Source organism: Somniosus microcephalus, chromosome 6 (assembly GCF_052327205.1).
Source record: "Somniosus microcephalus isolate GS21.2 chromosome 6, FLI_Smic_1.0, whole genome shotgun sequence".
In the NCBI taxonomy this organism is placed as follows: Eukaryota; Metazoa; Chordata; class Chondrichthyes; order Squaliformes; family Somniosidae; genus Somniosus; species Somniosus microcephalus.
Window position 1 is genome coordinate 35,351,825 of NC_140992.1, and position 72,089 is coordinate 35,423,913.

A 72,089-nucleotide genomic window follows, 5' to 3' on the forward strand; every position below is an offset into this window, starting at 1 on the left:
CTGTAGGGGCCGCACAAGTGCCAGGATTAGGCATGCGAAGCGCATGCGGTGAAAACCAGCACTTGCAATCTTGACAGATCATCCACCTGCCCGAGAGAAGGGCCTCTGCGGGTGGAGAGTTCCGCTTTCTGCACAACCTCCGCCCGCTGAAAGGCCATAGAATTCTTATGCTTGGTAGAAGCAGGCTTAAGGCCTGCTTTTACCAGTTGAAGAGTGCTAAAAAATAGAAAAATGAAATTTCATAACTCATTTATAAATTTAAAATATTCTTCAAAGAGGTAAGTTTATTTTTAGCCCCATAAAAACATTTTTTAAATGTTTTAAATTAATTTTAAAAATATATTTAATTACTGTAAATGGAATTTGAATTAATTGTAATTATGTAATTTAAAAAAATTATTTAGGGGGAAAAATTGGGTGAGTAGCGCCACCTGTTAGCGCCTAAAGAGGCAGTCAGTGGCTGTAGCGCCACTGGCTGCGCCTCCCGTGATATTCAGCAGGGGCGCTAATGGTGGCGTTAGCCATTTGCGCTGCGCCGCCACCAATGACGTCATCGGTGTGTGCAGCGCCCCATTTGCGCCCCGAATGCGATATTTGGTAGCGAACGGCTGTAGCGCCGTTCGCTACCCGCGCCCGATTCACGGGGCCTTGCTGCGCCGGCAGAGGTGCAAGTTAAAGTGGAGGTGCGGGGCGGCCGCCTGCCAGCACCTCTGTCGCCGGCCTCCTGGTCCGTCCCCCCCCGCGGCATTGCCGGCTGTTTCCCGAGAGCCCGGCACTTCTCCTTGGTGCCGGGCTCTTTTGCCGGCACTCGCGATCGGGGTTCACGCTGTTGCAGGCCCCTCCCCCTTAACAGTGGGAGGAAGGTGATGTGCCTCAATGAATCCGAGACTCGACGTTAACGGAGCAAAGCAAGGCTTTTATTAACTCAGAAAGTAATACACATTGGAGAAGTGTCTCTCATCCAGAGATCTGCTGTACTGCTGTGAGACACACTGGGGCTTGCTTAAGTAGGGGCCAGGTATGGGCGGAGCCCTACACACAATACAATACAGGTAAGGAAATGAAACTGAAACTAAACTAAACACAGGGAATACAGTGCCTGATGAATGGCATATTTCATCACATTCACCCCTTCTACAGATTTAGTCTGTTCGGGGGTTTGATAGTCCTCTGTGACCGACGTAGCTGTTGTGGTGCCGCGGGTGTCCCCGGTGGCCTCCTGGGTCTCTGCCGGGGGCGCCGCCAGGGTTGTTGAAGGGGTAGTTGGTGGGGGCACCGTTGGTCGATGTTCTTCCGGGGGTGGTGAAAGGATAGTGGGTGGGTAAGAATTGCTGTGATTGTTGTTGCTGTTGTTGTCGTGGTTGTTGTCGTTACCGGCTGGGGCGACGTCTTTTATGGACACGGTGTCCTCCCTTCTGTCGGCGTGCCGGACATACGCGTATTGGGGGTTGGCATGGAGTAGGTGCACTGACTCCACGAGGGGGTCCGTCTTGTGGCCCCTCACATGCCTTCGTACAAATACCGGACCTGGGGTGGAGAGCCATGACGGCATGGATACGCCTGAGGTGGATTTCCGGGGAAAGACAAACATTCGTTCATGGGGCGTGGCATTAGTGGCAGTACACAATAGTGACCGTATCGAATGGAGCACATCTGGGAGGACTTCCTGCCAGCGGGAGATAGGGAGGCCCTTGGTCCTTAGAGCTAGAGTGACTGCTTTCCATACTGTCCCGTTCTCTCGCTCCACCTGGCCATTACCCTGGGGGTTGTAGCTGGTGGTACGGCTCGTGGCGATCCCCCTGGACAGCATGTACTGGCGTAGCTCTTCACTCCTGAAGGACGCCCCCCTATCCGTATGGATGTAGCTCGGCATACCGAACAGGCAGAACAGGCTGTTGAGGCATTTAATGACCGTGGTGCTGGTCATGTCTGGGCAGGGGAAGGCGAATGGGAAACTGGAGTATTCATCCACAATGTTCAGGAAGTAAACATTGCGGTCGACTGACGGGAGGGGGCCCTTGAAATCTAAGCTGAGCCGCTCAAAGGGCCGTGTAGCTTTGATTAAGTGGGCTCTATCTGGGCGGTAGAACCGAGGCTTGCACTCAGCGCAAGTGCGGCAGTTCCTGGTCAGAGACCGAACTTCCTCAATCGAGTAGGGTAAGTTGCGGGACTTTATGAAGTGGAACAGCCATGTGACCCCTGGGTGGCAGAGGTCGTTGTGGAGGGTCTGTAGCCGATCCCCGGTGGCGCTGGCACACATCCCTCGTGAGAGGGCGCCGGGGGATTCGTTAAGGGCCCCTGGCCGGTAAATGATGTCATACTCGAAGGTGGAGAGCTCGATCCGCCACCTAAGAATCTTATCATTTTTAATCTTCCCCCTCTGTTTATTATTGAACATAAACGCTACCGACCGCTGGTTGGTAAGTAGGGTGAAGCGTTTGCCGGCTAGGTAGTGCCGCCAGTGGCGCACTACCTCCATGATGGCTTGGGCCTCCTTTTCCACGGAGGAGTGTCTGATCTCGAGCCCTTGGAGGGTCCTCGAGAAGAAAGCTACGGGCCGCCCCGCCTGGTTGAGGGTGGCCGCCAAGGCAAAGTCAGACGCATCACTTTCCACTTGAAAGGGAGTGTTCTCGTCCACTGCCTGTAGCGTGGCCCGCTCAATATCCCGCTTAATGCTTTTGAAGGCGGCGTGGGCCTCAGCAGAGAGCAGAAAAGAGGATGCTTTCAAGAGGGGGCGGGCTTTGTCGGAGTAGTTGGGGACCCATTGGGCATAATAAGAAAATAACCCCAGGCACCTTTTCAGGGCTTTGGGAGTGTTGGGCAGGGGGAGCTCCCGTAGGGGGTGCAATCGGTCGGGGTCTGGTCCGATTTCCCCATTCTCCACCACGCTGCCTAGTATGCAGAGGCGCGTGGTGTTGAAAACGCACTTGTCCTCGTTGTAAGTGAGGTTGAGTTTTTGTGCGGTTTTCAGGAACCTCTCGAGGTTCGAGTCATGATCCTGCTGGTTGTGACCGCAGATGGTGACGTTGTCGAGGTAGGGGAAGGTTGCCTGCAAGATGCGGTCCATCTCCCTCTGGAAGACCGAGACCCCATTCGTCACCCCAAAGGGGACTCTGAGGAATTGGTAGAGGCATCCGTTCGCCTCGAAGGCGGTGTACGGGCGGTCCTCTGGTCTGATAGGGAGCTGGTGGTACGCTGACTTGAGGTCGATGGTGGAGAACACCCGGTATTGGGCGATTTGGTTCACCATCTCGGATATGCGGGGTAGCGGGTAGGCGTCTAGCTGGGTGTATAGATTAACCGTCTGGCTATAATCTATCACCATCCGCTTCTTCTCGCTACCCCTCACCACCACCACTTGGGCGCGCCACGGGCTATTGCTGCGTTCGATAATGCGCTCCTTCAGGAGCCTGTCTACCTCGGTCGCGATAAACCGCCTGTCCTCCCAGCTGTACCTCCTGCTTTTGGTCGCTATTGGCCGGCAGTTGGGAGTAAGGTTCGCGAATAGCGAAGGCGGCCTTACCTTCAGGGTAGCCAGACCGCACACTGTGAGGGGCGGCTGGGACCCACCGTAATTGAGCATGATGCTTTGGTGGTGGCACTGGAAATCCAGGCCCAAGATCACGCTCGCACATAGATTCTTCATGATTAGTAATTTAAAATTATCGTATACAGTTCCGTTAACGGACAATTGTACCGCGCAGTAACCCATAATGGTCGATGTCTGGGTTTTATCAGCCATAGAGATGGTGCCCCGAGCAGGGACCACCGTTAGAGAGAGTTGTTGTGCTAGTTCAGGGTGGATAAAACTCTCCGTGCTTCCACTGTCAATTAAACATTTAACCCCGCACCCATTTACCTCGATGTCCACCATTGATTTGGATAGCGGGTGCGGTCTGGTCTGGTCCACTGTGACCGATGCCACTGTAGGGCCCTGATCGAGACAAGATGGCGTCCACGCTGTCTGCTCACAAGATGGCGGACCCCACGAGGTCGGGCAAGATGGCGTCCAAGATGGCCACTCCCACGGCGCACACGCGGCGGTGGCGGGTTTTCCAGCGGGGTTCCCTCTGCACACCTTCCCGAAGTGCCCCTTCTTACCGCACTTAAAGCAGGTGGTGCCTTTCGCCGGGCACAGGTTTCTGATGTGCTTCGGCTGCCCGCAGAAGTAGCAGTTGGGGCCCCGACGCGTCGCGGCTGTCGTAGGGCTTCTGGGGGGAGAGCGGGGCCCCGACGGTGTCGGGCTGCCGGGCGGGGAAGATGCCTTCCAAGATGGCGGCGCCCTTGGTGCACACGTGGCGGCGTGGGCGGCGCGGGCCGAAGAGTAGGCGTCCGAGTTTCTCTGGGCCACATCCAGGGATTGCGCTGTGTCCACAGCCTGTTTCAGGTCCAATCCCGTTTTTTCCAGCAGTCTCTGCCGGATGTAAGTGGAGCTGAGGCCTGCGATAAAGGCATCACGAACAAGCTCGTCAGTGTACACTGCGGCTTTTACATCTTGGCACTTGCCGTCTTTGCCAAGCGTTTTCAGGGTGACTAGGAACTCATCCAGCGATTCCCCAGGTCGCTGTGTGCGAGTAGCGAGCAGATGCCTAGCGTACACCTCGTTCGTAGGCTGCTGGTAATGCGCCTTTAGGATGTCGCAGGTGGCCGGGTACGTGTCGGCGTCTTGGATGAGGGGGTAAACCCGGTGGCTTACCCAATTCCGCAGGATTCCGAGTTTCATACTCTCAGCGTCCGTAGTGCCTGTGATGGCTGCGGAATTGTCCAGGAAGAATTCCATACACTTAAACCAGTGTCCGAATCGTGCCGATGCGTCCGAAGCATGCGGGTCCAAATCCAAACGTTCGGGTTTCAAGAGTTGGTCCATTGCGTTGAAAATTGAGTTAATAAAATTGATGTGCCTCAATGAATCCGAGACTCGACGTTAACGGAGCAAAGCAAGGCTTTTATTAACTCAAAGTAATACACATTGGAGAAGTGTCTCTCATCCAGAGATCTGCTGTACTGCTGTGAGACACGCTGGGGCTTGCTTAAGTAGGGGCCAGGTATGGGCGGAGCCCTACACACAATACAATACAGGTAAGGAAATGAAACTGAAACTAAACTAGACACAGGGAATACAGTGCCTGATGAATGGCATATTTCATCACAGAAGGCCTGCAGTACCGCAGCATGCCATGCCGCAGCGTGTGGCGCTGCGGCACGTTGCGCTGTGATATTCAGTTTCAGCGCCCTAAGAGGGACGCGGAGCGCCTCGAGCCTCGCCCTGTCTCCCTCTAGGGGCACTTCAACTGAATTTCTGACGATCGCTACAGCTTCGAACGCTGCGTAAAAACCAGCGCCCAGGCGAACTTGGCGCCAGTTTGGCGCCTCAACCCAATTTCTAGGCCTTAATGTTTAATGTGTTTTTAAATGTGATTCCCATTCATACTTTTGACAGATCCGTGCATAGAGACTTGTCAAAAGTATGAAGGGGGATTCCCTTCTTTGATTGGTTCCCCATGGCCCATGTGATCCCAGGGGCACTTGCGAACTGCATCTGCCCCGGGTTACCTGGGCCTCTGCACATTTCGTAGAGCAGAGGCCCAGGATCCGAAGCCTCGGGATCTACGGAGCCAGCAGGTAAGTTTGTAGATTTTTTTCTGATCGGAGGCATCCGCCCACACGAAGCCTCCGATCAGAAATTCATTGGGCCAGATTTTGCGACCCCTACGGGTGCAAACGGGGTGTGTACACGCCTATAGGGGCCACACAATGTCTGGGTGTAGGCATGCAAAGCGCATGCGCTGCTACCCAGCACTTCTGATCTGTCAGGATTCCTCTTGACAGATCCTCCGCATGCCCAAGGAAAGTGCCTCTGCGGGTGGAGAGTTGCGCTATTTGCACAACGTCCACCCACTGAAAGCCTGTCAAATTTTTACACCTGGTAAAAGAGTTTAAAAAAATAGAAAAATGGAATTTGATCACTCATAAGTTTATTTTTAGCCCTGTAAAAACATTGGCCCGTATTTTCCAATCGCAGGCCTCCCGCAGGCGGGGGCCTGCGATCTGGAAAAATCTGCGCCCTTACCTGCGGGCTCTCAGGACACACACACTTCCGCTCCTGGGCCTCTCCAAACTCCAGGTGCGCAGGGCCCACGTATCGCAGCATCCTGGGATCACGTGGGCCATGGGGAGCCAATCACAGAAGGGAACCTCCCTTCATACACTTGACAGGAAGACCTGTCAAATATATGAATGGAGACCACCCCCAAAACATAGTAAAACTTTAAATAAATTTTAAAAAGACATCACATTTTTTAAATGACTTGAAATTACAATAAATTAGCTATTTTAAACAAAAATTTAAATTTTTGAAAAAAGTAATTAAAGTTTTTTACGGGGCTAAAAATAAACTTACTTTGTTTAAAGTATTTTAAAATGATAAATCAGTGAAAAAATTTTTTTTAACTTTTTTTCAACTCTTATCCTGGAGAATTGTAAGGGTTTTCTGCGGGCGGAGGGTCTCCAAAAAGCGGAACTATCTGCCCACAGAGGCCCTTCCCCCGGGCAGCCGGAGGATCTGTCAAGACCATGCGTTGTGCATGCCTGAAACCGGCATTTCCGATGTCCCTACGGGTGGGTACACAGTGCATACACCGCGCGTACTCACCCGGAGGGATTGGAATATCCGGCCCATTTAATTTTTTTCAAAAAATTAAACTTTTGTTTAAAATATTTAATTAAATGGCATTTTAATTAATTTTAAATATGTAATTTAAAAAAATGTATTTAATGTGTTGGTGTATTTTTAAAGTGATCCCCATTCATACTTTTGACAGTTCTGTACGTACGGACCTGTCAAAAGTATGAATGGGTATTCTCTTTCATTGGTTGGGCTGCATTCGCCCCTGGAATACGTGGGGCTCTGCCCGCACGGACCCGGAGAGACCCAGGATCACAAGCCGCCATTCTTCCCGGGCCACCAGGTACTTTCGTAGAAATTTTGCAGGTTGGAGGCGTCGGCCCACAGGAAGCCTCTGATCCCAAATGTTGGACCATTCATTTATATAGCTCTTTATTGGAGCTCAAACATCTCAATGAATCTCAGATGTTTGGTGTTTAGGCAACAGAGGCAAGTTTGTATACAGCAAAATCCCACAAACAGCAATTAAAATAATGACCAGTTAATATTTTTTGTTTGATGACAGATAAACATAGCATTACATAAAACAGGCCATTCAGCCCAATCAATCCATGTCTGCATTTATGCTCCACTCGAGCCTGCTCCCCTCTTTCCTCATCTAAATCTATCAGCATAACCCTCTATTCCCTTCTCCCTCACATGCTTGTCTCGCTTCCCCTTAAATGCATCTATACTTTTTGCTTCAACCACTCCCTGTGGTAGCGAGTTCCACATTCTCGCCACTCTTTGGGTAAAGAAGTTTCTTCAGAATTCCCTATTGGATTTCTTGGTCGTCGTCGTACGTGTCTTCACACTGTTCCCTTTGGGGAACTGTATGAAGTGGTGGAAGGATTTCTGGCCGCGATTAACGCTCCTTCCGTGACCGTAACCATCTTCGTACCAGCCATTAGGGTGGTTAGTCCTATGGCGGGAGGGTTTTATGGGCTCCCACAACCCATACAGGGGGGGGGGGGCCACCCACACCCATGGACGCAAGTATTCCGCTGGATGTCAACCCAGAATTTAGAGCCGGAGCTCCGACTCCACTTGCCGGGACTGTCTGGAGCGGGGTTCGAAACCCTACGTCTTCTGGCCCAGCGGCGGGGATGCTACCGCTACGCCAAAGGCCCACTCCGATTTCTTGGTAACTATCTTATATTGATGGCCTCCAGTTATGCTCTTCCCCACAAGTGGAAACATTCTCTCTGTATCTACTCTATCGAAACCTTTCATAATTTTAAAGACCTCTATTAGGTCACCCCTCAGCCTTTTTTCAAGAGAAAAGTGACCCAGCCTGTTCATCCTTTCCTGATATGTATACCCTCGCATTTCTGGTATCATTCTTGTTAATCTTCTCTGCACCCTCTCCAGTGCCTCTATATCCTTTTTTATAATATGGCGACCAGAAATGTACGCAGGACTCGAAGTGTGGCCTAACCAAGGTTCGATACAGGTTTAGCATAACCGCCCTACTTTTCAATTCTATACCTCTAAAAAATAAACCCAATGCTTAATTTGCTTTTTTTATGGCCTTGCTAACCTGTGTCGCAACTTTGAGTGATTTGTGTATTTGTACTCCGAGATCCCTTTGTACCTCTACCCAACCTAGACTCGCACCCTCCAAGTAATAAGTGACCTCCCTATTCTTCCTACCAAAATGTAATACCTCACATTTATCTGTGTTGAACTTCATTTGCCAATTATATGCCCATTCTGCAAGTTTATTAATGCCCTCCTGTAATTTGTTGCAGTCCTCCTCAGTATTGACTATCCCCCTCAATTTGGTGTCATCCGCACATTTAGAAATTGCATTTTTGATTCCAAAGTCTAAATTGTTAATATAAATTGCGAACATCAGTGGTCCCAGCACTGATCCTTGTGGAACACTACTATCCTTCTGCCACTGTGAATAGCTACCTTTTACCCCTACTCTCTGCTTTCTGTCTTGAAGCCAGCCAGCAATCCATTCTGCTACTTGTCCCCTGACTCTGCATTCTCTCACCTTGTTCATTAGTCTATTATGGGGTACCTTATTGAAGGCCTTTTGAAAATCTAGATAAATTATATCTACTGCATTACCATTGTCTACTCTCTGTTACCTCTTCAAAAAATTCAATGAGGTTGGTCAAGCAAGACTTTCCCTTTTGAAATCCATGCTGACTATTCATTACTATATTTTTGGTTTCTAGATGTTCTTCTATTTTCTCCTTTAGTAGGGATTCCATTATTTTTCCTATCACCGATGTTAAGCTGACTGGTCTATAATTCCCTGGACATGTCCTATCCCCCTTAAATATAGGTATTAATATTTTTTTGTTTGGTGATGGATAAACCTTCAGTGTCTCTTCACAATTAAACGTTTTCCACCTAAGTATCTCCATAGCATGTACCATTGCAGCATCAATGGGCTAACAGGCCTCTACTACTTTAACTGCGCGTTTAGTATTATAGGGGATGATTTTGCCAATGGGGAGCTTTTTGTGGCAGGACTCCCACTTGACAGGTTTCAGTCCCGCCTCCATCAACTTCTGGCCAACCCACGCTATTTTCCCTTGATTGACCAGATCAAGGAGCACATCATCTCCACGTGGTGACTACAACTGAATTGTGCTGTCAAAATTTTTGACAGATGAATTGTTATCATTTGACAGCACTGTGAAGCTGTCAAACAGTAACATTCTCTGTAGTTTGATGAGGTCTTGAATTCAAGACCTCATCAAACCTCTTTCTTTTGCAGAAATGAGATGGTGTTGCATTGGAGAATGCAACGGCCATCTGTCATCTCTACTGCGGAGGTGCGAGACTCTCCGCATACTCACCGACTGAAGCCTGCAGGAAGAAACAAAGGTAAGTACACTTTTTCTAACGCTTTGCACTTACCTCAGGTACTCACCTCTCCACACTCGCACCCATCACTCACCTCCACAGCACACTTTTAGACCCCTCCGACCCCAGCAGACCCACTACTCGCCGCGTAGACCTGGCGGGCTCGGGGCCTTTGGGAAGCCCACACTTGTGAGGGCAGAAAGGGGATAATCCTATTTTCTGCCTGTCAACTACCTGTTAACAGGCAGTTAAGTGGCTTTAACCTCTTCCCGCCTCCAAGGAGATGGGACCCGGTGCAAGACGGCTACCCGCCTCCTGGCCAGATGGTTTGGAGGCGGGTTGGGCACCCGCCCCCAAATTCTGCCATTTTCCCGGCAATCCCGCCACATACCCGCCTCCCCAGGGCTGGCAAAATCGGCACCAAAGAATCTTACAGCACAAAAGGAGGTCATTTGGCCCTTCGTGCCTGTGCCCGCTCTTTGAAAGAGCTATCCAATTTAGTCCCACACGCCATAACCCTGCAAATTAGTTCTCTTCAAATGCATGTCCAATTGCCTTTTGAAAGTTCCCATGGAATCGGATTCCACCACCCTGTCATGTAGTGCGTTCCAGATCATAACAACCCTCTTTGTGAAATAATTTCTCCTCAAATCCCCTTTTGTTCTTTTGCCAATTATTTTAAATCTATGACCTCTGGTCACCGATACACTTACCAGAGGAAAGAGTTTCTCCATACTTGTTCTATCAAAATCCCTCATAATTTTGAATACCTCTAGTAGGTCTCTCCTTAACCTTCTCTGCTGTAAGGAGAACAAACCCAGCTTCTCCAATCTCTCCATAAAACTGAAGTCCCTCATTTTTTAAAATTTGTTTATGGGATGTGGGCGTCGGCATTGCCAGCATTTATTGCCCATCCCTAATTGCTCTTGAGAAGATGGTGGTGAGCCGCCTTCTTGAACCGCTGCAGTCCGTGCAGTGAAGGTACTCCCACAGTGCTGTTAGATAGGGAGTTCCAGGATTTTGACCCAGCGACAATGAAGGAACGACGATATACTTCTAAGTCAGGATGGTGTTTGACTTGGAGGGGAACTTAGAGGTGGTGTTCCTATGCGCCTGCTGCCCTTGTCCTTCTAGGTGGAAGAGGTCGCGGGTTTGGGAGGTGCTGCCGAAGATGCCATGGTGAGTTGCTGCAGTGCATCTTATAGATGGTACACACTGCAGCCACCATACGCCGGTGGTGGAGGGAGTGAATGTTTAAGGTGATGGATGGTGTGCCAATCAATCGGGCTGCTTTGTCCTCGATGGTGTCGAGCTTCTTAAGTGTTGTTGGAGCTGCACTCCACAGGCAAGTGGAGTGTATTGCATCACACTCCTTACTTGTGCCTTGTAGATGGTGAAAAGGCTTTGGGGAGTCAGGAGGTGAGACACTCGCTGCAGAATACCTAGCCCCTGACCTGCTTTTGTTGCCACAGTATTTATGTGGCTGGTCCAGTTAAGTTTCTGGTCAATGGTGACTCAGCGATGGTAATGCCGTTGAATATCAAGGGGCGGTGGTTAGACTCTCGCTTGTTGGAGATAGTCATTGCCTGGCACTTCTGAGGCACGAATGTTACCTGCCACTTATCAGCCCAAGCCTGAACGTCTTCCAGGTCTTGTTGCATGCGGGCACGGACTGCTTTATTATCTGAGGAGTTGTGAAGGGCACTGAACACTGTGCAGTCATCAGCGAACATCCCCATTTCTGACCTTATGTTGGAGGGAAGGTCATTGATGAAGTAGCTGAAGGTGGTTGGGCCTAGGACACTGCCCTGAGGAACTCCTGCAGCGATGTCCTGGGCTGAGATGATTGACCTTCAACCACCACAACCATCTTCCTTTGTGCTAGGTATGATTCCAGCCAGTGGAGAATTTCCCCCCCGATTCCCATTGACTTCAGTTTTACTAGGGCCCCTTGATGCCACACTCGGTCAAATGCTGCCTTGATATCAAAGGATGTAATTAAGTTACAGTTAAAGGGAAATCATTTTCTTCTAGCACAGGCTATCTATTCTGGATCTGCCTTCCTCTGGTCTGTGTAATCCACCAAGTCCCATTTCAGACTCCTGGCATACTTAGTGTAGTAACCTGGGAGGTTATGAGTAACCTGATCCACCAGGTGGTGCTGTGGTAATTGGTCTCCTGAGTTAAGTCTGGTCTGCATTGTTGTACTCTTTGTTTTTGCTGCCTCATGGCAGAAGCTTTTATGTGCAAGTGTTGATTAAACCATGTTACGGAGTTAACCTGTGTCCGTCTCGATCTATGGCCACCTCAAGATACCACATATGGCGACGAGAATAAAGGACAGAAAAGTTTTGGTGGATCAGTCATAGTTATGGAGTATTCGGAAGAGGTGCTCGGGTTGGTTAGCAAACTAGTCAGAAAAGCACGAGGCTAGGCCGCGGGAGTCGAAACAGAGTTTGATTTTTTGGCTGAAGTGACCGGACTCCAAGGATGGCAGGAACGGTAGGCTCCGTGGCACCTTTTGACAGCAAGTCGCAGTCATGGGAGGAGTATTGTGAAATATTGAGCCATTTCTTTATGGCAAACGGGGTGGACAGTGCTGAAAAGAAAAGGGCCATTTTACTGAGTTGTGTGGGAGCGCAAACCTATACACGGATGAGGAATCTGCTGAGCCCGGAGCGGCCAGGAGAAAAATCTTTTGACGAGTTGGTGAGTCTACTAAAGAATCATTTCAATCCGAAACCTAGTGAAATAGTACAGAGATGGAAATTCAATTCGAGGATTAGGAGGCCGGAAGAAAGCGTTACTGAGTATGTGGAGGAGCTTCGGAAGCTCGCACAGGACTGTAATTTTGGAAATATGCTCACAGTCATGTTAAGGGACAGACTAGTATGCGGAGTTAACGACAACAGTATACAGCAAAGGTTGCTGTCAGAAGAAGGATTAACATTTGAGATGGCTAACAAGGACATTAAGGACTTAAACAGTATGAGCAAGGAGAAATGGAGTAAACCAGTGGGAGGAGCTGTTTTCAAGATGGAAGCTGGCGCGAAAAGTCCACCAGTCGGGGTTGGGGATTGCTACCGATGTGGTGGGACGAGCCATTATGCAAAGGACTGCAGGTTTGCAAAGGCAAAGTGCCACAATTGTGGAAAAATAGGGCACTTAAAGAAAGTCTGTAAAAGGGCAGTGAGTGAGAGAAGCAATGCTAAAGGGGCAAAGCATGCTAAAGGGGGGAGGGAGAAGTACACAAAGCGGGCAAATTACATACAAGAGGAGGAAGAGTCTAGTGAGGAGGTTTTCACTATAGACACTTCAAGGCCCAACGTACCCCCTCTCACTCAGTATTTGATAGTAAACGGAGGTCAAGTAAAGTTTGAGATTGACACCGGATGTAGTGTAACCATAATGTCGCAGACTGAGTACGCCAAGCTGAGGGGAAGCAAAAGTACCAGAGCTAGGTACATGCCCCATTAGTCTCAAAACCTACACAGGACAGAAGGTGGACATTTTGGGGGCGGCCGAAGTACAAGTGGAACACAAAGGAGTCACCAAAGAGCTTACGGTGGTAGTGGTAGCAGGGTCAGGGCCAAACCTGTTAGGGTGAGGGTGGATCAGTGAGTTGAGTGTGGACTGGCAGGCAATGAATAAAATGGAGGACAGTACAGAGGCACTGCAAGAAGTGCTGATGAAGCATGAGTTAGTGTTCAAGGATGAACTGGGCACCTTAAGGGGAGCCACAGCCAAGATTCCTGTAGCCAGTGATGCCACGCCTCGTTTCTTTAAACCAAGGTCGGTACCTTTTGCAATGAAAACCAAGGTTGAGGCGGAACTAGATCGCCTGCTAAAGGACAAAGTAATAGAACCAGTGACATTTTCAGACTGGGCGGCACCAATAGTCCCGGTATTGAAGCCCGACGGTAACGTACGGGTGTGTGGTGACTAAGTTAACAGTGAACAGAGTATCATCACTGGAACAGTACCCCATTCCGAGAATGGAGGACATGTTAACATTGCTCGCTGGGGGAGAAAGATTCAGCAAACTGGACATGAGTCATGTGTATCAGCAGATATTGCTAGATGAAGAATCAAAAAAGTTTGTCACAGTGAACACGTATGCCAGGTTACCATTTGGTGTCAGTTCTAGCCCAGCAATATTCCAACGGACTATGGAGGGCATTCTGCAGGGCATTCCAAAGGTGGCCGTGTACTTAGATGATATTCTGCTAACAGGAAGTGACGATCAGTATCACGTAAAAACACTGGACAAAGTGCTACAGCGGCTGGAAGAGGCGGGGCTACGCCTGAAATGAGGTAAGTGTAGTTTCATGGAGAAGGAAGTTACATTCCTGGGACATCGGGTGGATTCCACAGGCCTCCATCCATTACCAGGGAAAGTGCGGGCAGTGCAGGATGCACCTGCACCCACCTCAGTGACTGAACTGAAAGCCTATCTACGGCTCCTGAATTATTATAACTGGTTTCTTCCAAACTTATCGATGCTGCTGGCACCCCTGCACAAACTGCTGAGAAAGGAGGAGCCATGGCGTTGGGGGCCAGAGCAAGCGAAAGCGTTTCAGCAGTCAAAGGAGCTACTTCAGTCCAGCAGGGTGTTAGTGCATTATGACAAGAAGAAGGAGCTGATAATGTCCTGCGACGCATCACCCTATGGAGTGGGGACAGTGTTGGCCCACCGCATGCCAGATGGAGCGGAAAGGCCCATCGGGTTTGTTTCACGCATGCTCACAGCTGCGGAAAAGAACTATTCACAGCTTGATAAAGACGGGTTAGCCATTATATTTGGAGTAAAGAAATTCTGTAAGTACATATATGGGAGGAAGTTTGTAATCAGTACTGACCACAAGCCTCTTATTAGCTTACTGAATGAGATGAAAGCGGTGCCTCAAATGGCATCACAGAGAATAATGAGATGAGCAGTAATAATACTAAGAGCCTATGAATATGTGATCACGTACAGAGCTGGCAAGGAAAACGGGAACGCTGATGCTCTCAGCTGCCTGCCCCTCTCAAAATCTCCTCGCAGTACTTCCCCTGAGGAGCACGTCCTGATGCTGGATCAGGAGATCAGTCCCCTGATGACTTCAGCGCAAATCCAGGGCTGGACAGCCAAGGATCCCGTTCTGTCAAGGGTCCGTGAATATGTGTTGAAAGGCTGGCCAGATCACCGTGAGGGACCGGAGTTCGCGCCGTACAGACAGAGACAGCACGAGCTCAGTGTCCAAGATGGATGTGTGCTATGGGGAGCATGCATCATAGTCCCAGAGCGGGGACGCTCTACTTTGATGGAACAGTTGCATCAATCGCACCCAGGAATGACTAGAAAGAAAGGACTGGCTAGGAGCTACCTGTGGTGGCCTAACTTGGATGCTGAAATTGAGTCAAAGGTAAAGTCATGCACTATATGTCAGGAACAGAGGAAAGCACCTGCCAGGGCACCACTCCATCCCTGGGAGTGGCCCAGCAAACCACGGGGCTTTCTCCGGCTGAGTTGATGATGGGGAGAAAGTTGCGGTGCACGTTAGACCTGATACACCCAGATCTCAAAAGCAAGGTTGAGACAAAACAAACAAACCAAAAAGTGTACCATGACAAACTGAAATAAAGAATAGATTTGCCTTCCAAAGTTAGGCTTTATTAACTTTAAAATTAGCAGCATATCTTTCTACATCCAGTCCCAACTAAGGCTAGAAAAGGACTGAATTTAAGGTAGCCACAACACATCATGTGATCATCAACTACCAATGAGATTACAACACATATCCCAAGGCAGTTAACAAACAATGAATCATAATACTTTTACTAATCAAGGAATAATCACCACATTCACCCCTCCTTTTAAAATATACTCCAACCTAATAACTTTTACAATTTACAATTAATTATTTACAACTAAACTATGCACGAGAATAAAACTATTTACATAACACAATACTAAATGGACAACAACAAATAAGAACATTACGCATAAGTATTAAGTATCTCTCAACTAAAACAATATACTATAATATTTCAACAATTTTTAAAACATTATCAATTTAAAAGTCCATTTTCAATCGGTCGACCGGATATCTTGTTCGTGTCGACCTTCTTAACCTTGGTGAAATTCCTTGCCCTCCCACGCCAGAAGGCACAGAAGTATCTTCAACAGGAAGGCTATCCATATCCCGATTCTCAACGGTTTCCGGATTAGAAATCCCATCAGAAGATGAACTGGGACGGTCATAAACATCTACCAAAGGCTGACTAATAGAAGTATGATTATCTGCAATCGGATTGGAAATATTCGTAGTATCTGTAACAGCATCCAGCTTATCCGAATCATGACCATTATTAATATCCTCAGAAGAGGGCTGGCCCCCACAAGGAGCCAAGTCTTTAATTGAAACAGTACTTTCTTTCCCATCTTGGAATCGAATATGAGCATATTGGGAATTTGCCTCCAACAGCTCCACCTCCTCCACCAAGGGGTCATATTTTGACAATCTAACATGGCGTCGAAGCAACACAGGTCCCTGCATAGTAAGCCATGAAGGTACCGAATATCCCGTAATAGATCTCCGCGGATAGTTAAAGAGACTTTCATGGGGGGTCACATTAGTAGCCGTTGAAAGCAGTGATCTAATGGAATGCAGGGCATCAGGCAGCACCATTTCCCACTGTATTCTTAAGGTTCCGGGATGTCAATGCCAACATAACTGCCTTCCAAATCACCCCATTGTATCGTTCGCACTGTCTATTACCCTGGGGATTATACGGGGTAGTTCTACTAGTAGAAATTCCCCGACTCTGAAGGTATTCCTTCAACTGGGAAGACATAAAAGAACTTCCCTGATCCGAATGGATATACGCAGGCATCCCAAAGATGACAAAAAGTTGAGTCAAACATTTAATAACTGTAGCAGCTGATACATCTGCACAAGGAAAAGCAAAAGGGAACCTTGAAAACTCATCCACAACAGTAAATATATATCGGTTTTTAGTTGAAGGAAGAGGTCCCTTAAAATCAACACTCAAACGTTCAAATGGAGAAGTAGCCTTTATAAGATGAGCTCGTTGAGGCTTAAAGAAATTCGGTTTACACCGAGCACAGATAGAACATGATGAAGTCATCCGCTTGACGTCTTCAACTGAAAAAGGCAAGTTCTTACTGCGTACAAAGTGTATCATCCTCGTAACCCCAGGATGACATAAGGCATTGTGAAGATTAATAAGCGTATCTCCGTGAATCACAGAACAATAAGCCCTCGACAGTGCATCAGCAGCAACATTATCCTTCCCCGGACGATAAACTATGTCAAAATGGTAACATGCCAACTCAATCCTCCATCTCATTATTTTATCATTTTTAATCTTTCCAAAATGTTTAACATCAAACATAAAGGATACAGATTTTTGGTCAGTTACCAGCGTGAAATGTCGCCCCGATAAATAATGTCTCCATTTACGCAATGCTTCTACTATTGCGTATGCCTCTTTTTCTATTGAGGAATGTCTTTTTTCACTATTATTCAAAGTACGTGAGAAAAAGACCACAGGTCTTCCATTTTGGTTCAAAGTAGCCCCAATTGCAAAATCCGAAGCATCCGTCTCAATCACAAAGGGAACCTGCTCATCAATGGAATGCACAACTCCTAAAATATCCTTTTTAAAATTCTCAAAACATGTCCTGGCCTCCCATGATAGAGGATATGTCGTAACCCGAATAAGAGGCCGGATCTTCCGTGAAAAATTTGCAATCCAATTAGAATAATAAGAAAACAGTCCAACAACTCGTTGCAAAGCCTTAGAATTAGTAGGACAAGGTAAATCGATCAATGGTCGCAGACGTTCTGGATCTGGTTTAATCTTATTTCCCGAAATAATATACCCCAATAGATTTACCTCAGTAGTCGAAAAGACACATTTCTCTTTGTTAAAAGTTAAACCAACTTTTTCCGCAGCTTGAAGGAATCTTTTTAAATTAGAATCATGCTCCACCCTTGATTTGCCACACACTGTGATGTCATCTAAGTATGAAAAGGTGTCAGAGAGGGAGTTATCACTTATAAAAGCATCCATTGCCCGTTGAAAACAAGCAACACCATTAGTAACACCAAATGGTATTCGACAAAACTGATACAGCTTTCCACCAGCCTCAAAGACCGTATATGGTTGATCCTTCTTAACAATAGGAATCTGATGATAAGCACTCTTTAAATCAATAGTGCTAAAAACTTTATACTGAGATACTTTATTGATAAGCTCATCAATCTTAGGCAAAGGGTACGCGTCTAATTGAGTATACCTATTAATAGTTTGGGAATAATCTATCACCATTCGTTTCTTGTGTCTCTCATTAGTCGTGACAACTACCTGTGCTCGCCAAGGCGAACAACTAGGTTCAATGATTCCTTCCAATAAGAGACGTTGAACTTCAGAATTAATAAATTCTCTATCCTGACTACTATATCTTCTTGACTTGGTAGCAATTGGCTTACAATCCGACATCAAATTAGAAAAAAGTGATAATGGAGGAATAGATAAAGAGGTTAATCCACAAATAGATAAAGGTGGCTTAGTCCCTCCAAATGAAAGACTAAGAGACTCGTGTAACTGAAGAACATCATGTCCAATCAAAATATCCGCACAGAGATTAGGCAAAACAGATAGGCGTATATCAGTATACGTATTACCCAGAAGAACCATTTTCACAAAGCAACAACCAGCTATTTGTGAACTAAGGGTCGTCTGAGCCATACACACCTGACAGGCGAAATTTTCAAATGCTTCTCCTTCGCAAACTGAAGACTTATAAAACTCTCAGTACTGCCCGTATCTATAAGGGCCTTCACTTCCAACCCATTAACTTGAGCCGTAACTATAGCTTTGTTTAGGCCATGAGCAAATGCAGCAGAAATTGATGCAATAAACGCCCTATCTAAAGGCTGAATAGTCACAGAAGAGGTAGTGGAGGAAGACCCTCCCACACCAGAAGGAGGGAAGGTAATTGAACCTGATGATTTGCACACACGTGCATAATGACCTCTCTTGCCGCATTTACTACACACAGCCTCCCGAGCAGGACACTTCAGACGAGGGTGCCGGATATTCCCACAAAAATAACACTTCTGAATCCTAGAGGCAACGGCCGCCGAAGTAGAAACTGTTTCAAAATCTAGTAAACCACTCCCATTAAGTCCACATAATTCCTTTTCATCCAAAACTGCCGAAACCATAGTCGCAGGCCGATTAAAAAGAGCATAAGAATCCGAACTTCTCTGAGCCACATCCAATGTAGAAGCTTGCTCAAAAGCACTTTTAAGATCCAGAGTCTTATTTTCTAACAACCGCTGACGAATTGATCTAGACAGTAATCCATTAATAAAAGCATCCCGTACCGATTCGTCCTTATGTTCTTCAGCCGTCACAGCCTTATAATTACAGTCAACACTAAGGCACCGAAGTGCTTGTAAATAAGTATCCAAAGATTCTCCCACCTGCTGCCTACGGGCAGATAAAAGATGACGTGCGAATACCTCATTCTTTGGTTTAACAAAAATCTTTTCCAATGTAGAAATAGCCTCTTCATAAGTTTTACAGTGCAAAATATATTTATATACATCCGGGTCAATGTAGTTGATCAGCATATTCAGCTTATTTAGAGCCAACACGCCCAAAAAGTTTTTAAATGTACAATACCAATGTTTCCATTTATTATCCACTCCAGCAGAATTGGGGTCAGCCTTGAATCGTTCTGGTTGAAGATATCGCTCCATTCTAACAAAAAGTTAATAAATTGAAATAAAGAATAGATTTGCCTTCCTAAGTTAGGCTTTATTAACTTTAAAATTAACAACATATCTTTCTACATCCAGTCCCAACTAAGGCTAGAAAAGGACTGAATTTAAGGTAGCCACAACACATCATATGATCATCAACTACCAATGAGATTACAACACATATCCCAAGGCAGTAAACAAACAACGAATCATAATACTTTTACTAATCAAGGAATAATCACCACACAAACATACTAAAGCTCGCCATTTCGCCATAGGGGACTCTGTGTACACCTGGAACTTCGGCTATGGACCTAAATGGATACCAGGACTAATCCAGGACATTACAGGACCTGTGTCGTACTCCGTGTTACTAGGGGATGGTCGAGGGGTTTGTCGGCATGTGGATCAGCTTTTCAGCTGGCAGCAGGGGGAACTGCCTCAGATGGAACAAAGGGCAGTAGAGGAGGCTGTTCCAGGACCCAGCACGGCTTATAAGGTGCCAGTGGACACTGGTACTGCCAGGCCACAGCGGGACAGAGTAAAACCAACATCAGCGACTACTCCAATCTCAAGTGCGAGTGAATCTGAGAATCCACCACAAGTGGAATTAAGACGTTCACAAAGGATTCGCAAGCAACCAGAAAGACTTATACAAACCTGTTAAATTAGTCAGGGGTTAACCATGGTTAGAGCATACTGGTTAATTAAAATGTAGTACCTAGTAAGGGTTATTGTTTAAGAATTGCATACGGCAATCTTAAGGGGGGAGGAGTGTAGTAACCTGGGAGGTTATGAGTAACCTGATCCACCAGGTGGTGCTGTGGCAATTGGTCTCCTGAGTTAAATCTGGTCTGTACTGTTGTACTCTTTGTTTTTGCTGCCTCATGGCAGAAGCTTTTATGTGTAAGTGTTGATTAAACCATGTTACGGAGTTAACCTGTGTCCGTCTCGATCTATGGCCACCTCAAGATACCACACTTATACTGATGTCTAGTTTTACAATTTAAGTGTTAGTTATTGTGTGTTCATAAAACACTCCCTTTAAAATAAATCTCACCTGTCACATTCCTTCCTTTACAACAGAGTCCTAACAGTGATTAGTAAATAAAGTGTAATGGCTGAAGGAATCATGTGATATATTTCTGTCCACTACCAGACCATCCAGCTCTTGTTCATCACTCTGTGGCACACCTTAAAAGAGCGAGTTTTCAGTCAAACAAAGTAATACTTTTGACTGGTTATATTAGGGTGCCGATTTGTGTTATGGAGAGAAATATATGATGGACAAGCGAATGTGAAGGATTCCAGAGTGCCAATGATGAATGGATGTTGTTAGGCAAATGTCAAGGATAGAATAGGAAGAAAAATAATTAGAACGACTGTTATTATCATTTGCCATGAGCTTGTAGAAGCTGCAATAACAGTGCGTCCACTATCTTTAATGTGCAAAACCTCTCAAATGCTTCAAAAGCGGAAGGGAGAGTAAAGAACATCGAGCATGTGGAAGGAGATGATTTGGGAGTGGTGGCTGAAAGCATGGTCGAAGGGACAGGTTTCAAAGACTTTTGTAGTTGGGTAGAGATGCGGAAAGGTAGAAGGGTTTAAGAAGTTAAATTCCAGAATGCAGGGTCATATGGACAAGCGAATGTGAAGGGTTCCAGAGTGCCAATGATGAATGGGTGTTGTTAGGCAAATGTCGATTGAACAGGAAGAAAAATAATTAGGGTCATAGGAAGGACAGAGGATCAGAGGGACCTTGGTGTGCATGTACATAGATCCCTGAAGGCAGCAGGACAGGTAGATGAGGTGGTTAAAAAGGCATATGGGATACTTGCCTTCATTAGCCGAGGCATAGAATATAAGAGCAGGGAGGTTATGATGGAGCTGTACAAAACGCTAGTTAGGCCACAGCTGGACTACTGTGTGCAGTTCTGGTTGCCACACTATCGGAGGGATGTGATTGCATTGGAGAGGGTGCAGAGGAGATTCACCAGGTTGTTACCTGGGCTGGAGCACTTCAGCTATGAAGAAAGACTGGATAGGCTGGGGTTGTTTTCCTTAGAGCAGAGAAGGCTGAGGGGGGGACCTGATTGAGGTGTACAAAATTATGAGGGGCATAGATAGGGCAGATAGAAAGGAACTTTTCCCCTTAGTAGAGGGGTCAATAACCAGGGGGCATAGTTTCAAGGTAAGGAGCAGGAGGTTTAGAGGGGATTTGAAGAAAAACTTTTTCACCCAGAGGGTGGTTGGAATCTGGAACTCACTGCCTGAAAGGGTGGTAGAGGCAGGAACCCTCACAACATTCAAGAAGCATTTAGATGAGAATTTGAAACATCATAGCATACAAGGCTACAGATCAAGTGCTGTAAAATGAGATTAGAATAGACAGGGCTTGATGGCCAGCACGGACACGATGGGCCGAAGGGCCTCTTTCTGTGCTGTATAACTATGATGACTATGACTATGACTGAAGGCTTGGTCACTGATGGGCGTGTGGAAGGAAGGGCGGCATATAGTAAACCAGCAATAGAGGAGCCGAGGTGTAGAATCATACAATGATACAGCACAGAAGGAGGTCATTCAGCCCATCGTGCTGTGCCAGCTCTTGAAAGAGCTATCCAATTAATCCCACTCCCTGCACTTTCCCCATAGCCCTGCGGATAGAACTGGAGAAGTTGCAGAGTTAGAATGTGGCGAACATGGCAGAATTTGTAAATGAATACAAAGAGCCACTGGAGGTGAGCAGGGACAGGCGTGATAGGTGAGTGGGATGGACAGAGGTTTCGATGAAGTGGGGTTTGTATGGAAAGAGCTCGAGGAAGGGATTGGAGAAGTCAAGCTTCAAGGTGACAAAATTAGTGAGTAGGAGTCAGAGGGCGATACAGGACTGCATAAAACATTCCTCAGGACAGATTCAGGATTTGGCAGAGATGTTAAATCGCGACGTTGCAGCAGCCTTCACTCAATTTGATGATGCTCAGTTAAAATTAATGCAATGTATAGTTGTAAGTTTCAAAGTGGATGTAGATATAATCTTGAAAAAAATAAGAGGTCTCAAAACAAATTGGGCTACTCATCCTGAGGGCATTCACCCAAGAGTGCTCCAAGAAATAAAAGCTGTGCTAAGTGGCTCCCTTGCTTATTTAACAGCTTTCTCGAATCAAGGAATGTTCTCATGGACTGGAGAGAGGCTCATGTGCCAATATTCAAAAAGGGCAACAGGTCAGAACGGGGAAATTATAGGCCCACTAGTTTAACTTCAGTTGTAAATTGCTAAAAAGAATCATTAGATATCCTTTGTATGATCACCTGGGCAATAACAGGGTTATTAGAGACTCTCAACATGGCTTCTTCAAAAGAAGGTAATGTCTCACTAACCTCGTTGAATTTTTTGAGGAAGTAACTAGTTTGGTGGATGAAGGTACCTCAGTCAACATTGTATACTTGGATTTTCTGAAACATTTTGATAAGGTGCCACACGAAAAGCTCCATCACCTCTGGGTGTCATCAGCGTACATGTGGAAGCTAACCTCATGTCTGCAGATGATGTCACCAAGGGGCAGTGTGTAGATGAGGAACAGGAGGGGGCCAAGGATAGATCATTGGGGGTCACCACAGGTGACAGTAGCTACTAGAGCAAGCAGGTCAGGGGCTGGGTATTCCATGGCAAGAGGCTCAGCTCCTGCCCTCCCAAAACCTTTCCACCACCTACAAGGCAAACGTCAGGAGTGTGAAGGAATACTCTCCGGTAACCTGGATGGGTGCAGTTGCAACAGCACTCAAAAATCTCCCACCATCCAGAACAAAGCAGTCCTCTTAATCGGCACTTCACCCACTAGCCTAAGCACCCTCCTCATCCACCACCAGTGTACGGTGGCTGCACTGTGTACTATCTACAAGATGCACTGCAGCAACTCGCCAAGGCTTCCTCAGCAGCACCTCTCAAACCCACAACCTGCATCACTCATAAGGCCAAGGGCAGCAGGTGCACGGGAACGCCATCACCTCCAAGTTTTCCTTAAATTACACCATCCTGATTTAGGCATATCATCATCGCTCGGTCAAAATCCTGGAATGCCCTACTTTGTTGGGAGCTCCTTCACCACACAGACTGCAGCGGTTCAAGAAGGCGGCCCACCACCACCTTCTCAAGGGCAACGAGAGATGGGCAATAACTGCCGACGCCCACATCCCAAGAATGATTTTAAAAATGTCCCCAGCACTTTGATCATAACATCATATTTCAATATATCAAATAGTAAAGGATCATTTCTGCAAATGTTTGGCAGAAGATACAAATGTCTTTGAAAGCTAGATACTCCAAAGCAGTGGTTTTCAATTTTTTCTGTATGAGAGAATCTGTTCTAATCTTCAAAAGACAGTTTCAGTTATTCAAACAAAAACAATGCAGAAAACGTTTTTTAAGCGTATAACACCCCCGTGGTATAAAGATTATTCAACCCGACTGAGTCCACTGATTGAACAGTATATTTATTTCCACCTCTGTAAAGTGCTGATCACCATGATAAAGACAGGCAACTGATGCAGCGCCCTCTTGTGGATTCGGAATAAGCTACATCCTACAGCACACCAGAACAGGTAGCTGTTAAAGTGCCAACATTTCACACTATGGGCTGAAAATTCCTGGGACCCCAATGTAAATGTGCTGGGGCACACCAAAATGAAAAAAGGCTGACCCCATCAGAAATTCAGGATCAGCTAATTTAAATAATGCAGGTAGGGCAGTAGCAGGAGTCTTGACAGCAGGGGGCAAAGTGGAAGGAAGGAAGTGTGGCCATGAGTGGGACCACCATAACTCCAGGGTCCCCCTTGCAGTGCCCTTAAAGGAACAGCCTGTTAGACCCCAACCAACAAGGTATGTTTTTAAAACATGCTTAGCTGAATGTGGAGCCAGGAGGAGCAGGGGTTGAAGGGAACAATCCCTGCGCCCAAGGCGCACCTAATATTGGGCCTCGGGCCTCATTATCATTGAGCCGGCATGCTGCGGACACCTAATAGGCATCCTCAAGCAGGTCGCCGAAGAAGAGGCCTTACAGATCAGGCTGCTGCTTCCCTCAGGTAAGTCTTTAAAGGAGACCGGGAGAAGGGAGGGCGGGCAGGAGAGGGGACTTTGGGAGGGAGGGTAGCAGTGGCTGAGATCAGGGAGGGCAGCAATCAGAGGGGGGGAGCAAGCGGTGGCGGTCAGTGCCCCGCAATTTTAATGTGGGGTTAGGAGGAGCCTCCTCTTTCCCAGTCCACCTTCAGGGTATTTTTACCAAATTTAACTTTTGGTGGTGGCCTGCAGCGATCTCTTTAAGTGGTCATGTGGCCCTGTTTTACCTGCATGAAGCCAGCACCTGCTGCCTCAGGCCAAACCAATATTGCAGAGGGGGGCGTCAAGCATGCATCAGACCCCTTATTTGCATATGCAAAGGATTGACAGCTATTTTGTTGCCTGTACCAATATAACGGGCAGCGCATTTCTGTCTCGTAATGAGCGAGCGCTTCCTGCCCGCCATATTGGAGTATTAGATGCCCGTTTAACGCCCAAAAAACACTTGTGGCATCATTGAATTTCTGGGCCGTTATGTTTTATGTCTCCCTCTTCCTATTGCTCAGCGAGTGGTTAGGATCTGGAATGCAATGTCTGAAAGGATGGTGGAGGCAGATTCAATCACGGCTTTCAAAAGGGACTTGGATAAGTACCTGAAGGAAAAAAAATTGCAGGGCTACGGGGAAAGGGCGGGGGAGTGGGACTTGCTGAAGAGTACTTGCAGAGAGCCGGCATGGGTTTGATGGGTCAAATGTCCTCCTTCAGTGCTGTAACCATTCTATGATTCTACGATTGCACCTGATTCTCCATGGCCCATTGTGAGTTTTAGCTATCCCAGAGCAGCTCCTTCTTTATAACAAAAAGTACATTTTAGTTTCCATTTTGTAGTGTTAGGCTGGCTTAGTTGAAGCACTCGGGACTCTGAGTTAGATGGCTGTGGGTTCAAGCCCCCCTCCAGGATTTATTGGAATAAATCTAGGCTTACGGCCGCAAATTTAATCGCGCGGAGTGGGGCGGGTTTGGAGTCGGGTCTGCTGTCAAAATCGCAAAGATTGACAGCGGGTAGGAAACACGATGTCAATCCGCCTCCATGCAAGTCTCCCAGGTGTCGGATCTATCAGCGCAGAACTGACCCGACATCAAGTGGCGGGAGAGACAATTCACCTACTTAAATGGCTTGTTAAGAGTATTTTGAGGCTTACTTGTAATTTTACCTTCTCCCCCACTGGTTAACCACTGCTCGGGGAACACGCCAGCACAACCTGTTGTGTTTTGAGTCTGCTCTGATGTTTGTGAAAAGCTGACAGCTGCAGAAGTGGTGTCAAGGATGCCATGTTGCAGATGGTGAGTTTCAGAGCACAGAAAATGCTGGTGACTGCATTGGGAGAACCTCTCTCACCAGTGACAGATCGCTTCTGTCACCTCACCTGCAGCTGCCATCTATTCCAGCAACATTGGAGCCAACAAAACAGTCAGACCTTGGTCCTCTGAATCCTTCCACGATTAGCCCCAACACCAACATCACCAAACTTCTCCGCCATCACCTGATGCTGCACTGGAGACAGGGCATCAGCCTATGACAAAATTCCTGGCCGGGAGGCCAGCGGTGGCATCACCATGGCCAGATTTTCTTCACTTGACGCTGTAAACCCTGGCTGCCACATAATGCGCCAGGTTGACACCATCTCACACCAGTATCGTGAAGCATCTCTTTAATGTCCGAGCCATTCCATGCACACTCATCACTATAGCTGGGGGGGGGCGGTGAAGTTATGATGGAACAATCACTGGAACTCAGTACCACACTTCTCAAGGTGTGCTCTGATCTGTCCAATAAGGGGCACTTTTGGAAAAATTGTTTTCCCTGTATGACAACACATTAGCAGAAAATTCACATGGACATTGGCTAAACCTCTCAAGTGCCTACCCTTGTGTGTTGTTAGTTGATATGCTTGCAGTAGGATGAGGGTGAGTGTGAGGGGTGACTAGTGAGATGGAGAAGTGATAAAGTAGATAGAGAGGGTTGGGTGGAGGTGCAAGGTAAGTTGGTGTCCTGGGGAGGTCTGTTCCACCCTTGGAAGGGAAGAAAACCTCCTTGCGTGCTGTGACTCCCTCCATAAGCATAGCGTTCACCTTTGTGCAGTGATTGTCAGTGTTTGCAGCACCTTAATGTTGTCAAACACTGACAGAACAACTATCAAACTCCATGTGGATGTGGTCCCTTTAAGGAAACCGGCTGATGATGCATCATCAAATGGCGTCATCAGACCCGCTTCCTGTTAATTGGCATGTAAGCCCGCACGGCGGGTTTAACAAGGCCAATCAAGGTAAAATCACATCTGCAGAGCGGAGGAAGCTGGGAGCAGGACCGGAACCCGGAAACCAACTGTCCCGTCCCCATCCCGCCTCCTCAATTAAATTCGCGGCCTACACTTCAGTGCAGTACTGAGGGAATGCTGCATTGTCAGAGGTGCCATCTTTCAAATGCAATGTTAAACTGAGGTCCTGTCTGTTCAAGCAGGTGTAGAAAATCCTATAGTATTACTAGAAGAGCAGGAAAATTGGGCTGGCCATAATTTAACCTCGTTTATCATTTATCTCATTGCTATTTGTACGATCCTGTGTGTCTAAATTGGCTGTCACATTTGCCTACAAAAGAAGTAATTACATTTCCAAAGTAATTCACTGGCTTTTATGTGCTTTGGGAAATCCTGAGGATGTGAAAGGCATTATACAACTGCAAGTTCTTCCTTTAATGGTTTATTCTCTAAAGTTTTCTGTCCATTGAAGAATTAAGATGCGTTCAAACCAACACCCTTGTCTCCAAGCAGCGTGATGGTGTAGCAAAGGATGCAGTTTATGTTAAAGCCAATTGCATTGTTCATAAATATAAATATCTGGGGGGGGGGGCAGTGGGGGGAATCAGGAAGCAAAGTAGAATTTGCATTTGGATTTAGCCCACTTTATTTAATATGAAAAGAATGTCCCAACCCTGAAACTAGTTGCGAACCTAAAACTGATTACTGGTGTACCAATAAATATTAAAGTAGGTTTAGGATTTTGGGAAGTGTTTGGTCCACTGGAATTCCATATTACAAGAATTAATGAGAGTTTTGGCCATTTGAATGCTTTTTATTTTAAATAAATAGTTGATGGTTTAGTGTACAGCAGTTTTGCAAAATGGGAATGAACAGGAAGGAGTTAGGCCCACAGGAATTTTGCAAAATGGGACTCAATAGGAAGGAGTTCAGCACAATGCGATGTTATGCTTGGGTCAGGTGTTTATATGTTGTTGATTCTAGGGAGAAGGGTATGAATAAGTACAAAATCTATGCACATAAAAATTCAAAGCATTGTAGCAGTGCAGGAAACATACACAATCTCATTCAAATGAATACCATGGGGATGAGGATGAGAAGAAAGACACCACTTTAGTTTTACATTTTTATTGCTGAACATAGCACTTAATGCTACAGGTTTCTTGTATTGCTGTAGTGCACAAAGCAAAATGGCAGCACCACACACCACTAATATAAGTTCTAAGTACTGCACATTGTATAATAGAATAACCAAAGAGACAATCAGATAATTAGGAAAGCAAAACACAGCGTGATGTTAAAGTCAATAAGCTAGGGGCCAAATTTTCTGCTTATGCTCTTGCCAGCTCACGATTTTCCTATCCATTAAAATGATATGGCAGGGGGAAATATTACGGCTGGAAAGAACACAAGTAGAAAGCCCTGGCCCATGAGTACAAACTTGTGCATCATGAGGTGACTTCTTTCATGTTCATCAGCACTAATAAGCCAGTTATTCTGCTCATACCAAATGTTGGTAGCATGACCTCTTGTTCAATATCATTTCTAATTTTGAATAGTATGTATGGTGGGCCAATGATGGACTGATCCGGGTTTCACTACTGATTTGAATTTGAGTGGTGGCAGATGTTGACAACTGATGATCATGTTTTGGAGGTGTTTATTACAACTTCACTTTTGGTGAAGATAGATTGCACTCAATTCATAGCTCATCAGAGCAACCTCAGCGCATACGGTGTAATTACAATGATGCTGACTCCAGTGTAAATTACAATGGAATAAACTAAAGATAATTGATTTTTGATACAGATTAAAGTGTTTGATTCTGTATGGGTTCTGATCAGTTCTTTATATAAATGTAGCGCAATCTTTTTGATTAGATTTAACCATGTCTTTAGTTTCGATTTTATTTGAAGTCATGATATCATGCAGGTAGTTAGTGGTATTTTCTGATAAGTGCCGTTCTCGTGACAAAATCCAGGTATAAACAGTGTGTGTTAGACGAAGGTTGGACAAGCAGGAGTACACCAGAGAGTAATTTGTATAGTCGGTGGCTAATACCCAGTATGGCATAGGGACCTCATCTGCAAAAACACAAATCACAGAACATTAATCTGGGATAAAAGAAGCAGTTTTCATTGACTAACTAGGTAATAGAATTAACCATAGTACCTGGATAAAACTTTAACAAACTAAAACACAGCATTGCCATCAGTGAGATGTGAAAAGTATCTCCGTCGTCTGGTTTTGGGCTGTCTTAGTACTGCCAGACCCCTGGCCTCCTTGTCAGCACTCCCAGATCCTAGGGCTGTCCCACAGCTGATAAGTCAATGTCCCTGGTAATACTACTTGTTGTAACACCACAGGTCTTATAAAACCTCCAACTCACGGTGAACAATGCCACAGGAGATCTGCTATATAAAATCCTCGAGTTGGCCCTGAGGCAGCCTTGCATCTCGTGTGAACCGTCACACTTTGTTACAGCTACAAAAAAGTCAAAAGACAAAAAATTCGAATCTGCAGAGGAAGTCCCTCAGCCGAAGAAAATAGTTTTAAATTCAACTTCAGGAGTTAGACTTTAAAAGAAAAGGACATTTAAAAAAGAGCAAGCCAGTCTGAGCTCTAATTGAGCTGAGAATTTCCGAAGAGCAATCAGCCTCTCATTGCTCTCGCGAAGGCTCAGCAATGACAACTTGTGGTCTTGAAAGGGCAGGCCAAGTTACACAGAGCCACATTATAGTAGAATTACACACTGTGTGTTGCATGTCCTTACAAAACTGCACAGCCTCCAACTTACCATAGACAGCTCCACAAGAAATCTATTAGTGTCTTAAAATATATTTCTTTTCATTTTTGAAGTTAATTTTATTTTCCTCTCTTTAAAGGGTAAGTTCGCGTTGCGGTTCTTGTTCAAAGCCATTCACGCTGAGCGCAGATTGCAAATAGATCCTGAACATTACAGATCTGATTCTGTGACCTGCTCTCCCATCAAGAAAGGATCCAAGTATTGCTGAACTTAACCTTCAGGTCTGCTCATACCATGTGTCATGGTTTATATCAAAAAAATAATTTTAAGATTTTGAATAATGAGATGTTGATAATGTTAAATATTCTAACCTGGGCACACTGACTAACTGCTTTCCCGAAGACATTATTAAATGACCCATTAAGCAGCTGATTAAAACAAGGGAGATGTTCTGCAGGGAGTCAAAGAGAGACTCGTTATTCTGGGCACCAATGTATGCAGGCAGCTGTGAGATTGGCAGCCTCTTCTTCCCTAATTTGGAAAAGCAGCACAGGGGAGAAGTACCATTGATGGGGCTGTCCACTCTGCCGATCCTTTCCTCAACTATCACACCACAACCTTGATTTAGACCTAGACATGGGGAATGAGAAGCTGGGAATCCTCTACTCTGTGGCATCGCACCATAGAATACTTGGTTATTCAGAGCATGCCAGTGTTACAAAATCAATTCTCACTATAGGCAAGTATGTACAGCCTGGATGAAGAACATTTCAAAGCCCTGCTGATTTTGACTGGTTGTGGCTATTGCTGTTATCTAGGAAACCAGAGAGCAGGGCATACTCAGCTGACAAGAGCATAGCACCCGAGACACACAACATGGCACAAAAATTGGGTTGGGGCGCCAAAGTGGCGCAAAAGTCGGCTGAGCGCAGGATTTAGCGCAGCGATCAGAGTGATACCGATTGCCAGAAATTCAGTTTCAGTGCCCCTCGAGGGAGACGGGGCGAGGCTCGAGGTGCTCCACGTCCCTCTTAGGGCGCTGAAACTGATTATCGCAGCGCAACGTGCCGCAGCGCCACATGCTGCGGCACGGCACGCTGCGGTACTGCAGGCCTTCCTCCCACTGTTAAGGGGGAGGTGCCTGCAACAGCGCGATCCCCGATCGCGAGTGCCGGCAAATGAGCCCGGCAGCAAGGAGAAGTGCCGGGCTCTCGGGAAACAGCCATCAATGCCGCGGGGGGGGGGAGGTTAGGAGGCCGGGGACGGAGGTGCTGGCAGGCGGCCACCGAAAAAGCGGCCGCCCCACACCTCCACCTTAACTTGCGCCGCTGCTGGCACAGTAAGGCCCCGTGAACCAGGCGCGGGTAGCGAGTGGCGCAACTGCGGCATTCGCTACCAAATATCGCGAACGGGGCACGAATGGGGCGCTGCGCACACCGATGACGTCATCGGTGGCGGCGCGGCGCAAATGCCTAACGCTACCATTAGCGCCCCTACTGAATATCGCTGGAGACACAGCCAGTGGCGCTACAGCCATTGACTGCCTCTTTAGGCACTAACAGGTGGCGCTACTCACCCAATTTCCCCCCAATAGGTTTAATTCTACTCTCCCAGTGGGGAGCTGCATTTGCAGAGAGTGCAGGTGAAAGACTCGGAGTTACAATGTTGGAGCCCCGTCTCCATCCCATGCTCACTGTCTGTGCAGCTTCCCAGCTGGGAGCACGAATTCACCCTAATAACATCACAATGTCAAATAAGGTTCCTATTTACTAGCATCTCAAATCAGAGGTAAGAAAAAGTCGACACTGGGATTCTTTTGGAAGTTTGTAATTTAAGATTCAAGAGTTTAGTGATTTATCTGCTGATACAGCATTAAAAAATGACCTTCCCCATAGGGCATAGCCTCTTCTAGGTTGTGTGCCTGAGACCATGAATACCATATTGTATCAATCCTCAACGGCTGTTGATACATGATAGTGCTCCACCACTGGGCATGATGCAGAAAATATTTTATGCCGATTATCAGCTCCCAGCAGAGTTTTATACAGGAAGCCTATTTTCTCAATAAAAGCCTGCTTTTCGCAACGAATATACATTCCCTTAAGGCATAAAATCCCCACGGGAATAGTGATCCAACCGTGGCTCATCAAAGATGTTAAAGATAATATTACATTAAAGGAAGAGGCTTATCATGTTGCCAAAAAGAGTAGTAAGCCTGAGGATTGGGAGGATTTTAGAATTCAACAAAGGAGGACCAAGAAATTGATAAACAGAGACAAAATAGGCTATGAGACTAAACTAGCAAGAGGCATAGTTAGGTATAGTTATGTATACCTATATACATAGGTATGTAAAAAGGAAGAGATTAGTAAAAGTAAACATGGGTCCCTTACAGGCGGAGACTGGTGAAATTTTAATGGTGAATAGGAAATGGCAGAGACACTAAATGAATACTTTGTAACTGTCTTCATGGTAGAAGACACAAAAAATATTCCAGAAATAATGGGGAACCAAGGGTCCAATGAGAATGAGGAACTTAAAGAAATTACAGAAATATTACTGGAGAAATTAATGGGACTAAAAGCCAACAAATCCCCTGGACCTGACAGCCTACATCCTAGGGTTATTAAAAGATGTGGCTATAGAGATAGTGGATGCATTGGTTTTGATCTTCCAGAATTCCCTAAATTTTAGAATGGTCCCGGCAGATTGGAAGGTAGCAAACATAACCCCGCCATTCAAGAAAGGAGGGAGAGAGAAAACAGCGAACTCTAGGCCAGTGAGCCTGCATCAGTAATACGGAAAATTCTAGAATCTATTATTAGGGACGTGGTAATAGGACACTTAGAAAATCATAAAAGGATTGGGCAGAGTCAACACGGATTTAGGAGGGAACTTGTGTTTAACAAATCTGTTAGTGTTTTTTGAGGTTGTATCTAGCAGGGTAGATAAGGGGGAACCAGTGGATGTAGTGTATTTGGATTTTCAAAAAGCATTTGATAAGGTGCTACACAAGAGGTTATTTCACAATTTTATTTCACAAAATTAGCTCCTGGGATTGGGGGTAACATATTAGCATGGATTGAGGATTCGTTAACAGACAGAAAACAGAGAGTAGGAATAAATGGGTCATTTTCAGGTTGCAGGCTGTAACTAGTGGGGTGCCACAAGGATCAGTGCTCGGGCCTCAGCTATTTACAATCTATATCAATAACACGCAACGGCACACCCAGCCCAGTCGACCCTGCAAAGTTCTCCTCACCAACATCTGGGGACTTCTGCCAAAATTGGGAGAGCTGTCCCACAGACTAGTCAAGCAACAGCCTGACATAGTCATACTCACAGAATCATACCTTTCAGCCAATGTCCCAAACTCCTCCATCACCATCCCTAGGTATGTCCTGTCCCACCGGCAGGACAGACCCACCAGGGGTGGCAGCACAGTGGAATACAGCAGGGAAGGAGTGTACTGGGAGTCCTCAACATTGACTCCGGAACCCATGAAGTCTCATGGCTTCAGGTCAAGCATGGGCAAGGAAACCTCCTGCTGATTACAACCTACTGCCTTCCTTCAGCTGATGAATCAGTACTCATCCATGTCGAACACTACTTGGAAGAAGTAGTAAGTGCACAGAATGTACTCTGGGTGGGGGATTTCAATGTCCATCACCAAGAGTGGCTCAGTGGCACCACTGCTGACCGAGTTGGCTGAGTCCTGAAGGACATAGCAGCCAGACTGGGCCTGCGACAGGCGGTGAGAGAACCAATACGAGGGAAAACCTACTTGACCTCGTCCTCCCCAATCTACCTGTCACAGATGCATCTGTCCATGACAGTATTGTTAGCAGTGACCACCGCACAGTCATTGTGGAGATGAAGTCCCGTCTTCACACTGAGGACACCTTCCATCATGTTGTGTGGCACTACCACCGTGCTAAATGGGATAGATTCAGAACAGATCTAGCAGCTCAAAACAGGGCATCCATGAGGCGCTGTTGACCATCAGCAGCAGCAGAACTGTATCCCACCACAATCTGTAACCTGATGGCCCGGCATATCCCTCACTCTACCAGTAGCACCAAGCCAGGGGACCAACTCTGGTTCAATAAAGAGTGTAGAAGAGCAGGCCAGGAGCAGCATCAGGCATACCTAAAAATGAGGTGCCAACCTGGAGAAGCTGCAACACAGGACTCCATGCATGCTAAAAAGCGGAAGCAGCATGCTATAGACAGGGCTAAGCAATCCCACAATCATCGGATCAGATCAAAGCTCATGGTGGGCCATTAAACAACTAACAGGAGGAGGAGGTTCCATGAATATCCCCATCCTCAATGATGGCGGAGCCCAGCATGTGAGTGCAAAAGACAAGGCTGAAGTGTTTGCAACCATCTTCAGCCAGAAGTGCCGAGTGGATGATCCATATCAGCCTACTCCTGAGGTCCCCACCATCACAGAAGCCAGTCTTCAGCCAATTCGATTCACTCCACGTGATATCAAGAAATGGCTGAGCTCACTGGATACAGCAAAGGCTATGGGCCCCAACAATCTGGCTGTCGTGCTGAAGACTTGTGCTCCAGAACTAGCCGCGCCTCTAGCCAAGATGTTCCAGTACATCTACAACACTGGCATCTATCCGACAATGTGGAAAACTGCCCAGGTATGTCCTGTCCACAAAAAGCAGGACAAATCCAACCTGGTCTATTACCGTCCCATCAGTCTACTCTCAGTCTTCAGCAAGGCACTTACTCACCAATAACCTGTTCACTGATGCCCAGTTTGGGTTCCGCCAAGACCACCCAGCTCCCGACCTCATTACAGCCTTAGTCCAAACATGGACAAGGGAGCTGCATTCCAGAGGTGAGGGGAGAGTGACTGCCCTAGACATCAAGGCAGCATTTGACCGACTCTGGCATCAAGGAGCCCAAGCAAAACTGAAGTCAATGGGAATCGGGGGGAAAACTCTCCACTGGCTGGAGTCATACCTAGCACAAAGGAAGACAGTTGTGGTGGTTGAAGGTCAATCATCACAGCCCCAGGACATCGCTGCAGGAGTTCCTCAGGTCAGTGTCCTCTGTCCAACCATCTTCAGCTGCTGCATCAATGACCTTTCCTCCAACATAAGGTTAGAAATGGGGATGTCCGCTGATGACTGCACACTGTTCAGTGCCATTCACAACTCCTCAGATAATGAAGCAGTCCATGCCCACATGCAACAAGACCTGGATGACGTTCAGGCTTGTGCTGGTAAGTGGCAAGTAACATTCGCACCACACAAGTGCCAGGCAATGACTATCTCCAACAAGTGAGAGTCTAACTACCGCCCCTTGATATTTAAAGGCATTACCCATCACCGAATCCCCCACCATCAACATCATGGGGGCCACCATTGACCAGAAATTTAACTGGACCAGCCACATAAATACTGTGGCAACAAGAACAGGTCAGAGGCTATGTATTCTGTAGCAAGTGTCTCACTTCCTGACTCCCCAAAGCTTTTCCACCATCTACAAGGCACAAGCCAGGACTGTAATGGAATACTCTCCACTTGCCTGGATGAGTGCAGCTCCAACAACACTCAAGAAGCTCGACACCATCCAGGACAAAGCAGCCCGCTTGATTGGCACCCCATCCACCACCTTAAACATTCACTCCCTCCGCCACCGGCGTACTGTGGCTGCAGTGTGTACCATCTACAAGATGCACTGCAGCAACTCACCAAGGCTTCTTTGGCAACACCTCCCAAACCCACGACCTCTTCCACCTAGAAGGACAAGGGCAGCAGGCGCATGGGAACACCACCACCTCCAAGTTACCCTCCAAGTCACACACCATCCTGACTTGGAAGTATATCGACATTCCTTCAACGTCACTGCATCAAAATCCTGGAACTCCCTAACAGCACTAAGGAAGTACCTTCACCACACGGACTGCAGCGGTTCAAGAAGACGGCTCACCACCACCTTCTTATGGGCAATTAGGGATGGGCAATAAATACTGGCCTTGCCAGCGACACCCACGTCCCATAAACAAATTTTTAAAAAAGGATGTGATTTCATTTGTTAGGATATATTATATTTATTATTCAGAGAGTTGTATTTTCGAATACATACCTGGATATTCAAACCGCATTTTTGTCCAGTGATTATATCCTCCTGAATTAACAAAAAACAAAACAATATTTAATTTACAAACATCAGCAACATTTCCCCTTTCTCTCAAAGAAGAACAAAATCGAAGGTAACAACTTCAGTATTTCTTCATAAATAAAGCCCCCCAAATTCCACTCTTCCTTTTTGAAGGTGAGGTGTAGTACAAATCCCCCCAAATTATCATGGAATATATCCTGCTTAGTCATCCAGCACTCATTTTTCTCTTGTAAAAATACATTAAAGGTTTAAATTTAGAATTCAAAAGAAATAACTTGGGAGTCAATTCAAAACACCTTGGCCTGGAGCTTCTGCTCGATTTCGCTGTTTTTTTGTGCTCGATATCGGTGTAACCAGCGCAACAGGTCACGGAATTTTAAACGTAAATTGCATTCAGTGTAAATCGAGTTTCCACGATCATTTGCGCTAGTTTTAAAAATATTGCGCTGGAATCAGGCCCCGCCCACAAAACTGGCCACGCCGCCCAGGGTGATTGCACCCAAAGTGGAAACTCTACCCCCTTGGATTCTGGTCCCACCTTTTCCTCCCTACGCAATTAAGAAAGCAAATCAGTACATGTTTTCAATAATTCTTTCAACCAACTTAGCAAGTCAGAAATGGGGTCCTTTGTCCCTATAATTTGCTACAGGGCAGTAAGAATGGTACACAGAAAACTAGAAACAATGCAGGCCCATTTGATTCATCAAGCCCACTTTTTCCAAATGCCATGCACAACCCATCCTCACACAAACTCGATTAACTATTCAATCTCCTGACGGAAGGTTCTGAAAAATCTCTTTCCAACTTCCGAAGCAATACTGTGGAATATCTATCCATCCAATCAACGCTACTGAACATTGGCTTTTCATTTTCCAAAAGTGACATTTTCTTGGCTACAACAGCACCAAAAGTATTGTGTTCCACAGAGTATTTCATTCTCTCTGTCCAATCGTATCCCTATAACCTCATCGCATTTCCCAATCAGATTTTATGAAGGAGTTAATCAACACAGCGACAACTGCATTAGCTAGAACTCTGTTCCACATATCTACTCTTGTAGAGAAAAACTTTTATCTTCTAGTTTTGCTGTCACAGTTCAATAAATTGAAGTCAATGGGTGATGTGTAAAACAGATGTGTAAAACTCTGTTTCCCCTGCCTCCCCCCCACACCCGCCCATGGTAAAAGTAAAAATTCACCCCTAGAGAGAACTTTGAGAAACCAAGCATAAATTTTATGAACAACTGAGATACATGGAAAAGAGATTTAATTTTTTCAGCATTTTATATTGTTTAACTATTAAATACAAACTTTAAGTGTTGGTTGGGATATGTTTTTGCTGAAGGGCACTGATGTTTGTGTCAGAGACAAGGGGGTGTTTATGAGCGGCTTTGTTTTGTCCTTAAGACATTGTGGCTGGAGTTAGTCAGCCAGGTCTGAACGATGGCAAATGGCCAGATGTTTAGGTGATGGTGATTGGAGATTCCAAGTGGCAAAAACATCCATGGCTGATGATATACCAACCAGAGCTACAGAAAGGGTCACGGTTGGGGGTGGGGGGGAGATCATTTCTATCATTGTGGAAACAAAATAAAGGTTGTGAAGAGAGATTTTAATTTCCATTGAAATCAATATAAACAACAACAACTTGCATTTATGTAGCGCCTTTAACATAGTAAAACATCCCAAGGCGCTTCGTGGGAGTGTTATCAAACAAAATTTGACAGCGAGCGAGCCATATAAGGAGATATTCCAGAGCTTAGGGCCTAGACAGATGAAGGCATGGCCGCCAATGGTGGAGTGATTAAAATCAGGGATGGGCAAGAAGCCAGAATTCGAGCACCGCAGAGATCTCAGAGGGTTGTAGGCCGGAAGAGGTTACAGAGATAGGGAAAGGCGAGGCCATGGAGGGATTTGAAAACAAGGATGAGAATTTTAAAATTGACTTGGTGTGAGTTAGGATACGGGCAGCAGAGTTATAGATGAGCTCAAGGTTATGGAGGGTGGAAGATGGGAGGCCAGACCGGAGAGTGTTGGAATAGTCAAGTCTAGAGATAACAAAGCCATGGATGAGGGTTTCAGCAGCAGATGAGCTGAGGCAGGACAGAGTCAGGCAATGTTACAGAGGTAGAAGTAGGTGATGGCTCAGATGTGTGGTCGGAAGCTCAGCTCGGGGTCAAATATCAAGGTTGTGAACGGCCTGGTTCAACCTCAGACAGTTGCCAGGGAGATGGAATGAGTCCTTAGTTAGGGAACGGAATTTGTGGTGGGGACCTAAAACAATGGCTTCATTCTTCGCAATATTTAGTTGGAGGAAGTTTCTGCTCATCTAGTACAGGATGTCAGACAATCAGTGTGACAAATTAGAAACAGTGGTGAGGTAGGGCTGAGTGTTGTCAGCGTACATGAAAAACCGGACGTGTTTCTGGATGATGTCACCGAAGGGTAGCATGTAGATGAGAAATAGGAAAGGGCCATGGAGAGAGAACTGATAACAATATCAGCTAATAAGGTGGCCTGGAAAGGGAAGTTGGATGGTCAGCAATTTGGTGAGAATAGGGTCGAGGGGGTAGGAGATGGTTCTCATGGACAAGATGAGCTCGGAGAGGGCATGAGGGGAGATAGGAGAGAAACTAGAGAAAAAAACAAGTTCAGGGCTAGGGCAGGGGGGAACCTTAGGGGAAGTTTAGCCCGGTGAGCTCCTCGCACTTGTTGTTGGATGTAAGGGTGCAGGAGGCAGGGGGAGAGGAGTTTAAGAAGACGGTTTGTAGTGGAAAAGAGAAGCCAGAGGTTATCTTTGCATTCCAGGTTGATCCTGGCATAGCAAGCAGTTTTGGCAGAGGAGAGCAGGCTCTGCTCAGCTGGACACAGATGCTGTATCCCGAGGGCCATCAATGAAAAGGAGAATCATTGAGCAGCAACAGAGACAGGCCTTCCAAACACACTGACCACCATGAATGGGTTGATGTCGCAGGGCATTGTGATGATGTGTTCTTCCATGGATAGAGTGGCCAGCTCCATGGCCAGCTCCATGGAACATCAAAAGCTCCAATCAAATGAGTCCATGCATGCGCTGACCACAGTCTTGCAGACTCCGGATGACAACATGTCTGCCGCCTTAAATAGGATGACAGATACCTTAGCCTTGGCCATACAGTGCCACACTGTTCTGCACCGATGTGCTCTCCAGCATAGTGATAACAGCAAAATGCGGTTGGGCAATGAAAGGGATGATGGTGAAAGGGGACATGGAAGTGGGGACTCCACGCAAAGCGCTTCCACTTCTCACCCATTGCCACCTCCCCCCCGACCCCTCAGTCAGTACCCGACAAGCTGCCTCGACTCCCAATGGTCTGGTCTGCCCCTGCACAGGTGCAGGTGGAGCAGTATTTGGCGGGGCCCTCGCGGGCTCCAGAACCCAGAGGTCATCAGCAAGAGCATCTCAGCAGTCAGAGCAGGGATCTGAGTGGCCTGCCTCTACCTCTGCTGAAGCCATAGGGGTTGCACCACGTAGATGTGCTAGGAAAAGAAAGAGTAAAGATTTGTAGTTGCACAAGGGTATGCACATGGGTGTATGAGCAAATGTAATGTTGTGAAGTTTCTGTTGTTTCGTTAAAGCATATAAATTTTAATCTTCTGCACCACTTTTCCATCTTGCCTATTCTTGGTTGCTGGGTGGCAAGTCGCCTTGTAACTTGTTTGATGATGAATGGGAAAACATGAATTGACGGGGACCAATGGGAGAATGTGCAAGGGTTGGTTGGTGGTTTGCAGGACTGCTTTGTATCAATGGCATTGGGAGGGGGCGGGAAGAGTGGCCGTTACATATGCTTCCGACATCGGTCCACTGGTGCAACCCAAGTGAACCTTACATTAATAAGGGCATCCTGGGCAGCAAAGTGAACAGCTGGTGCTGCATTGCCCTCATCGCCTTCCTCCTCCTCCTCATCCGAAGAGGCTCTGTGCTCTGCGTCTTGTTCCTCCTGCAGGTCCAAACATCGCTGCTGCGCAATGTTGTGCAGAGCGCAGGACACCACAACCATTCTGGATACCCTGGCTGGTGCTTACTAAAGGGCACCTCCAGATCCATCTAGGCCCCTGAAGCGCACCTTTAGCTTGTTTGATCATGCATCTGGTGGTCATATGGCATTCATTGTAGTGCTGTTGGGCTTCATTGGTTAGATTTCTGATGGTGTCATCAGCTAAGTTTGAAGTGGGTATTCCTTGTCTCCTAGCAGCCACACCTTAAGTCTGCTTGCAGGTCCGAAGACGTCGGGGAGCTTGGACTGCCAAAGGACGAAAGCATCATGACAGCTCCCTGGGAATCTTGCACACACCTGCAGAAGTATCTTTTTGTGGTTGCACACCAGCTGCAACTTGATGGAGCGGAAGCCCTAGCGGTTGACGAATACTCTTGGGTGATCTGGGGCTGCCACGTGTGTGCAGTCGATGACACCCTGCACTTCCAGGAAACAAGCCAGAAACACAAATCCGAGCGCCCGCTAGTTCTTACTGGCGTCATCGCAGCCGAAGTTCACGTAATTGCCGGCCCTGACAAACAAGCCATTGGTCACCTGTCTTATGTATTTGTGGGCTGCCGACTGGGAGATCCTGGATAGGTCTCCGGCAGAGCCCGAGAATGATCCGGAGGCTAAAAAGTTGAGGGCGGTGGTGACTTTGACAGCCACTGGTAACGCATGGCCACCACGTCCAGCAGGCAACAGGTCTTCTTCCAGCAGGCTGCAGATGTTTGTCACCACCTGATGCGACAACCTGAGCCCCCTGAAGCACTGCTGTTCGGACATGTCGAGGAAACTCAGCCTCTGCCTGTACACCCTGTGTCCTCTCTGCTGCCCTCTCTGCTGTCCCGCTACAGGTCTCTCAGCAGCAGGCTGCTGGTCATAATGGTCCTCATCCGAGGTCCAGTCTAAGGCAGACAAAGTGCCACCCATCCTGATGTGATTCAGAAAGCTTCCAAAGTGTAGAAAGTAAACTCTCAGCAAAAATACTGTGAACAAACCCTTTTCCACTAGCAAGTAAGAAGACAGCTGTGAGTACTGAGTATTTATTGCAGTATGTATGTTAGCTGACATTGTTAACAGTTCTCTCCCCTCAGGTACTGTCCCCCTCTCCCGCAAATCTGCCGTCATCACTCCTCTCCTCAAAAAAAACAACCCTTGATCCCTCTGTCCTTGCAAATTACTGCCCCATCTCCAACCTCCCTTTCCTCTCCAAAGTCCTTGAACGTGTTGTCGCCTCCCAAATCCGTGCCCATCTTTCCTGCAATTCCATGTTTGAATCCCTCCAATCAGGTTTCCGATCTTGCCACAGTACCGAAACAGCTCTCATCAAAGTCACAAATGGCATCCTTTGCGACTGTGACAAAGGTAAACTATCCCTCCTCATCCTTCTTGACTTGTCTGCAGCCTTTGACATGGTTGACCACTCCATCCTTCTCCAACGCCTCTCCACCGTCGTCCAGCTGGGTGGGACTTCCATTCTTATCTATCTAATCGTAGCCAGAGAATCACCTGCAACGGCTTCACTTCCCACTCCCGCATCGTTACCTCTGGTGACCCCCAAGGATCTATCCTTGGCCCCTTCTATTTCTCATCTACATGTTGCCCCTTGGCGACACCATCCAAAAACACAGCATCAGTTTCCACATGTACGCTGATGACACCCAGCTCTACCTCACTACCTCTTCTCTCGACCCCTCCACGGTCTCTAAATTGTCAGACTGCTTATCCAACATCCAGTTCTGGACGATCAGAAATTTTCTCCAATTAAATATTAGGAAGACGGAAGCCATTGTTTTCGGTCCCTGCCACAAACTCCGTTCCCTAGCCACTGACTCCATCCCTCTCCCTAACATCTGTCTGAGGCCGAACCACACTATTCGCAACCTTGGTGTCATATTTAACCCTGAAATGAGCTTCCGACCACACATCCGCAGCATAACAAAGACCGCCTATTTCCACCTCCGTAACATCGCCCGTCTCTGCCTTTGCCTCAGCTCATTCGCTGCTGAAACCCTCATTCAGGCCTTTGTTACCTCTGGACTTGACTATTCCAACGCACTCCTGGCCAGCCTCCCACATTCTACCCTATGTAAACTTGAGGTCATCTAAAACATGGCTGCCCATGTCCTAACTCGCACCAAGTCCCATTCGCCCATCACCCCTGAACTCGCTGACCTACATTGGCTCCCGGTTAAGCAACGCCTCGATTTCAAAATTCTCAACCTCGTTTTCAAATCACTCCATGGCCTCAACCCTCCCCATCTCTGTAATCTCCTTCAGCCCCACAACCCCACGTGATATCTGCGTTCCTCCAATTCTGCCCTCTTGAGCATCCCTGATTATAATCGCTCAACCATTGGTGGCCGTGCCTTCTGTTGCCTAGGCCCTAAGCTCTGGAATCCCCTGCCTCTCTTTCCTCCTTTAAGACGCTCCTTAAAACCTACCTCTTTGATCAAGCTTTTGGTCACCTGCCCTGATTTCTCCTTATGTGGCTCGGTGACAAATCTTTTGCTTTCTAATACTCCTGTGAAGCGCCTTGGGACGTTTTACTACGTTAAAGGCGCTTTATAAATACAAGTTGTTGTTGTTTACATGCTTTTGATTCTGCCCCCTCAATTGTCGCTGTGTTCTCAGCTTGCTTTTACTGGGAAGTTTCAGGAAGTCCGGGAAACCCATGGATGCACCGTTAAATCTAAAAGTCAGTTGAAATATCGCTCCAATTGAGTGATTAGCATATGTTAATAGGCAACCCACCTCCCCCGAGGGGGTTGCGCTCTAGCAGCCGAACGTTCTCCAGGTAAAGGCGGAAGTTGGCGGGTTGGAGCCGGCTTCCCGGCGCCCTGATATTTTTGCCGGGTTCTCCAGGTTAAAATTCCCCCTTTGTGTCTGTTACCTGTATCGAATGAAACCCTCAGTACAAACAAATAATTGTCTACCATGTGTCCCTTCGATCTTGTCCTATTTTGAAGGTGGAAGGTGGGAAGCTACAATGACTCACAAAGGGAATCGTGCTAAGAAATCTAGTAGAGGCAGAGTTCAAACATTTTTTGCATACTTACCGCTCGAGATTCTAAAGTAAAATTTGGATTTTTCACTTTCTTTTTTGTCATAATCTTTAGGGAAAATTAATTCTCCGTCAAACACTTCCACAGCACCATCATCCCTGCACAAAACAGAACAGCTTTGTATGTAAAAAAGAGTAACCCCAGTAGTTTTACTTCACCATTTCTTTACCTCAGACACATTCATGGGGGTGGGGGGAGGGTTACATTGGGGGGGGAGGGGTGAATTCTCCTCTTCGGGGAAGATTTCCAATGGGGCGGATCTTCTGTCTGCCCCTTCATATCCACCGCAACATGCTGTAGAAAGGGTCATAGTGTGATGGAATAAGCCATATTTCAAGAGATACACCATAATATGAACAGAATTCTGATATTTATTAATACATGATATACTGGGTTTAAAAATCTAAAGGCTCAGAGACACCGACTGCAAACAGAAAACAGGCTTCTGAGATGGGATGGTTTGATAACACAAGTTGTAAACACAACAAGCTTTGAAATGGGAATTGATTGTTAATGCTAAAACAATGGCCCTTCTGAAATAGCAGTTTGGCGCTTCCAAAAGGTCTGGAGTTTAGGAGAAACACAATGGAATGACCCAAGTAAAATGTTAAAAACTTACACGTGAAACAGAAACACAGAATATTAAAAAACCATGTGCCTTTGTAAAAGTAACATCAAATAAGACAGGAAACACGATTAAATATGCAATCAATTGAGATAGCTAGACAACAAGCAACCACCCTAGTTGAAGTGTCTTTAACTTACATGTAGTAAATATGATACCTGCAGAGCACTTTGAAGATATGACTTCAATAGATGACACCAAGCAATTACATTGTTTTTGTATTGAACTTGGAACATATAGGAGTCATGACGTCTGCTAAAACCAGTTAAGCCAATATTAAGAATTGAATGAAAGTCCTTCGATAAGAATGGCATCAAATAAAGACTACTGTCATAGTGTTTTATGATAAGTTTTTGGAACACCTAAAGGTAGAGACATAATTATGCATGCAGCAGCTAAATTGACAATGAGATCAGTAAGAATTCAACAGAGAGAATGCATAAGATAATTAGCTTACATCAGCAGAAAACTTCAAAGAATAAACCACTAAAAAAAAGTATAAAAGATAGGATTTACAAATGGGAAAACAGAAGTCGCTGGAAATGGGCAAGCGATTCTCGGCTTCAGAACCACTCTGTAAGCCTGCAACTCTGAGTCTCGGGTAATCAAGGTATTTGATTTTGGTGGATATTCTGGATTAAGAATAAGTAGAAGTGTGGAAATGTAACGAAGTTAAGATTTGAGAATAAGGATCTCTGAGAATAAGATTGTGTAAGCTAATTGTATTTTGAACTGTAAAAGTTGCGATTGAATCAACAGCTGTTAACTGAATGTCGGCTCTTAAATAAAACTATATATTTTTAGAATTGTCACAAAGTATTTCTGTATCAATCTCATGAACCCAATTTCTGTACACGCTTTTGTAAGGAGTTGCAGAATTTTGGGGCATATTCTGGACCCTCAAAATATCCGGAAGGTTACAGTCTAGTTAAACTTATTAAAAGTGCTATCCGGAGGACGGTAGCATCTTCACGTCATTCCTTTCCTTTAGGGAGAGATAGTCTGAACCTTTAGACCCATTTAAGCATCTTATAGAATTCGGCTATCTTTAACTTTAGCTGAAGGTGAATGTCTGGGGAATACAGCTGATCTGGGGTAGCCTGAAAAGGGATAGGACTTGTAATTATCCCTTCAATAGGGAGGAAAATTCGTTTGGTTTGCGCCTCCCATTAGCACCTTAAGAGGGCGCTAATGGGGCACAAAGCAACTAGCGCCCGGGCACAGCAATGTTTGCGCCGCTCGCGAAATTTACCAGACATTTAGCGGCGGCACTAAACACTACCGCCACGATCTCCTGCACCCACAGATCATGATGTCAGTCGAGCGTGCAACACCCCGGTAGAGCTCCGGACTGGATATTGAGTGGCGCCCCTGCCTTACCGCCTGCCGCTAGCAACGACAGGTTGAGGGGAGCATTTTGCAGTCGGGAAGGGACTGGGGGAGCACTATTTAAAGGCAACTGCTTCCTGCCCTTTTTTGTCGGTGACATTTTTGCACCACGCATTGAGTGAGAAAGAGAGAGACTTCTGGAGTTATTCAATGCTGTGTTGAGGAGTTTTGGGTACTGAGCAGCACTTTGCAGGTTCATTTTGATTTGATCTTCCTTGCATCGATTTAGAAGTGACTATGGGGGCTGCACTCTGAGCTCTTTCCCTGGGCCTCTCCATTGTTCTTTCCAGCAGATTTGATGTACAGGTCTCTCCAGGCCAAGATTCAAGGCTGCAATGAGCAAGGTGTGGCTGGAGAGCAAGATTGACCCTCCCCTTTAAGAATTGGCCGGCACCAGTGTGTCTGTGTTCCATTGCTGACTGACATCATATGAGCTTCGCCAGCGCTCCGACATAGCACCTCACTCCTTGGCTTAATAGTGGCTTGAGAGGTGTGTAGCGCCTGATTTAGCGCTCCAATCACCTCCAGGGGCGATAGAAGCCAAGTTTGCAGTCGGAGGCGATAATTAACGCCAGGCGCTAAACTTTGCGCCCAGACGATAATTATGCCCCAAATGGGGCGATACCGAATTTCTCCCCAATAGAGTCATAGCGGCACAGAAGGAGGTCATTTGGCCCATCGAGTCCATGCCGGTTCTCTGTGAAGCAATCCAGTTAGTCCCATTCCCCCGCTCTATCCCCGTAGCCCTGCACGTTTATTTCCCTCACATGCCTATCCAGTCTCCCCTTGAAAACATTGAGTGTTTCCGCTTCCACCACTTCTGTCAGCAGCGAGTTCCAGGTCCTCACTACTCGCTGCATTAAAAAAAATTTCCTCACATCCCCCCATATCACTTGCCCAAAACCTTAAATCTGTGTTCCCTAGTCCTTGCACCATCAACTAGTGGGAACAGCCTTTCCCCGTCTAGCCTATCCAAACCCATCATAATCTTGTACACCTCTATCAAATCACCCCTCAACCTCCTTTGCTCTAATGAAAACAAATCCAGCTTCTCCAACTTGTCCTTGTAGCTAAGATGCCCCATCCCTGCAACCATTCTGGTAAATCTCCTCTGCACCCTCTCAAGGGCCTTCACATCCTTCCTAAAGTGTGGTTACCAGAACTGAATGCAATACTCCAGTTGTAGCCTAACCAGCGCTTTATAAAGGTTCAGCATAACTTCCCTTCTTTTGTATTCAATACCTCTATCTTTGAAGCCCAAGATCCCATATGCTTTGCTAACCGCTCTCTCAGTATGTCCTGCCACCCTCAGGGACCTATGCACATTAACTCCCAGATCCCTCTGTCCCTGCACACTCTTTAAAACTGTGCCATTAAGTGTATATTGCCTCTCCCTGTTCCTTCTGCCAAAGTGCATCACCTCACACTTCTCTGTATTAAATTCCATCTGCCACTTGTCTGCCCATTCTGGTAGCCTTTCTATGTCCTGCTGCAGTCGATTGGTATCATCATCACTGTTTGCCACCCCCCCAAGTTTGGTGTCATCTGCAAATTTAGATATTGTACTCTGTATTCCAAAATCCAGGTCATTTATATATATCAAAAGAAAAGCAGTGGCCCCAGCACTGACCCTTGGGGAACACAACTGTCTACCATCCTCCAGTCTGAAAAACAGCCATTTACCACAACTCGCTGTTTTCTGTCCTTAAGCCAATTCCTTATCCAAGCTGCCACTGACCCACCTATTCCATGAGCCTCAATTTTGTTAACCAGCCTTCTATGTGGTACTTTGTCAACTAGATTAGTCAAACACAATCTGCCTTTTACAAATCAGTGCTGTCTCTCCTTAATTAGCTTAAACCTCTCCAAGTGCCGGTTAATTTTTTCCTTGATTACTGTTCCTAAAACTTTACCCACCATTGATGTTAAACTGACTGGCCTGTAGTTACTAGGATTGTCCTTACACCCTTTCTTGAACAATGGTGTCACATTTGCCACTTTCCAATCCTCAGGCACCTCCCCCGTATCTAGGGAAGATTGGAAAATTATGGCAAGCGCTTCCACAATCTCCTCCGCCAATTCCCTTAGCAACCTGGGATGCAAGCCATCTGCACCAGGCGACTTATCCACTCTAAGCATACCCAGCCTTTCTAGTACATCCTGTCTATCAATTTTCACCCCTTCCATTGCTAATACCTTTTCCACTTCTACCGATATTTTGTCAGCATCCACCTCCTTAGTAAACACCAATACAAAGTACTGATTGAGTGTTCTAGCCTTGCCCTACGCCTCTAAGCATATATCACCTTCTTTGTCCCTAATAGGCCCCAACCCGCCTCTTACTACCTGCTTACTGTTTACATGCTGGTAGAAGATTTTTGGGTTCCCTTTTATGTTAACTGCCATTCTAATCTCATATTCTTTCTTTGCCAATCTTACTTTCATTTTCATTTCCCCCCCTTAACTTATTGTATTTGGTCTGGTTCTCCCTTGAAGAATTCACCTGATATAAACCCTCTTTTTTTGTTTCATCATCTTCTCTATCTCCCTCATCATCCAAGGAGCTTTGATTCACTTACCCTTCCCTCTTGTTGGAATGTACCTAGCCTGTACTTGGAACATCTTTTCCTTAAAGATCACCCATTGTTCCGTTACAATTTTTCCTGTCAGTCTTTGGTTCCATTTTACCCAGGCTAGATCCTTTCGCATCCCATTAAAGTTAGCCCTATTCCCGTTTAGAAGTTCCACGCTAGATTGTTCCTTGCTCCTCTCCATTGCTAATCTAAATCTTATGATACGATGATCACTCGTACCCAAGTGTTCTCCCACAGACACCTGGTCGACCTGGCCCACCTCATTCCCCAGCACCAGATCCAGCAATGCCTCCTTCCTAATTGGGCCAAGAACATACTGATCAAGGAAATTTTCCTGAACACATTTCAGAAATTCTTCCCCCTCCTTTAGGTTGATGTAGACAAGGAAGGAGTACCGAGTCAATATGGTTGGAGCTCAGGGATAAAATGGGGCTTGTTACCGTAGTAAGGGTGTATTAGAAACCTCCAGATTGTGGGGAGGAAATCTGTAGTCAGACTAGAGAGATCAATAGGAACAACAAAGTTATTGTTCTGGGACATTTTAACGGTCCCCTTATCGATCGGGACAGAGAGGGAGTAAAGGGGGAAAAGGGAACAGAATATGTACAGGTCTCTTTCGTCAAGCAGTGTGTCAGTAGGCCTACACAGGCGGAAGCATTGCTAGATCAGATAATGAGCAATGAAATAGATCAGGTAGATGAGCTAAATGTGGGTGAGCACCTTGGGAGTAGAGACCACAATTTAATTAGGTTTAAGATCAAACTAGAAAGGGAAATAGTAAGTACAAACACTAGAACACTATATTAAATTAGGCAAGATTTCAGAAAGCCGAGGAGAAATTGGCACACGGGACCATAGAGTAGCAATGGGGTATTTATTTAAAAAGACATTGCAAAGGTATAGAATAAAGTATATTCCATTAAAAAAGGAAACGACTCGTAGTCATGGATAAATAAAGAGGTTAGAAACCAAATAAGATTGAAGGAGAAAGCCTGAGAACTAGGAAGATAATAAGGAAAATACTAAAAAAGGAAATGAAATAATAAGAAGAGGTTGAGTGAGATCACAGAATCACAGAAACCCCACAGTGCAGATAGAGGCCATTTCGGCCCATCGAGCCTGCACCGACACATATCCCACCTGATCCCCGTAACCCCTACACCAACACATATCCCACCCTATCCCCGTAACCCCACGTATTTAATCCCCCCCTAACACTAAGGGTCAATTTATCATAGCCAATCAACCTAACCCGCACATCTTTGGACTGTGGGAGGAAACCGGAGCACCCGGAGGAAACCCACGCAAACACGGGGAGAATGTGCAAACTCCACACAGACAGTCACCCGAGGCCGGATTCGAACCCGGGTCCCTGGCGCTGTGAGGCAACAGTGCTAACCACTATGCCACCGATAAGGATAAAGGATAAGTATGAGGAAAAAAATTCAACAACTATCAAAAGGAACTTTATTACAAATATATCGGTAAAAAAAGTTGTTAAAAGATAGGTGGAACCCGTGCGAAGTGAGGATTGTCAATTTGTAGAAGATGATCAAAAATTGACAGATATTGAACAAATTTTTACTAAAGAGAAAGATATTGCAGAGGAGCTGAATCCTAGAGTGGTTGAGAGAGAGCAAGATTAGCAATATTATGATGGAGAAAAGGAAAATTTTAGATAAGGGATGACAAAGCATCAGAGCCTGATGGGATACATCCAATGGATCCTGGATGACTTAAGGAAGGCCCTAGAAATGATATTTCAGAGCTCTATTGAGCGTGGCTGAGTGCTGAAGGACTGGAGAGTGGCCAATGTTGTATCCTTTTTTAAAAAGGGTGGCAGAGCTAATCCAGCTAATAACAGGCCAGTTAGCTTAACATCTGTGGTAGGGAAAATTTTAGAGTCTTTAATTAAGGATGAAGTCACCACATATCTAGATAAAGAGACAATAGTTAGAAGTAGCCAGCACAGATTTCAAAAGGGACAGTCATGCATGACTAAGCTCTGAATTCTTTGAGAATGTAACAGACATGGTAGACGGGGGAAATGCAGTAGATATGGTGAACATGGACTTTAGGAAAGCCTTTGACAAGGTTCCACATGGGAGATTACTCGAGAAGATTAAGGGGTATGAAATTAGTAGGATGATAGCAAATTGGATTAAAAAAATTGGTTAGAAGGGAGAAAACAAAGAGTAGCAGTTAAGGGCAATTTTTCAGAATAGTTGGAAGTGGGTACTTGTGTCCCTCAGGGTTCAGTTCTGGGGCCACTTCTGTTCACTGCGCATATCAATGATTTGGATATAGGCCTAGAGCGAGTGGTGTCGAAATTGCAGGTGATACCAAAATAGGAGGAATAGTTAATTTTTTATAGAAGACCAAATGAAGCTGCTACGGGATATTGATAGGATGGAGGAATGGGCCAAAAAGTGGCAGATGGAACTCAATGTCACTAACTATGAGGTGATGCATTTTGGTAAAATAATAACAGCAGTAATAATCCTCTGAATGGAAGTAGGCTCGGTGCTGTGGAAGAGCAGAGGGACTTGGAGGTACAGGTTCACTAAACATTAAAAGCAGCACTTCAAGTTGATAAAGGTGTAAAATAAGGTTAATAGAATGCTAGGTTTTATCTCAAGAGGTATAAAATCTAAAAGCCAAGAGGTTCTGATAAGCCTATATAAAACCTTATGACTGCAGTATTGGGCTCCATACCATACAAAGAATTTTGAAGCTCTAGATAGGGTACAACACAGATTAAATGTGATGCTGCCTGGTAGGAGGTAATACAAATATGAAGACTTGATAAATTGGGTCATTTTTCATCAGAACAACGCAGTTTACAGGGCAATATGTAAGGCATTTTTAAAGTAATGAAAAGGGTGGGACAGGGTAGATAGAAGGTTTCCAGTTGTTGAGGGTTCAAGAGCAATGAGCAAGATTACAAGATACACGATTAAGTGTAAAAATGTGGAACGAGGGCAAGAGAAACTTCTTCACACTGTGTTGTGAGGCTGTGGAATCCACTTCCAGGGTTTGTGGTTGTGACAGAGACGATGCCAACATTCAAGATTAGATTGGAATGGTGAAAAGAAAGAAAAAAGAGTTGAAGGAACAGGATGGGTAAACATGATTAGAACTATTTGCTCGCATGGAGGGTAAACGCCGAGGTGACCAGGTTGGGCCGAATGGCCTGTTTCCATATTGTAACTTCGATGAATTTCTATGTATAACTCTGACCCATTTTCCTGGCTTCATTCCACATGAACGATGGGATCCCAGTGAGATTTCCACCATCGAGGACCTGCCGGCGCATATGAGGAAGCTTCAGTAGTGCTGCAGCCGGGACTTCACTACATCATCAGAAGAGGTGGTGAAGGAGCGTAAAGGGGCAGAAGTGTCCTGAAGATCGGAACAAAGGCTCCCACTAAAGGCCTCAGTGGAGACCGAGACCTTCAGCCGGTAAGTGCTGGGCCTGATTAGAAGGAGAGGCCATACAAACCTCTTTCCCTCCATTGGAGGAACTCGGGTCCTTTACCACCGTTTCCTGGGGTCAGCTTTCACACGGCAGTCTGGGGAAGCTGCAGGAAGCAAGGTGGAAGGGAGGGAAATCCACTGGGGACCAGGCCTCCCTCCCTCTCCACTATTTACATTGTGGGAGACAGGGAAGAAGTGACCTATGACAGTCCCAGTGGAGATGGGATGAGAGAAATCCCAGTCAATGAGGCAGCAGTAGGCTTCATGGCCCAGGTTTTTCATTGTTATCTGCTGCAATCGGTCGGGATCAGAGAGAAGAATCCTCCCCACAATCTCAGATGCAATGATCTCTGGCCATTGTGTTTGGGGTCCCTTTGATGTGCGTACTACAAACAGAATCCACATTTAACCCGAATATGAAAGCAAAATACTGCAGATGCTGGAAATCCGAAATAACAACAGAAAATGCTGGAAAAACGCAGCAGGTCAGGCAACATCCGTGGAGAGAGAAATAGAGTCAACGTTTCAGGTCGAAACCCTTCATCAAGACTGGCAACATCCGTGGAGAGAGAAATAGAGTCAATGTTTCAGATCGAAACCCTTCATCCTGTAGAGAAATATTTAGGTAACGTTTAAAAGATACCTCTGGAGTACTTACTTAATCACCTGAGTGAGAAGCTCTACCTTATTTCCTTCTTTCAGGCTGTATTTTTCTAAAATGCATTTGCCTGACTCAGTGGTTTTGCCAGATCGTTCAACTTCATACCATGTTCCCAAATACTATGAAAAAGAAACAAACATATTAGCTTAATGAGTCTGTGCACAAATCGTTCAGGATCAAATGCTAACTTAAAAAGTAAATCAACACTGAAAACACATTGGCCTGGAATTTGTGGTTGTAATGATGGTGAAACTAGCAGCATTCGCCATCATGACTGTGTAAAAGTGACAACAACTTCTGGCGTCTGCTCATGCGCAGTTAAAAAAAAGACTTGCATTTATATAGCGCCTTTCATGACCTCAGAACGTCCCAAAGTGCTTCACAGCCAATGAAGTATTTTCGAAGTGGAGTCACTGTTGTAATGTGGGAAATGTGGCAGCCAATTTGCACTCAGCAAGCTCCCAGTAATGTGATAATGACCAAATAATCTCTTTTTTTGTGATGTTGATCAAGGGATAAATATTGGCCAGGACACCGGGGATAACTCCCCTGCTCTTCTAAATAGTGTCATGGGATCTTTTACGTCCACCTGAGAGAGCAGACAGGGCCTCGGTTTAACATCTAATCAGAAAGACAGCAGCTCCAACAGTGCTGCACTCCCTCAGTACTGCACTGGACTGTCAGCCTAGACTCTGATTCAGAGGCGAGAGTGCTCCACATTGAGCCACATTTAACTGCAGAAATCGGAAGTTGCTGTCAGTGATACCCCGCTCCTGCACAGGGGGCGCTGTTGCAGTCTTCTCAGATGGAATCAATTAGAATTAATGATTTGACGTGAACTTCAATGTTTTACGCACAATTCTCACTGTCAAAAACCCTTGAAAAGGTTAAGCCTTATTCAATGAGGTGTAACTGAATTTTTAACAGCGTAGTAAGTCATATTTACCTTTCTGACCCTGAAAAACTAATTTTATATTGTGGAGTCTCATTCCTTCCATTCCATAGATTTTTAAAACAATAGCAATTAACTTTGTTAATGATATTTCAGTTTCTACCTTAATCCTATGTGTAAATCCCACTCTTTATTTTGCTTTCTGTAAAACTGTTAGAATGTGAATGATAAAACCTGCTTTTTACTTCTAGTTTGCTGTCTGCGAGAATGCTTCAATGTGATTGGCTGCTCAGCCTGCTTGATGACATCACTGTTGCTGGATGCCGCAGATCCCCTATAGATGGCGCCAGATAGAAAGTCATGTCGGCAAAAGGGAAATCGATGCCACAGAGCCTGTTGCAACTTTGTGGACAGCTTTCTTTGAGGTCAGTGGCGAGTGCTGTCACTTCACCGCTGACTGCAAAATACAGGCCAATACCTCAAAATACCACCACAAGAACGATATAAAGCTAAACAGTCCACTGGTGGTATGTGGCATGGTTTTGTAACCATGATTCTCCACACACCAAATTACCAAATTTAGCTACACCAGGAGGGGCTCTGCTCTATTAGAAGATAAACAGGTGCATGAGATTGTTGGTGCTCCCTGCAACTCCTCCTAGTAGATGGTTACAAAGCATTATAGGCAGAAATATGGGAGCAAATCACCTGCTTGTCCTCTATACTAGGAAATGGTGTGGGATTTGGGCCTACAAAGAGGAGTGTTATTTTCAATGAAGGGAACATGAAGAAAATGAACCTCGTATGGACCTATCGCCTTTCGTCTCTATGGGATTTCAATTATTTATGAGAGTGAATTAAACAGAAAATTCACGGCTTGTCTCATCAGCAGCTGAAAGAGAATGGACAGGTTATATTTTGGGTGGTAATCCTTTGTCAGCTTGTAGAGGATGACAGGAGAACCTCTTTACAGGAAACTCTTTGGTATCCGGCACCGACGGGACCGGGATGGTGCCGGTTGATAAAAAATTCCGGATAACGGAGAGGTATATCGAGGCTATTTTTAACAAACAAAAATAAAAAAAATCAAGAAATGTGCAGTATAATTGGGTACTCACCTACAGAATGTTGTGTTAAATGGATGGTGGAAGATGCTTGATTAAGTACAGTAATGCCAGTTGAGGGTAATCCATAACTCTTTAATTACTTAACAGTAAAACAAAACTTATAAACGACTGTATACTGTAGTTTTCGGAGTGAGAATTTTGCCGGTTATTGAGTGGGGGGCGAACAACAGGTAAAGATCTAGAGTACTGCTACAGTAATTATTTTTATAAACAGGCAACTCTTGGCTTTTACAGCCTGCCAACAGCTTCTGAAAATCCAGCAAAAAGCAAAAACTACTGGATCATAGGCAAAAAATGTGTGAGTTCGGCCTGTGAAAAGGCACTGAAAATATGAAAGGTAAGTGAAACAGCTGCAATGTAAGGAAATGCAGTGGAATTTGAATGGGATAATATGGCAAAGATAAAAATTAAAGGAATCAATTGTAGTCTGAAGATTATCAGTTTCAAGGGCTGAAGAGTACCCAACTTCCAGTGAAGTTACGCCAGTGTAGCGGGAGCAGTTTCAGGGAAATTCCCAATCATGGTGGTCCTGATTTCACATTGAACTTGTTTGAGGTAATTCAGAAAGCTAAAGATAGAAATGTCTGAGCGAGAATAGGAAGGGAGCTTTTAGTGCCACCAAGTCACAGGAAGGTCCAGACCATACTTTCAGACAGAATAGAGATGTTTGGCAAAATGGTAACCAAATCAATGTTTGGTCTCTCCAGTAGAGAAGGCACCTGATGAAGGAGCAGCGCTCCGAAAGCTTGTGATTTCAAATAAAGCTGTTGGACTATAACCTGGTGTTGTGTGACTTCTTACATTTGTCCACCCCAGTCCAACTCCGGCATCTCCACACCATGGCAACTTAAATATGCCAACACTCCCAATTTAAAATCAGGCATCCCCATTTTGTGGGTCAATTTGAAAACTATTCCACTGCAGCAAATGAAGCAACACTTTTTGCTTTTTGCTTTTTGCTTTGAGCCTTTCCCAAAAATTCCTATTGGTCTCCCATATCCTGATCACAGTCTGTTGGTCTAAGAATTATTTTGAGATGGCAAATGTTAAGGGGTAAAGTCTGAAATATGCTTAAATTGTTTTTTTTTAAAAAAGGATATTACCCGAAATGTATCTATTTTTATGTTTCTTAATCTGATGGGTTGCAACCCCAAGCTCACAACCAATGCAGAGGCAGTTGTATATTAACAGACAATCCTGTGCCCCTTCCAAAAATGACCTCTATCTATATTGAACAATGAGTGCTCCCTGGGACCCAACGGAACACTACAGCTGATATTATTTTCCAAACCACTGGTTTATAATCCAAATTGTACCAATTTTTACCAATGCACAATGCAAAACAAAATGGACATCCTCCCCGTCTTGCAGCTGACCCTGTATTAAAGCCCCTGAGATACAGTTATCAGCAATATTCCGACTAAAAATGCTGGTACAGAGTTTTATATAGAAAAAAGTTCCCTTGACGGTTAGAATTTTTAAGAACATGTTTGTGCAGCAGAATTGTAGCCGTTAAAATTATTTACATAAATGAAAGTGTTTGCTATATTTGGTTAGATCAACTTAATGGAAGTTACATTGCAATAGTTTAAGGTATTTGAGGCAAAACATTGTTCAGCTAAATTGGGCAGATTTAAGAAAGTTATTGGAAAGGTTACATTGATGGGCAGAGAGAGTAAACAGGATAACAACACCAGTGCTATCTGGCAATATATGGGTTAGTTAATTCAGTGATTCCATGCTCCCAGGAGGAAGCCACGCTCAAAGGGTTGGGTGTTGGAGAACCAGCACTAAAGTGTTGTAGCCCTATTTGTGCCGAATTGTACACCCACCAGGTGAGCCGGGCTGCAAGAACCCAAGTACTATAGCAAAATACTGCGGATGCTGGAAATCTGAAATAACAACAGAGAATGCTGGAAAAACTCAGCAGGCCAGGCAACATCCATGGAGAGAGAAATAGAGTCAACGTTTCAGGTTGAAACCCTTCGTCAGGACTGAGAAAAAACACAGGAAATGAAACAGATTAAAAGGCCAGTTTGGGGGGCTGGGAAATGGGGATTAAAGAACGAAAGAGAAGTGAAGAGACATTAAGAGGTATTCAAAATGAGACGAGATGGTGATAGGACTAGTGAAGAGACAAAAGACGGCTCTAGATTAGGTGTGAAATGCGCTGGCAGAATGGGAGACAGCTGCCATGTGGGAGAGAAAAAAAGGGGGAAGGGCACAAAACAAAGGTGTGGATAAAAAATATACAAAAGTGTAATGGGGCCGAGGTTATGATCTGAAATTGTTGAACTCGATATTGAGTCCGGAAGGCTGTAAAGTGCCTCTCCACGGATGTTGCCTGGCCTGCTGAGTTTTTCCAGCATTTTCTGTTGTTATTTTGCAAGAACCCAAACTAATTTCACTTCGGACCTCTATAGCTGGCCTGGGTTCAAATCCAGGTCCCGGAGGTGAATGGACGGTGTGCGAACCATCCAATCCCTTTTGGAAGACGCTATTTATTGACCTTTCGGAGGCTGCCAGGAATACTTCTTTACACAAAGTAAATTGAAGGGGTGCCACGCAGCTATAGAATGAACATTAGCACTACTAACCTGAGACATACTGAAATTTTGTTGCACAGGTTTTTTGCCACAGGCACCCCAGTTGATTTGGACTGTTCTGGTGAAACAAATGGAGGCGACCAACAGCGTCAACAATGTCCCCTGCATGGTGCCGCCTCGAGAGGAATCTGAAACACAGAGATTTCTTAACCACTTACACTCCGAAATTGACTGACTCACAAAGTGGAAAACATAGAGATAGGAACAGGAGTAGGCCATTCGGCCCTTCGAGCCTGCTCCGCCATTCAATGAGATCATGGGAGTTCCCTGTGTGGACACACACCTTTGTCTGGGAACTCTCAATCAGGACCCCGTATAGAGAGAACATCTCACCATTAGGAACCTTTGCTTCACCATCAGGAACCACTTTAAATTAACATTTCACGGTGAGGTGTAATCCGTGATTATTCTTGTGCAAAATACTGCACTCCCCTATTTCTGTCATTTAAAAAAAATACTGCCCTCCCAATCGATACTGGCCATTTCTACAGAATTACTGAAATAAAGAGTGTTGAAACATTTCCGTGCTGCTGCACTGACGGCAGCGGGAAGTGCGGAGAGGAGGCGAAATGGAAAAAAGAAACACATTCAGTGACCCTGCCTTTGAAACGCCGCAAATATATCCGGAATATAGCTGTCCCCAGACTGCCAGCTCCACCATTAGAAGTGTACAGACTAGTTAAAGCAATTTGTATCATTCTTTAGAACTTTTTTAAAGGCACATTTGATTGTAATTCATTGAATTGTTTTCTGTTGCCTCCCTTTTTCAGGATTGCCTGTTCCCGGATCAGAGGGTTGACACGCTTTCGCTGTAGCTCTCTCGAAGGGTCTCCAACGAAAATATTTACCTTTCTTTTCCCTGCCCAGATGCTGACAGGACTGGTGTGTATTTCCAGCAGGTTCGGTTTTTATTTGAATTCCCAATATTTACAGTTTTTTTTTAGAAAATCTAAGCTTCTGACCAGGTCACTCTGTAACTGGGTCCCGAGAAGTGGACTAAGAACAGATTTGGTGAGTTTAAGTGTATTTCCACTCGGAGAGACTCGCTCCTTGGCTTTCAAAACAGGTGCGGGGCTCTCCGGATTTACATTACAAAAAGGTTTGCCTGCCCGAAGCAGTGGCATAAGATGACCCTTAAATTCAATGTGCAGAAGTGGAGAGCTGAGACTGGAGAGGGTCACTGCTGATGGGAGCAGCAACAATTCAAGGTTGGTTTCATGCGTTGACCAGGCCGGTCCTGGGAGGTTCCGTTACACCCCACCTCTCAGTCCAGGATTGTTAATGCCTTTCGTACTCGGTAATCTCGAAACTATGTTTAAAGAGCTGCAGCAGTAACCGGAATATATCCTGTCGCTCATCACATCTCAGCGCTCCCTGTGAACACAAGACTCTACCTTTACCATCCTCCTCCCTTTCAGTTAGAAGGACTCGAGTGTCCAGCTCACCCTCAACCTGTGAATTTAGCGGGGCTCCAGATTGTATTTGTGAAAACCGAACACGTTAACACGGGTCCTGAACACTTTCCCTAAACTCCACTCACCTCAGTCTGTCTGCAAATGAACCCAATTCTGTTCATTCAAATCGTACGGTCTAATAAACCAAATCTACTCCTTCAATAATAGAAACAGAAAATGCTGGGATTACTCAGCAGGTCAGGCAGCACATGGAGAGAGAGAGACAGAGTTCACGTTTCTGACCTTTGGTCAGAACTTCAATCGATTGCCAATCTCTCTATCAATGAACCGGCTCTATTCATTTCCATGGGGGTCCAGTCTACCCCAGTGGGTTTCCCCTCAAATCCCCAACAAGCAAACGCTCCGACGGCCGGTTCCCTCCGTAACACAACCAGGCGCTGACCTCACTCAAAATGGGCAGAATATTGGACAAGATGATCACATTTCAGTAGTGGGGGGTGGGGAGCTATGCCCCGTGGCCCCCCTTGTTACACCCCCACCCCTCTTATTACAATAACCCTTCTCTGTTGAAATAACCCCCTCCCCCCGTATTACAATAACCCCCAATAGCTCACCCTGGAGCAAAGCGGAGACTGAACGGCGATGTGATCTGGAGCTGACCCCGAATCCCAGCGGTGGTGTCCCGGTGTCTGGTGCGCAGCCCCACAACCAGTCCTTATATCCGAGTCAGCGCTACCCAAAGAAGCACAAGATCAGAGTTACCTCACAGAGCCAGGTAAGAGCAATCCCACCCCGCGGCCCCAGGGGAGGTCCCAGTAATGTACACGTCTGTACAAGTGTGTGCATCAGGTAATGATGAAAAGCGCTCGCTCTCACCAAACTGCTTATAAAATGTTTCTTAACTCCACATCCCACTCATCCGTGTATCATTTTTAAACGAATTACATCAAAATATTGTTAAAATGTAGTTGTATTACAGTATAAAATAGCTTGATGCGAGGTCCTCTGTTGGACCTGTTACCCCAGCTAGGAGGAACAGCCCCTTGCTGTGGTGAAGAAAGAATTACATTTTTACAGAGCATTGTCACCTTTCTCAGAAACGTTTCAAAGCACTTCATATACAATTAATTACTGTGAAGTACCGTGACTGTTGTCCTGCCCGCTCTTAGCACAGCAGGATCCCACAAACAGTAGTGACATCAATGACCAATTAATCTCTTTTTCAGTGGTGTTGGTTGAGGGAGCTATGTTGACCAGGACCCCGGGAGAACACCCTGCTCTCTTTTGAATCGTGCCATAAGATCTTCAATATCCACCTGAACCAGCAGATAGGGCCTTGGTTTGACATTTCAAGAACAGCATCCCTGACAATGTGGCACTCCCTCAGTATGACATTGAGGTGTCAGCCTAGATTCTGCTCTAGAATTGGGGTGTGAACACACAACCTGATGCTACTGGTTTTGTAAAGCTTTATTATTTTGATAATCCACACATTTGGAAGCCAAAAGATAATCCTGTCTGTGCCTGTGCCATTTCTTAGAACAAGATAGGCTGTGCGATACCTTCTAACAACAAACAGTTTACTGATCAGTGGGAATTTTCTCTGGAATCAAGCCAAAATAGTGACCCAAGATTTGAGAACGATGATCTTGCAGTTAAGGCTCAGTGTTTCTAATAGCCTGCATGCCATGCACTACTCCAGAATCACAGGTTGCTGAACTGGTCAATGAGAGCAATACGGATTCGCTGTTCAATTTTCCCCCTTTCCTCAGAGGAAGTGCTTGCCTTACTGGATGGACCAATCTGAGGTCAAGACCTTATCACATGACCTCACAATTAAAGCTTTTTCAACATATTCCATGCTGACCTTTCCAATGTCCGTGATGGACTTAAGATAGGGCCCAGTTATTCACCAAGCAGTACCACAAGCCTCCATATCACATACTGCTCCTTCACTGAGAGAACAGATGGACCCACACTATACAACCTATTCAAGTTCCTTGGAAAAACATTGGCATGTAACTGACAGTCTGTAAATTTAGTAGTTAATTTCACCCCCCCAGCCCCTGCCCCCAACCCTTTAAAACAATTTTTCTCCCCTAATTTGAAGCTGTTCTCAATCACGTGATAGGACAAGCCATGACAAGATAGTTGAGTGATCTACTTTGCGTCCGTCTTTTTTTTTGAGCTGACAGTTAGGGGACGCCCAAGTGTAGCATGGGTCACATTGCCCACCAGTTTACATTCCCTCTCTGCTCGGGGCTCATGCTGTGGAGAATCATGGACACGGATCATTTGCTACTGCTCCATTGTACACTGGAGCACCAAAATGCTTGTCTCTGTGGGAACGGTAGCATAGTGGTAATATTACTGGGCTAGTAATCTAGAGGCCTGGACTAATGATCCAGAAAGTTAATTTCAAATCCCACCTGGGGAGTTTAAATTAAGTTAATTAAATAAATCTGGAATAAAAAGCTAGTTTCATTAATGGTAACCATTAACCATTCACAACTCCTCAGGTAATGAAGCCGTCCATGCCCGCATGCAACAAGACCTGGATGACGTTCAGGCTGGGTCTGATAAGTGGCAGGTAACATTTGTGCCACAGAAGTGCCAGGCAATGACTATCTCCAACAAGTGAGAGTCTAAACACCGCCCCTTGACATTCAATGGCATTACCATTGCTGAATCCATCAACATCCTAGGGATCACCATTGACCAGAAACTTAACTGGACCAAAAGATAATCCTGCCTGTGCCAGTTCTTAACTGTGGCAACAAGAGCAGGTCAGAAGCTGGGTATTCTGTGGCAAGTGCCCCACCGCCTGATTCCTGACTCCCCAAAGCCTTTCAACCATTTACAAGGCACAAGTAAGGAGCATGATGGAATACTCTCCACTTGCCTGGATGAGTGCAGCTCCAACAACACTCAAGAAGCTTGATACCATCCAGGACAAAGCAGCCTGCTTGATTGTCACCCCATCCCAGCACCATAAACATGTACCGTGGCTGCAGTGTGTACCATCTACACAAGATGCACTGCAGCAACTCACCAAGGTTTCTTTGGCAGCACCTCCCAAATCTGCAACCTCTTCCACCTAGGACAAGGGCAGCAGATGCATGGGAACACCACCACCTCCAAATCACACAACATCCTGACTTAAAAGTATATTGTCGCTGGGTCAAAACCTTGGAACTCCCTACCTAACAGGGGAGTACCTTCACCACACAGACTGCAGTGGTTCAAGAAGGCGGTGCACCACCACCTTCTCAAGGGCAATTAGGGATGATCAATAAATGCTGGCCTTGCCAGCGATGCCCACATCCCATGAAAACGAATTAAGATTTTTTTTTTTTAAACCATGTAACTATCGGATTGTCGTAAAAACCCATCTGGTTCGCTAATGTCCTTTAGGAAAGGAAATCTGCCGTCCTTACCCGATCTGGCCTATATGTGACTCCAGACTCACAGCAATGTTAACTGCCCTCTGAAAAGGCCTAGCAAGCCACTCAGTTGTAACAAACCGCTACAAAATATAATAATAAGAATAAAACCAGACAGGCCACCCGGCATCGACACAACAATGGCACACCCAGCCCAGTCGACCCTGCAAAGTCCTCCTCACCAACATCTGGGGACTTGTGCCAAAATTGGGAGAGCTGTCCCACAGACTAGTCAAGCAACAGTCTGACTTAGTCATCCTCACAGAATCATACCTTTCAGCCAATGTCCCAGACTCCTTCATCACCATCCCTGGGTATGTCCTGTCCCACTGGCAGGACAGACCCACCAGGGTTGGAGGCACAGTGGTATACAGTCGGGCTGGAGTGGCCTTGGGAGTCCTCAACATTGACTCTGGACCCCATGAAGTCTCACGGCTTCAGGTCAAGCATGGGCAAGGAAACCTCCTGCTGATTACCACCTACCGCCCTCCCTCAGCTGATGAATCAGTACTCCTCCATGTTGAACACCACTTGGAAGAAGCACTGAGGGTAGCAAGGGCACAGAATGTACTCTGGCTGGGTGACTTCAATGTCCATCCCCAAGAGTGTCTCGGTAACACCACTACTGAACGAGCTGTCTGAGTCCTGAAGGACATAGTTGCCAGTCTGGGCCTGCGACAGGTGGTGAGAGAACCCAACATGAGGGAAAAACCTACTTGACCTCATCCTCGCCAATCTACCTGTCACAGATGCATCTGTCCATGACAGCATTGGCAGCAGTGACCACCGCACAGTCATTGTGGAGACAAAGTCCCGTCTTCACACTGAGGACACCCTCCATCGTGTTGTGTGGCACTACCACCGTGCTAAATGGGATAGATTCAGAACAGATCTAGCAGCTCAAACTGGGCATCCATGAGGCACTGTGGGCCATCAGCAGCAGCAAAATTGTATTCCACCACAATCTGTAACCTCATGGCTCGGCATATCCCTCACTCTACCGTTACCATCAAGCCAGGTGACCAATCCTAGTTCAATAAGGAGTGTAGAAGAGCAGGCCAGGAGCAGCACCAAGTGTACCTAAAAATGAGCTGCCAACCTGGAGAAGCTGCAAAACAGGACTACATGCAGGCTAAAAAGCAGAAGCAGCATATAGACAGGGCTAAGCGATCCCACAATCAACGGATCAGATCAAAGCTCTGCAGTTCTGCCACATCCCGTCGTGAATGGTGGTGGACCATTAAACAACTAACGGGAGGAGGAGGCTCCATGAATATCCCCATCCTCAATGATGGTGGAGCCCATCGCATGAGTGCAAAAGACAAGGCTGAAGCATTTGCAACCCACTTCAGCCAGAAGTGCTGAGTGGATGATCCATATTGGCCTCCTCCTGAGGTCCCCACCATCACAGAAGCCAGTCTTCAGCCAATTCGATTCACTCCATGTGATATCAAGAAATGGCTGCGCGCACTGGATATAGCAAAGGCTATGGGCCCCAACAACATCCCGGCTATCGTGCTGAAGACTTGTGCCCCAGAACTAGCCACGCCTCTAGTCAAGCTGTTCCAGTACAGCTACAACACTGGCATCTATCCGACAATGTGGAGAACTGCCCACATATGTCCTGTCCACAAAAACAGAAGAAATACAACCCGGCCAATTACCGCCCCATCAGTCTACTCTCAATCATCAGCAAAGTGATGGAAGGTGTCTTCAACAGTGCTATCAAGCGGCACTTACTCACCAAGTGTGAAGGAATAGCCATGATTCAGAGAAATGCATGATACTATGAACAAATTTCTAATATTATTAATACAGAATATACTGGGTTTAATAATCTAAATTCTCAAAGACACAAGTCTCAGCAGACAGGCTGCAAACAGAAATACAGGCTTCTGAGATAAGATCAGTTGATAACAAAGTTGTAAACAAGCTTTGAAATGGGAATTAGTTAAATTTGCTAAAACAATGAAAGATTGAAGCAAACCATTGGTGCTTCCGAAAGGCCTACGGTTTGCAACGAACACAATGAGAATGCCCAGTTTAAAGTGTGAAGAGCTAACACGTTGGAACAGAAATACAAACATTAAAAGAGGCATGTGCCTTTGAAACATGACATCAAGTAAAGAAACCTGCTGGTCAGATAGTTTTATGTTAAACTTGGAAAACAGGAACCATAAGATTAAATATGCAACCAATTGAGATAGCTAGAAAACAAGTAAACACTTGGTGACTGATGCCCAGTTTGGGTTCCGCCAAGACCAGTCGGCTCCTGACCTCATTACAGCCTTGGTCCAAACATGGACAAAGCAGCTGAATTCCAGAGGTGAGGTGAGAGTGACGGCCCTTGACATCAAGGCAGCATTTGATCGAGTGTGGCATCAAGGAGCCCTAGTAAAACTGAAGTCAATGGGAATCAGGGGAAAATGCTCCACTGGCTAGAGTCATACCTAGCACAAAGGAACATGGTTGTGCTGGTTGAAGGTCAATCATCACAGCGCAAGGACATCGCTGGGAGTTCCTCAGTGCAGTGTCCTAGGCCCAACCATCTTCAGCTGCATCATCAATGACCTTCCCTCCAACATAAGGTCAGAAATGGGGATGTTCGCTGATGACTGCACAGTGTTTAGCACCATTCCCATCGCCTCAGATAATGAAGCAGTCCATGCCCGCATGCAACAAGACCTGGACGACGTTCAGGCTTGGGCTGATAAGTGGCAGGTAACATTCGCGCCATAGAAGTGCCAGGCAATGACTATCTCCAACAAGCGAGAGTCTAACCACCGCCCTTTGACATTCAACGGCATTACAATCGCTGAATTCCCCACCATCAACACCCTGGGGGTCACCATTGACCAGAAACTTAACTGGACCAGCCACATAAATACTGTGGCTACAAGAGCAGGTCAGAGACTAGGTATTCTGTGGCGAGTGTCTCACCTCCTGATCCCCAAAGCATTTCCACCATCTACAAAGCACAAGTAAGAAGTGCGACGGAATACCCTCCACTTGCCTGGATGAGTGCAGCTCCAACAACACTCAAAAAGCATCAGGACAATGCAGCCCACTTGATTCGCACCCCATCCACCACCTTAAACATTCATTCACTCCACCACCGGTGTACCGTGGATGCAGTGTGTACCATCTACAAGATGCACTGCAGCAACTCGCCAAGGCTTCTTCGACAGCACCTCCCAAACCTGCAACCTCTACCACCTAGAAGGACAAGGGCAGCAGGCGCATGGGAACACTACCACCTCTAAGTTCCCCTCTGAGTCACACACCATCCTGACTTAGAAGTATATCACCGATCCTTCATCGTCGCTGGGTCAGAATCCTGGAACTCCCTCCCTAACAGCACTGTGGGAGTACCTTCACCACAAAGACTGCAGTGGTTCAAGAAGGCTGCTCACGGCCAACCTAAGGGCAACTAGGGATGGGCAATAAATGCTGGCCTTGCCAGCGATGCCCACATCCCATAAACAAATTTTTAACATTGAGGGACTTCAGTTTTGTGGAGAGTGTGGTGAAGCTGGGATTGTTCTCCTTACAGCAGATAAGGTTAAGGAGAGACCTAATAGAGGTATTCAAAATTATGAGGGATTTTGATAGAGCAAGTATGGAGAAACTCTTTCCTCTAGTAAGTGTGTCGGTGACCAGAGGTCATAGATTTAAAATAATTGGCAAAAGAACTAAAGGGGATTTGAGGAGAAATTACTTCACAAAGAGGGTTGTTATGATCTGGAACGCACTATTTGACAGTGTGGTGGAATTCGATTCCATGGGAACTTTCAAAAGGCAATTGGACATGTATTTGAAGAGAACCAATTTGCAGGGTTATGGCGTGTGGGACTAAATTGGATAGCTCTTTCAAAGAGCGGGCACAGGCACGAAGGGCCAAATGGCCTCCTTCTGTGCTGTAAGATTCTATAATTCTAAATGCGCAGTTAAAGTAGTAGAGGCCTGGTAGCCCATTGATGCTGCAATGGTACATGCTGTGGAGATACTTAGATGGAAAACGTTTAATTGTGAAGAGACACTGGAAGGTTTATCCATCACAAAAAAAATATTAATACCTATATTTAAGAAGGGGGATAGAACATATCCAGGAAATTATAGACCAGTCAGCTTAACATCGGTGGTAGGAAAAATAATGGAATCCCTACTAAAGGATAAAATAGAATAATATCTAGAAATCAAAAATATAATAATGAATAGTCAGCATGGATTTCAAAAGGGAAAGTGTTGCTTGACCAACCTCATTGAATTTTTTGAAGAGGTAATAGAGAGAGTAGACAATGGTAATGCAGTAGATGTAATTTATCTAGATTTTCAAAAGGCCTTCGATAAGGTACCCCATAATAGGCTGTAAGAGCCATAAAAGCTTAAGAAAATACTTTAAAATAGTGGCTAAATGGCATAATACAGTTAATTTACCTGAACGACTTATTGTATTAAGAAACCCCCTATTTTCTTGCTCCAGTAGTATAGTCCGACACCCCCTTCATTCTTGCCACAATGGAACAGTCCCTAAGCCACACATGGGTGCAGCCATTTTACAGTTTAAACTGCACGTGGTGAAAGAGGCAGAAGCTGTGAGGTTTGGAGCAGTACAGTTTTTGACCGTGTTCGTTTACACGTGTTTGCTTTGTAATTCTGTTTGTTAAGTGTTATAGTAAACCGTTTAAAAGACAAAGCTACGTTTGGGAACGTTTTATTTTGACACGCGTCTACTCGATGTTAAAAGCCCCACAGCCCAGTGGCCTGCCTGTTTGGAAACTAAGAAGCGCCACTACATTAGTCAAAAACTAGCTCCCTAAGAAGGAAGGGACGGAATCGTCGGCGAACGTATACATGAATGGTCACGGAGCCAGACGACAATTTAAGAAAGCGAAGGTACAGTGACTGTTACTTGCTTTGTTCATTCTGTTGAGAAGCTAAATAAGAGCTGCGGGTAAAATGGCCGAGGCCTTACGGAGCCAGGAGCTTCCCCCAGCCAGAAGGATTGCTGGCCAAAAGAGGGAAATAAAGCTCACCCCAAAGGCAAGGGAAGAGAAGTTACATAGAAGCATAGGTGCAAGGAAGGCTAAATTAGTTCAGATAACTGGAAAAATGAAGATAATTGATCGTCTTATGGAAGATAATGCTAATATTAAGAAAGCTGAAGACATGGGCCTAGAAATTCAGTGCCCTTAGCACCGATTTTGCGGCGCTAAAGGGCCTAGCACTGCAATTGGCGTCGGTTCCTAAATTGCCTGGGGCCCTTCCGCGGCGGTAGACCGGTAGCGCTGCGCCGGCACCGATGACGTCATCGGTGTGCGCAGCGTCCCGGTTGCCGTGGTAACCCGGCCCCAAGCCGAAATTCAGTTGCGGCCGCCTCGCCAGTGGCAGCCGCAACTAAGACTCCGGCAAACGAGTGTTGCCGGAGTCTGCGCCGGCGCTTTAAGTAGGCGTGGCGGCCGGCCGCTTTCCCGCCGGCCGCCTGCCCGCAGCTCCCTCCCCGGACTTCTTCCCCCACCCCCCCCGGAACAGATGCAAGCCCGGCACTTGTCCGAGGTGCCGGGCTCATTTTTGCAGAGATTTGCGCGGGCCGCGACCGGGTGCAGGCAGCTCCTCCTTAACGGAAGGAGGAGGCCTGCACTTCCCGAGCCTGCCGCACCGCATCGGGCGCCGCAGCGCCGGAATAGCGCCGCAATGCGGCGCGTAGCGCCAGTTTTCAGGCGCAAACAGCCTTCAGTAGCGCCGGCAGCCGTTTGGGCGCGGCGCTACTGAATTTTTGGCGCGCACAGCGCGACTTAGCACCGGCGCTAAATTTCCGGCGTTAAGCCCCGGCGCAGCGCAACCTCAATTTCTAGGCCATGATGTATTACGATTTCTCCAAGCTGCATGAAGAATTTAATATACTCAATGAAGATGTATTAGCACTTCTGTCTGAAGAAGAGGGAAACACTGATCAGCACGACTGGTTTGATCTTAAATCAACCAGCATTAAGGACTATATCAAGGCCACGGAGCAGTGGATGTTACAAATTCGTCAAGATGCTGATACAGCAGAGAAAGATAAGGTTGACGATGAAGTCGGACCAGACGATAGCATTTCAGAGACTTCCGCCAGACCGAGCAAAAATCAAAAAGAAGGTAGCTCTGTTTCTGGACGCAGGTCAGTCGCTTCTACCACAAGCTCGGCGCGACGCATGAGAGCGGAGGCTGAACGGGCGGCGTTGATGGCGCGCGCAGCATCTTTAGATGAGAAGCAAGCTCTTGAACGGGAAGAGGCCCAACTGCAGGTCCAAGAGGCCCAACTGCAGGCCCAACTGCAGGCCCAACAGGCCCAACTGCAGGCTCAACTGCAGGCCCAACAGGCCCAACTGCAGGCCCAAGTGCAGGCCCAACAGGCCCAAGTGCAGGCCCAGCGGGCCCAGGTGCAGGCAAAGAAAGAACGGCTGGAGATGAAAACAGCTATCGAGGTCTCAGATGCCAGGTTGAGTGCGTACGAAGATTATGAAGGCTCACGGGACGGCGGGAGCCACTGCCAGTCAACGTTGCCACATAGAGTTGGATCCAGGGCACCTTCAAGAGTTACAACAGAGCCCGAAAGCAATTCCCCGGCATTACAGCGTGGAAGAGTGGCCTCTCCACTAACAGGAGCACGTGATGCTACCCCAGACGTCAGACGGTCTAGACTAGACCCTGCTGATGACCACCAGAGGCCTGAAGACACAGGGAGAAGCCTATACTGAGTGATGCAACGTCAGAACGAAATTACAGAGATGCTTGTAAAACAACAGAATCTGTTTCGACTCCCTCAAAGAGACATACCAGTGTTCCAAGGCGACCCACTCAAGTATAAGCCCTTCATCAGATCCTTTGAACAAGCCATTGACTCCAAGACAGAGAGCAGCAGTGATAAGTTGTACTACCTGGGACAGTACACCAGTGGTAAACCACAAGACCTGGTCAGAAGCTGTGAACACATGAGACCGGACCGGGGATACATAGAAGCCAGGAAGTTGCTGCAGGAGCACTATGGTAACGAGCTGAAGATAGCCACTGCATATATCGAAAAGGCTACCAAGTGGCCACAGATCAGATCGGAAGACGGAGAGGCATTGAACGCATATGTTCTCTTCCTCATAGGATGTCGCAACACCATGGAGGATGTTGAATTCATGGAAGAGATGGACAATCCTACGACTATGAGAATCGTCATCTCTAAGCTTCCTTACAGGATGAGAGAACAATGGAGAAGAACAGCCTTTGAGATAATGGAGAGACGGAAAAGTAGAGCCAGGTTTGCAGACTTAGTGAATTTCATAGACAAACAGGCTAAAATTGCTAGGGACTCATTGTTTGGAAACATCCAGGATGTCAGCCCGACCACCGATGGAAGAGTGAAAGCCAAGCCTGCTGAATCAAAGACTCTCAGGAAAGGTGGTTCCAGGGGAAGCAGCTTTGCAACTATCGTCACTCAGGCCGAGGAAGAAAGGCCCCAGAACTCATCTCCCAAAAAGAGCAGCACCGTGACGCCCGCTAATGCCTTTCAGAAGCCATGCTTATTCTGCCAGAAGAATCATACATTGGATTTCTGCAGCGACATCAAAGCACAGCCACATAAGGACAGAATCGAATTCCTGAAGCACAACGGCCTATGTTTTGGATGTCTCTCTCAGGGGCACCTGAGTAGAAACTGTAAGCAAAGAACAACATGCAGAGAATGCACTCGGAAACATCCCAGTCTGCTGCATATCCATAAAGAAGAACAAGTCTCTAAGAAGAGTGAAGAAAACAATACCGACGAGAAGGTTGTTTCAAGTGCTCTGGTGTCGCTAGAACCAGAGACTTGTGGACTCACTGGGGCCGGTGACAGTGACTGTATTCTTGCCATCGTACCAGTAAGGATCAAGTCTAAGAGGAGTGAGAAGGTTGTGGAGACTTACGCCTTCATGGATCCAGGTAGTTCAGCAACGTTCTGCACAGAATCACTCATGCGACAGCTGAACGTTAGAGGCAGAAGAACAGAAATCCTATTACGCACCATGGGTCATGAGAAGTCAATGCAAAGTTATATCCTGTCAGACCTAGAAGTGTGTGGACTTGAAGAGAAGGACTTCATAGACCTGCCTAATGTTTTCACACAGAGGGAGATTCCTGTTAGAATAGGGAACCTAGCCCTGCAGAAGGATGTGGATAGATGGCCCTACCTAGAAAAGGTGCGTCTCCCATACATTGAAGCAGAAATTGGCCTATTAATTGGAACCAATGCCTACAAAACTATGGAGCCATGGCAGGTGATAAACAGCAAGGATGACGGACCCTACGCCGTCAGAACAGCCCTTGGATGGGTAATCAATGGACCGGTAAGGAGAGATGATGGCCACAAGTCGAACAAGGAGGAACGACAAAACGTCACAGTTAATCGCATCTCTATCACAAGCATTGAAGAGCTGTTGATACAGCAGTTCAACGCAGACTTCTCAGAACGCAGCTGTGAGGAAAAGACAGAGATGTCACAAGAAGACCATCAGTTCATGGGTTTGATGACAAGGTCTACACAGTTCATTGATGGCCACTATCACATTGGTTTGCCACTGAGAAGACAGACCGCGAAGATGCCGAACAATCGCTGCATAGCAGAGCAACGCGCCATCAGTCTAAAGAGAAAGCTGAACAAGAACCCCGACTTTCACGAAGACTACAAAGACTTCATGAGAAACATCATAGCGAAAGGCTATGCTGTAAAAGTGCCCGAAGAACAGTTGAACAGAGACGATGGAAGGGTCTGGTACATTCCTCATCACGGGGTGTATCACCCAAAGAAGAAAAAGATCCGTGTAGTGTTTGACTGCGCCGCCTCATTCAGAGGAACTTCATTGAATGACCAGCTGCTTCAAGGTCTTGATCTTACTAATACCCTCATTGGCGTCTTGACTAGGTTTAGACAAGAGCTCGTTGCCATGATGGCAGACATAGAATCAATGTTCTACCAAGTCAGAATCCCTGACGAAGATGCTGATCTTCTGCGTTTCCTTTGGTGGCCAGATGGCGACGTTAGTGAAGCGATGGTGGAATGTAGAATGGCCGTACACCTGTTTGGAGCCACATCATCTCCCAGCTGTGCAAGCTACGCTCTCAGAAAAACTGCAGAAGATGGCAAGGGCAAAGCACCATCCGAGGCTGTGGAGACAATCTTCAGAAACTTTTATGTTGATGACTGTCTGAAGTCCGTGTCAACAGAAGACGATGCCATCGCACTGTCAAGAGACCTTAGAACTCTGTGTTCGAATGGAGGATTCCATCTGACTAAGTGGATAAGCAACAGCAGAGCAGTTCTAGCTTCTATCCCAGAAAAGGAAAGAGCCACTGAAGTCAAAGATCTGGACCTGAGCCACGATGTCCTTCCTATCGAGAGAGCTCTTGGTGTACAATGGTGCATCGAGTCAGACACGTTCAACTTCAGGATAATGGTGAACGAAAGACCATCCACAAGACGAGGGATTCTCTCCGTGGTCAGTTCCATCTACGACCCTCTCGGATTCCTGGCACCACTCATTCTGCCGGTGAAGCTGATGCTACGAGAGCTGTGTAGAGACAAGAGAGGATGGGATGAAGATATCCCAGAAGGTCAAGCTCAGAGATGGCACAGATGGCTGACAGATTTGCAACAACTTTCTAGCTTCAACGTCAGTAGATGCATCAAGCCCGCGAGTTTTGGAGTTACAAAGATGGCTCAACTACATCATTTCTCGGACGCCAGTGAGGACGGCTATGGCACGGCTACCTACCTCTTGCTGACAAATCAACAGGGCCAGAAACATTGTGCCTTCCTCATGGGAAAATCCAGGGTGGCTCCGCTGAAGCAGGTCACCATCCCGAGACTGGAATTGACGGCAGCGGTTGTTGCAGTTAAAGTTGACCAGGTGATGCGTAAAGAGTTACAGCTCCCATTAGAAGAATCTGTCTTCCGGACGGATAGCACGACGGTGCTGAAGTATATAGAGAATGAGAAGATACGCTTCAAGACCTTCGTAGCAAACAGAATCTCATCCATTAGAGAAGCTACACAACCATCTCAATGGAGGTATGTAAACACCTCATTAAACCCAGCAGATCAAGCCTCACGGGGATTGAAGGCTGAAAACTTCATGAGGAGTGAAACTTGGATACAAGGCCCAAGTTATCTGCTGGAAACAGAGAGATCATGGCCAGAAAGACCAGATATGCCAAGTCAGATTACTGAAGACAACGTCGAAGTCAAGAGATCAGTCACAGTAAATTTCATAACTACGAAAGAGAACTTTGACACAGTGAACAAGCTTGTTAACCATTTCTCAGGATGGCACCAGTTGAGGAAAGCAGTTGCATGGTTTCTAAGGTTGAAAGAGTTGCTGCTACACCTGAGCGGTAAGAGAAAAGAGTACCGAGCCACTATCAGTCAGTCTGAAAGTAACCCTGATAAGCAGAGAATGCTTCTACAGCAGTATATGCATCAGCACAAGACCACATTGAGCAAGAATTCATTGACCGTGGAGGATTTGGCCAAGGCTGAGAAGGAGATAGTTTGCTTCAGTCAAAGACAAAGATACCCAGAAGAAACCGAAGCTCTACAGCAAAATACTCCAATCAAGAAAGGTAGTCATATCTACAAGCTGGACCCTACACTGCAAGATGGAGTACTGAGGGTGGGAGGGAGACTAAACAAATCTGCTATGCCAGAGGAGGCCAAGCATCCTGCTATCCTTTCTAAGGACCTCTGGGTTGCTACTCTCATTCTTCAGCATATACACCAGAGTATTGGACACAGTGGGAGGAATCACGTGCTTGCGAAGCTAAGACAAAGATACTGGATTCCAGGAGCTAATTCCATAATAAGAAAAATACTCTCTGAATGTATTGTTTGCAGACGGTTACACGCTAGAGCTGGGGAGCAGAAAATGGCAGACCTGCCTGAAGACCGTTTGTTACCAGACAAGCCCCCATTTACAAACGTAGGGATGGACTATTTCGGGCCTTTTGAGGTAAAGCGAGGACGGAGCCTTGTCAAGAGATATGGTGTGCTTTTCACTTGTTTGACCATCAGAGCAGTTCATATTGAGGTGGCACACACGCTTGACACTGATTCCTGTATTAACGCCTTGCGGCGCTTTGTCTGTAGAAGAGGACAGGTGTCCATTATGCGTTCTGATAATGGCACTAATTTCGTCGGAGCGGAGAGAGAACTACGGGAAGCTATTGAAGGTTG

General features: G+C 46.1%; 1 protein-coding gene across 1 annotated transcript; it reads right to left on the reverse strand.

Moving 5' to 3' along the window:
- Positions 1-27,755: 27,755 nt before the first annotated feature.
- On the reverse strand, positions 27,756-58,158 carry LOC147115599 (apolipoprotein D-like). The gene is made up of 6 exons (XM_085989979.1): positions 58,022-58,158; positions 55,984-56,120; positions 51,365-51,486; positions 42,616-42,719; positions 35,500-35,541; positions 27,756-28,727 (listed from the first exon to the last, which is right to left on the reverse strand). The coding sequence occupies exons 2-6, from the start codon at positions 56,098-56,100 to the stop codon at positions 28,492-28,494; spliced, it is 621 nt and encodes a 206-aa protein (XP_085846105.1). The 5' UTR covers positions 56,101-56,120; positions 58,022-58,158; the 3' UTR covers positions 27,756-28,491.
- Positions 58,159-72,089: the final 13,931 nt, after the last annotated feature.

Coding starts and splice junctions, on each gene's coding strand:
- LOC147115599 (XM_085989979.1), bottom strand. CDS start 56,100: ATGCAGGGGACATTGTTGACGCTGTTGGTCGCCTCCATTTGTTTCACC. Junction 51,487..55,983: donor AAAATTTCAGTATGTCTCAG/GTTAGTAGTGCT, acceptor TCTTTTTCATAG/TATTTGGGAACATGGTATGA. Junction 35,542..42,615: donor TTACTTTAGAATCTCGAGCG/GTAAGTATGCAA, acceptor TTGTTAATTCAG/GAGGATATAATCACTGGACA.